The sequence below is a fragment of the Balaenoptera musculus genome, chromosome 15 (assembly GCF_009873245.2).
Source record: "Balaenoptera musculus isolate JJ_BM4_2016_0621 chromosome 15, mBalMus1.pri.v3, whole genome shotgun sequence".
Lineage (NCBI taxonomy): Eukaryota > Metazoa > Chordata > Mammalia > Artiodactyla > Balaenopteridae > Balaenoptera > Balaenoptera musculus.
In genome coordinates this window covers 12,182,903-12,245,150 of record NC_045799.1, presented here as the reverse complement: position 1 = coordinate 12,245,150, position 62,248 = coordinate 12,182,903, and the positions used below count along the sequence as shown (strand labels likewise).

Sequence of the window (62,248 nt, the reverse complement as noted above, 5' to 3'; positions counted from 1 at the left end):
AGGAATAAGCTTGGAGCTTGGAAGAGCAGAAGGGCAGGTGGGGTGGCTGAGCTGAGTGAGGGTGGAGGGAAGCAGAGAGGAAGGTGATGAGTCAGACGGGTTGGCAGGAGCCAGATCTTGTAGGGTTTGTGGGCTATAATGAGAGAGGTTGAGTAATTTTACCAAAAACTTATAACTACAACCCTTCTACTCAAACAGAGCAACTTCTTACATTTTACACATAGGAGTTGCTTTTACATGTCTGTAGCAAGGGTGCAGTCAAAGATAGATAAACAAACACAGCCGGACATTGTTAAAGTGGTGAAAACAGATTTTATTCTGTAATTACTGATGGGGAAAGAGCTGAGCTCATTCGGGACTTGTGCGGAGGTGATTGGATGTTTTAAAAGGAGAATGAGGGAGTAAAGAAAGAACAGGGGCTCAAGTGAAAAGTTAGAGAGTTGGTCAGTGTAAATGTGATGAGGCCAGCAGTGTCTGCTAGCTGGGAATTACCAAAGTTAGGCTTCTAGCCTCCCATAGAGACTGGGAGACAGAGACCCTACCTTCCTGATGATTACATTTCAAAGGAAGGGCTTTCAGGTCCTTAAGAAAGACATCCCTGAAGTGTAGGAGATACATATACCTCTCAAAGGGACAGAGGAAGAAGTTCACAATTGTAAGCCCTTTTCAGTAAATGCTTTAAGAAAGGGAGGTTGGAGCTCATCCTCAGATCTTGGTTAGAAAAAAACAGTAAATTCTCTTGGTGGCACTGAGTTTTCTCAGGCAGTCGTGAGGGGGTGGAGACACTGGGGTCATCCTAGGGATACAGCCTTGTGTTGCTAGAAGCCATGTTCGAGATTGGTCAGCGCTTAGTGTAGAGGTTTGGACGGAGTCACCACGGGCTGAGAGCTCTGCTATCCTCAGTGCCTATATCCTTTTGTTCCTATATTTGTTTCCTCGAATGATGACCAAATAGCATGCCTTTCAGTCCCAGGAGTAGCAAGCTAGCAATTCCAAGGGATGGGCTCTGAGGGGAGACAGCTGAGCCTGTTGAGGGAGGCGGAGGAGGGGGCCAAAACTGAGGGTTGGGATTTCCATAAGTCACCATTGGTTCCTCTTTCCCGCACTCAGTGTGTCATAAGATCCTATGGGCTCTACCTCTAAAATATATCCTGAAGCTGTCCACTTCTCTCCACACACACTGCTACCCACCCTAGTCCAGGCCTAACGTCTCTTTCCTGGATGCCTCCAGCAGCTTCCTCACTGGTCTCCCTGCTTCAAGGTCTTCCCCCCATACAGTCCAAGCAGCAACTGGTGGACCTTTTAAAATATAAATTCGGTGGTCATCCTGTAATGGGTGCACTTAAGACATAACACTGGCTTAAGAGGCCTACATCATCTGGCCCCTGCTGACCTAACTTCATCTCCTGCCATGCTCCACTTTATTTTTTAAGCCCCAGCCTAGCACAGTCCTGCCTCAGAGCCTTTGCTATTAGCATCCCCTCCTCCCGGAACGGTCTGCAGGCTGATCCACAGCTGTCTCCTTGTTGAAATTCAAGTCAATTGTCACTGGTTTAGAGGTCTCCTCTGGCCATCCCATTGACATTCTACATCACTGCTGCCACATCATTCTGTTTTTAAATCCTATGAGAAGACTCATAGCACTTATCAAATTTGAAATTATCTTGTTTATTCCGTTCCTCCCTCTAAAACATAAGCTCCATGAGGGGCAGACAGTTCTCTTCGATTGGAGACGCTTTGGAAATGACTCTGGGCAGTTCGTTCAACAGTTATATAAGACCTACTAGGTGCCTGACATCAAAATAGGCCACAATGCAGCGGCCACGCGCCCAATCTGTGCTCGTCTCAGAATGGGCATTGCGATGCCCTACGGAGCGTTCAAAGCCAAAGGGCATTGTCGCTTGTGACGTCAGCACACAGAGCGGGGCCGCGATTGGCGAGTCCAGCCTGGGTGGAGCCGAGCGCCCTCGGCCCCGCCCCTTGCCTCGTCCCCGCTCACGCATGCGCCTCGACCACAGCCTCGCCGCCGCGCCATTTTGCCGGGGTTTGAATGTGCGGTGGAGCGGCAGCAGGGGTGGGTATTGCCGGCTACGGTCCGCAGCTGAGATTCCCTTCTCCGTACCCGTACCCCACGAGGTAAGGCGCGGGCGTGCACGGCCTGGCACAGTGGCCTCTTGGGACCCGGCTGCGGGAGGGATGAGGCGCTCCCGGCACTTCCGAACGCTGGGAAGCAAGGACCGCACTTCTGGGCGAGAGCGGAATATGGGCCCGTGTCCCGGGCAGCGCCCTCGGGCAGGGTCTTCGCCGACGGGTCTCGCCTCCCCTCTTGGCGTCCCAGGTCTGAGGCCCAGGCCCGGCGGCCCCCGAGCCTGCGAGGGGCGAGGGCAGCCCAGGCGCGGCCTAACTAGATTGGCCCCAGCGCCCGCCCCTTCCCCTCCAGCGCCCGCCCCTTCCCCTCCAGCGCCGTGCTGATTGGCCGCGCCGCTCGGGAAGGCCGCCTCTCATTGGTGGCGCCCGCGCGTCCGTTCTCGGCGCTCTGGGCCACCCGCAACGCGAGCGTAGTGCGGCAGCCAGGCCTGTCCGGCGGCGGAGCGGGCTTGCGGGCAGCCGCCCCGACCACCTCTTCCCCTGGCCTCACTTTCTCATTAAGGAGGCGGTGGAGCGGCACCTCCCAGTGCTTCAGTCTCCGCGACTGTAACACGGGCTTCGTGATCTCACTTTGGTGAGTTGCTCGTGAAGATTAGCTTGTAGTCCGTGCACCGGGGGGTCCACGCACCTGCGCGGTAACACGGGGTCCGCCTCTTGGGGGAGACGCTGTGGCGTGGTATACCGTTCGGAGCATGGAATTCAGCTTTGGAATGAGAAGGCCTGGATCCGTTCCAGATTTAGCCTCTCCCTAGGGGTGTAACATAGGGCTGCTCTCTTCATCTCTCCGGCCTCCACTGCCTTATTTGCAAAGTGGGGTTGAAAACATCTACTTCGTAAAGTGGCTGAGGATCCACTGAGTTACTACCGTGGTTTACAAAGTCCCGTCGGTGGTGACCATTGTCCGCCTCTGCCATCTGTCTCTTCTCCTTAGCCACTGTAGCCATACTGCTGACCTTTCTTTTTCTTAAATGTTCCGAGCTCATGTCCTCCATAAAGCGTTTGGACGCGCCTTTCCTCTGCTTGGAAATTACCAACATCAGGTCTTTGCTGGTTCCCTGTCCTTCGAGTTTCACTCCCCGTACGCCTTTTATGACAAACCTCTCAAAGGATCTCTTTCCTTCAACTCTTCATCACATCACCCGAGTTTTAGTTACTTCACAGCTTTTATCATATGCTAGAATCACGTGTAGTTTACTTGTTTATTGTCTTCCTCAACTACTAGGATGTAAAAAAGCAAGGACCTCGCCTGTCTCATTACTGTTGTACGCAGATAGCTGTTGCTTGCCACGTGGTAGATGCGCAAGTATTATTCCTTGGAATAATAGTGCACAGAAAGGGGCTTTTTACTCTTGGATCCTAACAGTGCTCTTTTTCTCCTCCACTTGGGCCCCCATAGTCAAATGGGCCTCCATTTTTTGCATAATTCTTGGTACTTGATCTACCCAGCCTCTTCCCTCTTAAGACCCTTAATCTTTCATTTCTTTACATCAGTGCAAGAGACTTCTCTCTCCCCTTCTGTTTACTTTGATTTCTGCTGGTTGGGGACTGGGATAGAGGAAAACCATTTCCTGTATAGTATTAGATGGGTTTCGGGGGCAGTGCTCTACCTTTGGTATTGTTCCTTTATTCATTTAATAACTTGATTGAGCATCCACTTAATCTCTGTGAATACAGTGAAGAAACAAAAATGGACGAAGTTCCTTCCCTTGGGAAGCTTATATTTTAGTGAGAGAAAGAAACAAGAATACAAATAAATGACCTAGATAATTTCAGATAGTGACAGACTAGGCAGAGAAGGCAACTTCTCTGAGGAGGTGGCATTTGAGCTGAGACCAGCTATGGAAAGATGAGGGAACAGAACATTCCAGGCAGAGAGAATAGAAAGTACAAAGGGCTCGGGACAGGAACAAGCCTGGAATATTTGAGGAAAATCCAGCTTGCACAGAGTAGTATATGAAGGGAGAGGTATCCAGGGGCCAGATCACATAGGGCTTTGCAGACAATGTAAAAAGTTTGGATTTGCATCTCATTGGTATGTTCTTGTGATTAGAAAGCAGAGGGTGGGGCTTCCCTGGTGGCGCAGTGGTTAAGAATCCGCCTGCCAATGCAGGGGATGCGGGTTCGAGTCCTGGTCCAGGAAGATCCCACATGCCCGCTAAGCCCGTGCACCACAACTACTGAGCCCACGTGCCACAGCTGCTGAAGCCCGCGTGCCTAGAGCCCATGCTCCGCAACAGGAGAAGCCACTGCAGTGAGAAGCCCGCACACCGTAACGAAGAGTAGCGTCTGCTGTCTGCAACTAGAGAAAGCCCGCGCGCAGCAACAAAGACCCAACGCGGCCAAAAATAAATAAATAAATTTATTAAAAAAAAAAAAAAAAGCAGAGGGTGGATTGAGGTGTTGGGATATGTTCTTGATGTGTGTGTGTGCGCCAGATAGTTTTCATTTTCATTTATTGGATCTCTCTCCCTTTCCCCAAATGTAAGGCCTCAGGAATGGTTCTCTAATGTGGAGGAAATATCTAAGGAAAAGGCACACATGTTGGATCAACTTATGTCACAGATGTCTGTGAGATGGCCTTGGAAAGCAAAGCTTTTATTCCAAAAATTTTCATCTGTAATTGAGGGCCTGTGAGAAGAGGCTAGATTTAGGCCCAGCCATTCTTTCAACAAGAAGAACTTGGGATTTAGATAAGTCTGTCATAATTGATTTATTGTGGTACATATTTTTTATTTTTTGTGTATTGGTAGGGATTTCCAAAAATAGCTCAGTGGAGAAGTAAAGTGTCACCCCTTATTTAAAGGCAAAAGAGTGAATTTTTTCATTTCTAGTTTGAGTCTTTAAAGTCAATAACACTTTTTTTTTTTTTTTTGTCAATAACACTTTTTACATTTATATATTGCTAACATTTCCAAGTGTCAAAGTACCTTCACCTGTGGCAAATAAGATAATTTAATTAGACCTTGATCTTGCTGATATATTGTGAAAATCTGTGGAGTATTCTCTAAAATTACCTGATTTGTCATACTTTCCCAAATCAAGGCTAAGCTTATAAATTGGGTGTATAGACATTGTCACTGAGGAGATAGAAAAAGGATTTGTTGACATTTAGTCCCTTAACTAACATTAAAAATATAGGACTTACATAGTATTTTAACTTTCAGGGTTGTAGCATGCATATTTATATCCTCCTCCCCCCACGCCTCACACAGTTTTTCCCCCTACACACTTTTTTTTTTTTTTTAATTTAAAAATAGTTCCACCCTAGCACTTCAACTTTGTTGTTTTATGGGGTCACTCTGTCATGTGCTCTTAGAATCAGTTGTCTCCAGCTCTTCCTGGTTGTCACAGTCAATTGACCAAAATAAATGTGAAGAATGATAGTGCTTTTTGATGGGGAAAAAAAATCAATAAAGGGTACGTAGCCTTTGAAAATCGTACAACAAATATGTAGTAGGTACCCTTCACTGTTTTAAGGGTCTAGGGAGATTGCAGTGAACAAAACACAAAGTCCCTGCTCACATGGAGCTTACAGTCTAATGGAGGGAAAAGCATGGTAGAGAAGAAAGCAATTCATATGCCTGATAAAATTGACTTGGAAAAACAGAGTAAGAGAATGGAGAGTGGCTGAGGTGGGTGCTCTTTTAGATGCGATGGTCCAGGACAGCGTCTCTAAAAAGAGGTGACATTTGCAAAGAGACCTGAATGAAGCGGGCAGTGAGCCACAAAGCTCTCCAGGGGCAGAGATATCCAGGCAGACGGGACAGTAAGTGCAAGCCTCCGAAACAAAAGTGCTAGCACTGTCAGATACGAACAATAATACAGGACAGATTTCAAATTCACATCTTTCTTCAAGCATTTTTGAATGAACAGAAACTAATTATGGCAGTAAGTTGGTCACTGTTTATCTGGCAGGTGTAACTGAGTTCCTACATTATGTCGGGCCTGCTAGTAACTGACCCTCAGAGAACAGTCTCCAATCCAAACTGGATCCATGTTTTAGCTGGTTCTCTGACATATTGCCTTATCCATTAGTTCATGCAGCAAATGCTTAATGAATGTCTACTGTGTGCCAGGCAGTGTTGAAGGTCCTGGGTATACAGAGAGGAACAAGACCTACAAAGTCCCTGCCCTAAGGAGCTTACAAATAAGAGATAACAAGTCAAAGATATCAGATGAGGATAGATGCTATTAACAGTACAATAGGGATGAGGTAGATGATAGTCATGGAAGGCTCTTTTGAGGATTTGACAGTGGGCTGACAGCTGAATGATACCTGGTATCAAATTAGAAGGAAGGGCATTATTACAGGCAGAGAGAACTGTCTTCGTCTGGTTTGAGGAACATAAAGAAGGCTTTGGGGGCTGGAACATAGGGGCAAGAAGAAGGTAGGAGACGAGGTTGACAGGTGCCAGATTGCATGGGACTCTGTCATGAAGAAAGTTAGTAAAATGCAGATTTATTGAGGAGTGTCTTTAAAAACTCAACAAAATAGATTCAGTTAACATCTATAATCCCCTCAGCACACACACACAGTTTCTAACATGTTGCCTTGCATAAATCCCAAAAGGTAGAATAATTTGCATGTGGCAAAGTAAGTTTTTTTTTTTAGGTCAGATATACTGATGTAAATGGTTTTGCTTGGCAACAGCAAACTTTCATGATTTCATAACAGATTCAGCATTGCAACACAGAAAAAAGAATGGGAAATGAATTAAATCACTGCTTTCCAACTTGTGTTCCATAGTAAAGTGGTTCGGTGGCCAAGTGATGGGAGGAACTCGATTAAAGAACGTTAAATGGATAACTTACTCTTTGAGTTCCTGAAGCCTTTAAAGTGAATCTCCAAAAGAGGGGGAATATGATGCGTAGCATTTTCCGAACTTTTGGTATAAAAACCAGAAAGAGTAGCCTCTTGATAAATTCTGTGTGTGGTTAAGCAGGACTTGATATTCATGCCCATAGAGTGGTTTGCCCTGGGTCAAAGGAGGTGAATATATAGGTGGGGGAATCTACTAAATCATTCAGCATATTGGCTTCCCTTATGATAAAAACGACTGTACTGAGGAGAATGCAGATAGTTTCAAACATATCAGTCTCCTTAGCAGGTTGTGGTTTCTGGCTGTGGAGGAGTACTCCGCACAAGCACAGCATTAGCCATAACCCTTTATAAAATCTTTCTAGCTTAGTGACGAGATGAAGCGTTATGGCTTCTTTTGTTTGGATCAGTCTTGTTCAAAATCTCAGTCATCTTTGACTTCTGCCTCCCCCTACTTCTAATCTGGCTGTCTCTTTTCACGTCGTTCTTTCTATTGCTGTCGCTGGTGCTCTCGCTCTAGTTCAGCCCTCGGTCATTATTTCCACTTGAGAGACAGCCTTGGGTAGTAGGAATAGGGTAGACCTATAGGGTCAGACTGATTTGAATCTCATCTTTATTAATTGTGTGCTTGGGGAAAGTTAGTTAATCTCTCAGAGTTGCCTTCCTTGATTGTAAAATGGTTATTGTGTGAAATGATGTGAAGCGTATCATCTAGCACTGTGCCTGGTTCATGTTTGTGACCCTTCCCCCATTTTACAAAAGTGTCCTAATAGATCTTCTGTTCTCTTCCTCGACTCCAATCTGCAAACCATTACCAGCCCAAAGTACATATATTCCACTTTCATTAAGTTTTTACCCATTTCAAAAAACCTTTAGTGCCTTCCTCTTTTGTACATTAAATCATGAAATTCTTCAGCTAAGTATTGGGGAACCTATATGATCTGAGCTCAGCCTCCAAGTCCACTGTTCCCCAAAGGAGCTATGGATTCTTACCATCTCTGTACTTTGCTCACACTATTGCCTGTATGAGATGGGTCCTCATTCCACTTGGCCTATCCAAATCTATATATCCTTCAAGTTCACAGCCTCTGGGAAGTCTTGGACCACAAATACTCCAGTGACTCTCTTCTTAACCTAGCAGTTAAGTTGCTGTCTGTGTGAGTCATTTGGCACTTACACTCAAAAGTGTTTCAGAATTCAGATTTTTTTTTTTTTTGAAATGCACTTGCTGTAGATTATGCAGCATCCCCGGTGGGGCATGGGGTATCGCCCCGCAATCGAATACATTATTTAGTGAAACAAATTTACATACTAAGTGAGATATTTATATTTACAGCCTCAGACAGTTCAGGCCAGGTTTTGTTGCCAAGTGAGTTTGCCACAAACTTGTTAAAAAAAACTCAGTTTATAGATGTTTGGATCTCAAAACTGCAGGAAAGGGATTATAGGTCTGTAGTTGGTATTTCAGTTTTATCTTGTCTTCCAACTAGGCTTTTTTTTTTTTTTGGCTGTGTCGGGTCTTAGTTGCGGCACTCAGGATCTTTTGTTGTGGCGCACAGGCTTCTCTCTAGTTGTGGCGCATGGGCTTAGTTGCTCCATTGCATGTGGGATCTTCCTGGACCAGGGCTCGAACCCATGTCCCCTGCATTGGCAGGTGGATTCTTAACCACTGCGCCACCAGGGAAGTCCTCCTTGTCTTTTTGATGATCGCCATTCTAACAGGTGTGTGGTGTTAATCTCATTGTACTTTTGATTTGCATTCCCTCATGTTTAATGATGTTGAGCTCCTTTTCATGTACCTGTTGGCCAACTGTATGTTTTCTTTGGAAAAATGTCTGTTCAGCTCTTCTGCCCATTTTTCAATTGGATTTTTTTTCCCAAGTTGTATGAGTTTTTTTTTATATATGTTTTGGAAATTAACCTTTTTATCAGATATGATTTGCAAATATTTTCTCCCATTTGATATGTTGTCTTTTCGTTTTGTTGATGTTTCCTTTTGCTGTGCAGACACTTTTTAGTTTGATGTAGTCTGACTTGCTTATTTTTGCTTTTGTTGACTTTGCTTTTGGTGTGGAAAATTGCTTTTTAATTATAATCACAGCTGTCATCTTATGAACCCCAAAATTATCTTCCCAGGTGCAAATTCTCAGTATGTAGTTTGTTGTCAATAGCTATGGTTGCATGTTGTACACAAAGGAATTTATTCTGGTTTTTTATCTCAGAACTCTTTGGGATCCTTAGAGTTAAGGATGCTTAAAATTTTAATTTTTTTATTTTGGGGCTTTAAAAAAATAAACCTAGTGATTTGTGTTTTTAACCCTAGTTTATGGTGTGTTTTTTCTTCTTTGTCTCAAAATTATCGCACTGCTGTTTCAAAAAAGCCCACCTTATCTTCTGGAACCTTGTCGCAGCTAAGAGTAAGCAAGCCCACACATAAAATGTAACAAGTAGATGACTTTCAGAGAGGGGGACACCCGTAATATAAAATGATTCTTTTATGTAAATCACTGTGTCCCCATGTGACCAATTACCCAAACCTCATTTTTTGTTTTAGGTTCTGTGGCAATGGAGCTCAGCGATGCAAATTTGCAAACGCTAACAGAATATTTAAAGAAGACTCTTGATCCTGATCCTGCCATCAGACGTCCAGGTAAAGAAAATAAATACTGTTTTGTGATTGATTTATTCTTAAAGGACAGGTGAGGGAAACATTTGTGCAATATGCCTGTTTGTAAATAAAAGTTAAAAAAAAAAGATTTACACTTGAATTCTTAGGCATAGTTTATTTTTCATTCTCTAGCCATAAAGTCTTTAGTTGGCTGCTTATAGCTGCTATAACATATGGTGGTGTGGGGTTTTTTTGTTTTTGGTTTATTTTTTGAGTAAAATAACTTTTATCCCTTCTGGGGTAAAAAGGACTAGTAAGTTTAGGATGCTTTGTCCCTTGACCTTTCTGAAAATCGCTATACACCTGCCTGTTTTAGAGACATAATAATTAGGGCAGAGAGGTAAGAGTTAATTGCCTAAAAAGTGATTAAGTGAATGAAACTAGGTAATCAGACACTGTCTCTTAAATCACCATGTTGGGTTTGATTTAATTAATATATTTTAAGGTCTAGAGTTCCTCCTCCTCTCTCCCCCCTCCCAAATTTGACCAGTTTTCATTAGAGATTTAGTATACGCTTAGAATTATAAACTCCAATGCCTACAGGAGTCACACCTAAAGGTAAATGAAGGAGGCAGGCCAAGGGGGTTAAGTGCCTTGGTTAAGGGGCAAATATTATTTGGAACCAGCTAACTCTGGGGGATTCACACCAGTCTTGCAGGATGAGATTTCCAGCTTGGCTTGAAAAATAAGGATATTTATATGAAGTGTTCTCATCTTTTTTTTTTTTTTTTTTTAATTTTATTTGTTTATTTATTTTTGGCTGAGTTGCGTCTTTGTTGCTGCACGCAGGCTTTCTCTAGTTGCGACGAGCGGGGGCTACTCTTGGTTGTGGTGCACGGGCTTCTCATTGCGGTGGCTTCTCTTGTTGCAGAGCACGGGCTCTAGGCACGCGGGCTTCAGTAGCTGTGGCACACGGGCTAAGTAGTTGTGAGTCGTGAGCTCTAGAGCGCAGGCTCAGTAGTTGTGGCGCAGGGGCTTAGTTGCTCCATGGCATGTGGGATCTTCCCGGACCAGGGATCGAACCCGTGTCCCCTGCATTGGCAGGCGGATTCTTAACCACTGTGCCACCAGGGAAGTCCCTCTCATTTTTTAAAAAAATTAATTAATTCATTCATTCATTCATTTTTGGCTGCATTGGGTCTTCCTTGCTGTGTGGGCTGTCTCTAGTCGTGGCGAGCAGGCTTCTCATTACGGTGGCTTCTCTTGTGGAGCATGGGCTCTAGGCTTGCGGGCTTCAGTAGTTGTAGCATGCTGGCTCAGTAGTTGTGGCTCGCAGGCTCTAGCGCACAGGCTCAGTAGTTGTGGCGCATGGGCTTAGCTGCTCCGCGGCAGGTGGGATCTTCCCAGACCAGGGCTCGAACCCGTGTCCCCTGCCTTGGCAGGCGGATTCTCAACCACTGAGCCACCAGGGAAGCCCGTCCCTCTCATTTTTAAATGATAGCAATGAACTTCAAAAATTTTTGAAACACCATGCAAACCAAACAAATTTCCGGGGGCCACATGTGTCTTGTGGGTAGTAAGTTGATGGTCCTTCTTGTAAGCCGTATTAACCAGCAATGCTCTTAATCTGCTGCTTCGGAATTTACTGATGTGCATTCTCATAAAGAGGATTTTGGAAGCACCCCATGAAGACCCAGATGAATGCATGCACATATCTTTATATGTTATATATAGTACATAGAATTGTACACATGTTAATGCATCCATCCTAGTCTAGAAAGGCCTTTTGATTTCTGTGAGGGAAAATTGTGATTTTCCTGTTAGTGCTTAAAGAAGTAATTTGTTCTTGGATAAAAGGAAATTAATGGCTCTAGTCTTAGACTTTCCCAGAAAACCTCTGCCAGCACTGTCTACTAAAAATTATTTTTAATAATTGTGTCTTTGTAAGGTTGAGGTGCTGTTGTCTTATGAATCAGGGATACAATGTGGGAATAAATTGATGTTTCTGAGAAGAGTTAAGAACAGAGCATTTCCCAGGGGTTGCTGGGTATAAAATACTGACCAACCAAATATTGACGCAACCAAAGCCTTCTGTAAAACCACACAAACCATACAGAACCATAGTGTGTCCCGTCCTGAAAAATATTTTTCAGTTCAGCATTCTTCATCTTCCAAGGAACACATGGTAGACACAAAGCAGGGGGGCTTTGAGGGTGGAAGTTAAACTCTTGGGACTCAATTCGGAAAGAAGAAAGGTGTTAAATCATGTTAAATCGTAGAAGATAATACATGCTAACAGCAGACCTTTTCAATAAATATCGGAACCTTGGAATGGATGTTGCCTTATGAAGCTTAAGACAGGAAAAATTAGAAGTGCTATAAACCTTCATGGTGTGATCTGTAAACCTAGGAGATTTATTATCCCTAAATGTAGTATGAGTTTAAAACGTATGGGTAAAATTTTTGTATAAATTTATTGCTGATATTAGAAATGTTTAATTCAAGAAGAAAACTGAGGGCTAGTATGGTAGAATAAGGACTGGACTAAAACGTTTTCAGTAATGAAATCTTCTAGCTGTGTGATCTTACTTAACCTCAGTGGCCTTGTCTTTATTTTCTTTTTAACATCTTTATTGGAGTATAATTGCTTTACAGTGTTGTGTTAGTTTCTGCTGTATAACAAAGTGAATCAGCTATACATATACATATATCCCCATATACCCTCCCTCTTGTGCCTCCCTCCCACCCTCCTTATCCCACCCCTCTAGGTGGTCGCAAAGCACTGAGCTGATCTCCCTGTGCTATGCAGCTGCTTCCCACTAGCTATCTGTTTTACATTTGGTAGTGTATATATGTCATTGCTGCTCTCTCACTTCGTCCCAGCTTACCCTTCCCCCTCCCCATGTCCTCAAGTCCATTCTCTACGTTTGTGTCTTTATTCCTGTCCTGCCCCTAGGTTCATTAGAACCGTTTTTTTTTTTTTAGATTCCATATATATGTGTTATCATACAATATTTGTTTTTCTCTTTCTGACTTACTTCACTCTGTATGACAGACTCTAGGTCCATCTCCCTCACTACGGATAACTCAATTTCGTTTCTTTTTATGGCTGAGTAATATTCCATTGTACATATGTGAGTGGCCTTGTCTTTAAAATGAGGATAATACTACCTACCTCTCTGGGTAGTAGTGACAACTTAACATATGTGAGTAAAGCACCAGACGCATACGGTTAATGATAATATGTATTAGCATAAATTTAATCATTTAATCATTTAATCTTAATCACAGTACTATAAAGGAAATATTACTACCATTACTAATAGTACTAATAATAATCCTTCTGGAACAAGACAAGGTGTATGAATTTTGCCCTGAGGTCACTTAATCTCTCTGAGAAGCAGATTGTCCTTCACATGGGGTGATCATCTGATCAGGCCACCTTATAGGTTTGTGAGAATCGGGTGAGTTAACGGATGGTAAAGTGATCTGAAAACTGAGGTATTATATAAATTTAATGTAACATCATATATAGTTCATTTAATAGATAAGAGAAGTGAGGCACTAAAAGTGATAGGTTCCCCAAGGGAAAAAATATCCTAATCTTTCCATGATGCTTCAATCAGAGAGATATACATAGTTCACATATTCATGAAGTCTTAAGATTTGTTTGTAATAACAAATCTTCTAACATGGAAATTGTTTTACAGCTGAGAAGTTTCTTGAATCTGTAGAAGGAAATCAGAATTACCCACTGTTGCTGTTAACATTACTGGAGAAGTCTCAGGATAATGTTATCAAAGTGTGTGCCTCAGTAACATTCAAGAACTATATTAAAAGAAACTGGAGAATTGTAAGTATTTTGTGAGTACATAGTTTAAGACCCTGCATGTTTATAAGATTGATATATGCAGTGTTCCTGAACAATTCAGGTACAGATTAAAGATAAAAGCAGGACCCTCCTCAACAAAATATTAAAAAGTCAAATCCAAAAATGTATCAAAAGTATAAAAATACCATGACCAAGTGGGATTTATCCCAGATATGCAAGGCTGGTTCAACATTCAAAAACCTATCGACTAAGAAAAGATAAATCACATTACTATATCATTAGGTGCAGAAAAAGCATTTGTCAAAGTCCAACACCCATTCATGGTAAAAACTCAGTAAATTTGGAATAGAGAGGAATTTTCTCGGCAATGTAAAGACTGTGAAAAACCTATAGCTAACATCATACTTAATGGTGAGAAACTTGAAGCTTTCCCACCAAGATCAGTTACAAAGCAAGGGTGTCCCCTCTTACCACTCCTTTGCAACATTGTGTTGGAAGTCTTTTTTATTTTTTATTTTATATATATTCTTCTGCCATGGCATGTGGGACCTTAGTTCCTAGACCAGGGATCGAACTTGTGCCCCCTGCATTGGAAGCACGGAGTCTTAACCACTGGACCGCCAGGGATGTCCTTGATAATGCAGTAAGAAAAGGAAATATACCATTTGGAAAGACATAAAACTGTCTATGTTCTCAGATGATATGATTGTCCATGTAGAGAATGCAAAAGAATTGACAAAAGTTAAACAGGACGTTTTTCCAAGTTGCTGTTTTATTTAAATTCATATCGATTAAGTCAGCTTTATAACCCAGGTTGCTAGAGAGTGTGAGACTTTGTTTTAACATCCAGTTTGGTTGAAATTTAACTTTAGCTTACTGTCTACTGAAGAGACATTACATGGGAAGATACAGTCTAAATGAGTAATTGAAGCAATTTCTATTGTGAACAAGGAAAAATTATATAAAGCTGGAAAAAACCACATTTTATATATATATATATATACATTCTACACATATATACACAGGACAAGTCCTGTGTCTTGTGGGATATGGAAATATTTTCTAATCATAAGGTGAATCTTATTATGCTGCAAGTTTAATGATCAGTATAGTTACATATTGAGAAACGGTTATTTTCCCTACCTTAGCTTATGACAGTGGTTCTAAATTGGGGGTAGTTTTGCCAACCTGGGGATATTTAGAGACATTCTGGTTGTCCACGCTGGGGGTGGGGTGGGGAGGGTGTCTGGCATCTAGTGAGTAGAAGCTGAGGGTGCTGGGAACCATCCTACAGTGCGCAAGAAAGATCCCCACGACAAAGATTTATCTGACCCAAAATGTCAGTAATGCCGGGGTTGAGGTAACTCTGGGTTAGGATAAAGAAAAAAGTGAGAAATGTTTTTAGTAATAGCAGTAATGATACTTAGAAAATATTAAAGTTGACAGAAATGGTCAGTTTTTCTAAAAAATCAGCTTTAAATATGGTTAAATATTTATTTAGAACCTTTTTTCCATAGAAGAATTCAAAAATAGTAAATATTGTTTTTAAGCTTGTATAGTCAAGCGTTCTCACATGTGGTGGAGAAATGACTTGGTGAATTTTAGAATGTTTAAAAATCCATTCATCCAGAATCTCTTTGGGCGATGTAGTCCAGGATGCATTCAAACTGGTAATGGTCAAGAAGTTTTCATTGAAAAGACCTTTCTTTGACTTAAGGTAACGGTCAAATTGAAGCTTTTGAAGATGAATATCGGCTGAGTAGCATATATGTATAAAGATTTTTAACCACATGTTCTGATTAGTTTACTTACAGAACTGAGATTCTTAATTGGCATCAGGGAGTCAGAGAAGCTCCTTAATTTGTATGTAAAATATTTGCATTTGGGAAGGAAGGTACATTTTTCTGCAGAAAAATGTTTTCATCAGATTATTAAAGGAATCTGTGACCCATTTATGTAGAAGGAAGGCCCTACCTTCCTCTGTTTTTCTTAGGAAACCAGGAAATGAGATATGGTTCTATTTTATCTACAAACCCATACAATCATGGATATGGATTTATGTTACTTGCTCATTAATGTTTTGCTTTTAGGTTGAAGATGAACCAAATAAAATTTGCGAAGCCGACCGAGTAGCCATTAAAGCTAACATAGTGCACCTGATGCTTAGCAGCCCAGAGCAAATTCAGAAGCAGGTATGTGAGGCCCTGCTTGTTAGGTGGGCTTGTTTATAGAGCTTTCATCTAATTAGTCTCTTTCCTCCCCACAGTTAAGTGATGCCATTAGCATTATTGGCAGAGAAGATTTCCCTCAGAAATGGCCTGACTTATTGACAGAAATGGTGAATCGCTTTCAGAGTGGAGATTTCCATGTTATTAATGGAGTCCTTCGTACAGCACATTCTTTATTTAAAAGGTACTGATATATAAATTCATATTTTTAAAATACTTTTTTCAAATATTTTTGCTTGTGTATATTTTTGTGATTATGTCATTTTTTTTTTTTTTTTTTTTTTAATTTATTTATGGCTGTGTTGGGTCTTCGTTTCTGTGCGAGGGCTTTCTCTAGTTGTGGCAAGTGGGGGCCGCTCTTCATCGCGGTGCGCAGGCCTCTCACTATCGCTGCCTCTCTTGTTGCGGAGCACAGGCTCCAGACGCGCAGGCTCAGTAATTGTGGCTCATGGGCTTAGTTGCTCCGCGGCATGTGGGATCTTCCCAGACCAGGGCTCGAACCTGTGTCCCCTGCACTGGCAGGCAGATTCTCAACCACTGCGCCACCAGGGAAGCCCTATGTCATTCTTTTATGATAATTCTAGAATAAGAGCATAAGCCTCTCATTATGGTGTTTGTTTCTTCTTAAGTGTAGGATGTTTATTTCATATTGCCCTATTACTGGTGAAATACCTGGTCTTGATAAACTGTGCTTGAATTCCCTTTTTATTTCAGAAAGCTATCTAGCCATAGATTTTTCTCTAATCTAGCCTTGAAGACCTAAAGTCAGTTAACAAAAATTTGTAAATTTACCTCTTTTACCTTAATTTTCTAGATATCGCCATGAATTTAAGTCAAATGAGTTATGGACTGAAATTAAACTTGTTCTGGATGCCTTTGCTTTGCCTTTGACTAATCTATTTAAGGTATGTGATAACACCTTGCTGGTATTTTTTAATTACTTAATATTTTAAAGTGCTTGAATATTTGTATAAATTTTGTTTAAGAGATTGCTTTGAAAGCATATTTGATAGGTAATGGTTTAGAGCAGCATTTCTTTTGAAAAATTTCAAATCTACACCAAAATAGAGAAGCTGGTAGAATGAAATCCCATGTATTGACTACACAAGTTTAACGGTTACTAGAATTTTATTTCTTTTTAATTTGCTCTCTCCCTTTGATTTCGTACGAATAGTTAAAAGCAAATCCCAGGCGTCATATTATTTCACTCAAGTATTTGAGTATGTGTCTCTAAAGGAATAGATCCGTATTTTGATTTGACTGTTTATGGAGTTTAATTTATATAATTAAATGATGATGTAATGATGATGATGTAATTCTGTACATCATCTTATATTACATAAGCAACTTTCCTAAATATCTTTCTGAAACTCGTTTAAGATTGAAAGAGAAGCATTGTTAACCTTTTTTTCCAGATAAGGAAAGTGGAGGGTTTGGTATCACACAGCTAATAAAAAGAGAGCCAGGCCTCAAACCTAGTTTTGCTAACTTGAGAAAAGCTGCTCATTTCCTGTTTTCAGAAAGGAAAGTTGTGTGATAATCACAACTTTCTAAATTACAGAGTATGCACAGGATTTTTCATGGCTAGTATATCTTACTGATAGTACATTTTTATTTTTAAAAATAAAATTGGACAAAATGTCAATATTTTTCACCTATTGGACTAGAAAAGATTTTTATTTCTTTTTAATGACATTAAAAGTTTTAGCCAGGAGCAGGGAGGGACGGGTGGGAGAAAAATGTTTTAGCCACAGTCCAGTGAAATGAACACTAGTGTCCTGTCCATTGGATTATAAATGGTACTAGCTTTCTGGAGTTTGACGTTTCATTGAGAAAACCATAATATTCATATTTTCTAACTCCAGGATATAGTTAGCAACATATGTTGAGTGTCTTTTACATTGTAGGTGTGCACAAATTACGAGGACCTTTTATGTATATTTTCTCATTTTATGAGGTAGGCATCATTTTTTTTTTTAAGTGTTTTTTTTTGTTTGTTTTTAATTAATTTATGGCTGTGTTGGGTCTTCATTTCTGTGCGAGGGCTTTCTCTAGTTGCAGCAAGTGGGGGCCACTCTTCATCGCGGTGCACAGGCCTCTCACTATCGCGGCCTCTCTTGTTGCGGAGCTCAGGCTCAGTAATTGTGGCACATGGGCCTAGTTGCTCCGCGGCATGTGGGATCTTCCCAGACCAGGGCTCGAACCCGTGTCCCCTGCATTGGCAGGCAGATTCTCAACCACTGCACCACCAGGGAAACCCCGGCATCATTCTTAATTACAGGCAGATAAGGAGATGGGGACTCAGTAAAATAACTTACTCAGAGTCATGCTTATTATGAGTAACAGTGTCTGGGTTGTATCCAGATCTATCTGGCTTCCAGAACTCTTACTCATAGCATACTGTTCTGCACTGGTAATACAATTCTAGAATCTCAAACTCAGAAAACTAGAAGTGTGCCCAAAGTTTTATACATAAGCTTGTTTATTGCAGTTAGAATAACAAACAATTGCAAACAACCTACAGGCCAGGTGGCAGGGAATTATTTAATGAGTGCATATAAAGACAGTTTTGTTTAATGTATTATATACATGCACAGAGGAGAGTAGAAGGATCTAGTCCAAAATATTAATATTGGACTTTACAGTAGTGCTGTGATGGACAACTTAAAAATATATACTTTAACGTGTTTTTTCAAAAATCCTAAATGACTGTATACTACTATTTAAAAGCCAAATTGTGGAGAAGATGTATGAATAGTTTCAGCCTAGTACAAGGCTTTTTCACTAAGGTTTACAATACACTAAAACCGTCTTCCTAAATTTCTTTCCAAGGCCACTATTGAACTCTGCAGCACCCACGCAAATGATGCCTCTGCCCTGAGGATTCTTTTTTCTTCCCTGATCCTAATCTCAAAACTGTTCTACAGTTTAAACTTTCAGGTAAGTTTCGTTTTATTTCTTGCTTTTGATTCTTACGCTTTGATGTGAAATATAAAGTTTTTCACTTGATGAAGACTTCTTTGCTAGCATTGATTTTTTTTTTATCCCCCCCATGAAAAAATAGACATTAGTTGCTTGTTTTCTGATTCCCCCCATTCTTTTTGTTTTGTTTTGTTTTTGACAAGAGATAAATAAACTGACACCAAGCATTGTAAATGGATGACCACAACAAAAGCAACAGTGATTGCAATTACCAAACACGAAACACACTCATACTATGTCATAATGTTGACATTCAGTCCAGTAATCCTCCACTGTAACAGCTCCTTTACTTTGCAGTGAAAATTGATTTGTATATTTTTTTGCCTGAGTCCTTGTGGGATTTTTTTTTTTTTTCAAACAGAAAGTCACAAAAATTATAATCATCCTCACCAGTTCACTCAGTCCCATGTAATTAATTTTTTTTTATCTTGATCTTTTGTTAGCACTTTTATGAGTTCATCAGTTTTTCATTAGAGTTCTGAAAATGCTTATTCATTCAGTTCAGCAGTACAGTCAGTTACCAGAAACCTGTACTTGTCAGAGTCTTTTCCATGAATTCCTTGAAGATGAAACCCTTTTATAGGAACATTTTTGCAAAAGCATCAGAGTACACCCAGAACTGTCTGTAAATGATAAAAGACTTAAAAATGACCATGGTTAAAGATTTGATGGAAGTTCATAATAATGCAGTTGACAAGGAAATTTAGTTATTTCTGAGATGCACATTTTAAAGTAATAACTAGAATTATGACTTATAACATTATACCAGAACATAAGATTATTAGAAATTTCATGTAATATCTGAAACATTTATATTAACATATTTCCATACAAATAACCCAAAGAAAGTTTAGTATTAGTTGTTTTTTCGTTTATTTTTTTATACTGCAGGTTCTTATTAGTCATCAGTTTTATACACATCAGTGTATACATGTCAGTCCCAATCGCCCAATTCAGCACACCACCATCCCCACCCCACCGCGGTTTTCCCCACTTGGTGTCCATACATTTGTTCTCTACATCTGTGTCTCAACTTCTGCCCTGCAAACCGGTTCATCTGTACCATTTTTCTAGGTTCCACATACATGCATTAATATACGATATTTGTTTTTCTCTTTCTGACTTACTTCACTCTGTATGACAGTCTCTAGATCCATCCACGTCTCAACAAATGACTCAATTTCGTTCCTTTTTATGGCTGAGTAATATTCCATTGTATATATGTACCACAACTTCTTTATCCATTCGTCTGTCGATGGGAAATCAGACTCCCTGACTTCAGACTATACTACAAAGCTACAGTAATCAAGACAATATGGTACTGGCACAAAAACAGAAAGATAGATCAGTGCAACAAGATAGAAAGCCCAGAGATAAACCCACGCACCTATGGTCAACTAATCTATGACAAAGGTGGCAAAGATATACAATGGAGAAAAGACAGTCTCTTCAGTAAGTGGTGCTGGGAAAACTGGACAGCTACATGTAAAAGAATGAAATTAGAACACTCCCTAACACCATACACAAAAATAAACTCAAAATGGATTTGAGACCTAAATGTAAGACTGGACACTATAAAACTCTTAGAGGAAAACACAGGAAGAACACTTTTTGACATAAATCACAGCAAGGTCTTTTTTGACCCACCTCCTAGAGTAATGGAAATAAAAACAAAAATAAACAAATGGGACCTAATGAAACTTCAAAGCTTTTGCACAGCAAAGGAAACCATAAACAAGACCAAAAGACAACCCTCAGAATGGGAGAAAAATATTCACAAACAAATCATCGGACAAAGGATTAATCTCCAAAATATATAAACAACTCATGCAGCTCAATATTAAAGAAACAAACAACCCAGTCCAAAAATGGGCAGAAGACCTAAATAGACATTTCTCCAAAGAAGACATACAGACGGCCAAGAAGCACATGAAAAGCTGCTCAACATCACTAATTATTAGAGAAATGCACATCAAAACTACAATGAGGTATCACCTCACACCAGTTAGAATGGGCATCATCAGAAAATCTACAAACAACAAGTGCTGGGGCTTCCCTGGTGGCTCAGTGGTTGAGAATCTTCCTGCTAATGCAGGGAACACGGGTTCGAGCCCTGGTCTGGGAAGATCCCACATGCTGTGGAGCAACTAGGCCCGTGAGCCACAACTACTGAGCCTGCGTGTCTGGAGCCTGTGCTCTGCAACAAGAGAGGCCACGATAGTGAGAGGCCCGCGCACTTCGATGAAGAGTGGCCCCCGCTTGCCGCAACTAGAGAAAGCCCTCGCACAGAAACGAAGACCCAACACGGCCAAAAATAAAAAATAAATTAAAAATAAATTAAAAAAAAAACAAATGCTGGAGAGGGTGTGGAGAAAAGGGAACCCTCTTGCACTGTTGGTGGGAATGTAAATTGATACAGCCACTATGGAGAACAGTATGGAGGTTCCTTAAAAAACTAAAAATAGAATTACCATATGATCCAGCAATCCCACTACTGGGCATATACCCAGAGAAGACCATAATTCAAAAAGACACATGCACCCCAATGTTCACTGCAGCACTATTTACAATAGCCAGGTCATGGAAGCAAAGCTTATAGCTTTCAATGGAAGCATATCTGGGAGACAAAAGACTGAAGAAACAGACTTGGGAAGGTGTAAGAACCAGTGGCATTTGAGAGGAAACACAGCCACAATCTTATAGCAGAAAATGCCTGGTCACCCAGTTGCTACTGAGGTGGTGGCCTCCAGTCATTTTTTCTGTTCTTGAGTCATTACTTTAAGATTCAGGGGTCCAGGAATGAGAAGGGAGTCTTACCAGACTCCTATACTGAGATGCAAGAGAAAGGATGTAGCCTTTTCGTTGCCTCTAGCCAGAGCCAAGTACTTGGACTTAATCCTCCCAACGTGACTGTACTCACAGTGGTAGGGAGAGCATTCCTCAAAAGGAATAGGTAGAATGAATAGGAGATGAACAGCCCAAAATGGCATACCTTCAGTGTTCAGCTAGACAGCAATTTGAGAAATTCTTAAAGGATACCACTGGGTTTTTGTATACCTTCTTTTGAATTCTACTTCCTAGAAGTCAGGTAGAATGAGGTGATTAATAACTTGTTAGTCACAGAAGCCTGACTAGGAAGGAGGCATAATCTTTACCCTTGGGGGATTATCCCTCATTAAGAGGGCAGTATTGTGCCACAGGAAATCAGTAACTGTATAAGACAGTAAGCTTGACTTGGTGGTCATCTTACAGTAAATGCAGTAGTTCAGAAAGGAAAAGGAATGTATTGGTAAGCACTGAGTTTTATAAGGAAAGTTTTCAGTCTTAGCTGGACCTTAAAGGAATAAGTAGATTTATACTGGGACAGGAGCAGGTGGCATCATTTGTGGTTGAAAACTTACCGAGACAGAGTCAGAATGGTTTACTCATCTGCCAGACCTAGCTGGAGCAGAGAATTCTTGTCAAAATAGGTATCTGTTGACTCAGCTGAGAAACGTGGGCTTGAGTCTATAGGCATGTGGAAAACATTTGGTGTGGTGGGGAAAACTTATTAAAATATAATAATTACTTCAACCAAAAGTCTCAAGTCACCATTTATTCTTTAGGATCTCCCTGAATTTTTTGAAGATAATATGGAAACTTGGATGAACAATTTTCATACCCTCTTGACATTAGATAATAAGCTTCTACAAACTGATGTAAGTATTATTTAAAATATTTCCCAAGTAGGCTTTTTTTTAAAATTAAGAATTATTTGAAATATATTGTTAAATGTCAATTATATCTCAATTTTTTTTGGTGTTAAAAAAATTATTCGAGTGCTGTCTGAGAACATTGGAGGGAGGATAATTGTAATGTGCAGAATTACCCTTCTTGGAGTCCTGACTTAAGTCACAATTCATAGATAAGGCTATTTTATTACATTATTGAAAGTAAGGCCTCAACAGTATTCACATTGTGAACATTTTATGAAATAGAAAATCATTTGTCATTGAAGATACTAAGAAAACTTAAACCTCTGTAATAATAGCCTCTTTTGAAAAAGTCCTCTACAGTGTGGGAAAGAGGGGACATGAAAGTTTGTAATGTGTAAAAGTCTCTGATCTGAGTTTTGTAATATGTACTTTCAATATGTAGCACTTACTCTGTGTTATTCATTTGCTTGTTTATTAATATATTTATGATTTACCTCTTTCTCAAAAAACAAAAAACGTAAAAAGTAAAATATTAAAAATACTTCAACACCAGATAAAAATTACAGTTGGTGATGCCGATCTGTTTGGGTGGCATGCAGAGGGAGAATCATTACTGTGGGTGTACAGCAAATTTTGTCTCTGAGATTTATACGCAACAAGAGCAACCAAAAAAAAATAGAGTTCCAATAAAATAATTCCTTCAGTCCACTAGGAAGAAACCACTCCCTCAGAAAACAAAGCTTGTCTTTACACTTAAGTCTAAAGGAAGTTTTTCACATAGGATTCTTAAGGGAATTGTTTGCCCATTTAAATGTGTTGTCTCACTGTGTGGCATCCCTTATATTCACGCCTTGAGGAGCTGCTCTTTTATCTCTTCTCAGTTTGAGTTCTTCGGCACATAATGTAGCTCAAAAGTGTTTGTGGGTCGCGGTTATATGTAGTAAGCATCGTTATGCCGGTCACTGTCATGGTCTCAGGTGGGGTTGGCAAACTTTTCCTATAAAGGTCTGGGTAGTAAATATTTTTGGCTTTGTGGACTATATACTCAACTCTGCAGTTGTAGTTGAAAGCAGCCATAGGCAATACGATAAATTGTAAATGAAAACAAAGAATGTGTGTGGCTGGGTTTTAATAAAACTTTACTTCAGAAATTAGGCAGCAGGTTAACCCCTGCTTTAGGTTGTTCAACATTTTATAACCAGAATATTATTTGTGAGAATGTTATAGCTTTAGCTTATTGGGAAGAGAACACATTTTAATATATTTGAAATGAGAACCTTTTGGGAGATAGCAAGACTATGTTACAAAGGAAAATGTGATATGATTTTTATTACTCAGGTTTTTGTAGGAATATATTATTTTCAATTCAGTATGTAAATATTTTATAATTCAGCAACCAGAAGAAAAAGCTTTATTTATTTAAAATATTTATGCATGCATGCATGCAGTGCCAAGTCTTAGTTGAGGCACATGGACTTCTTGGTTGCGGCATGCACGCGGGATCTAGTTCCCCAACCGGGGATCAAACCCAGGCCCCCTGCATTGGGAGCGTGGAGTCTTACCCACTGGACCACCAGGGAAGTCCTGAAAAGGGTTTATTTAACTTGAAAACTTTTGAGAACTGCTCTCATTGATTAATAAGAAGCATTTCATCTTGTATTTATTTGATAGATCAGGTGAATAAATTTACAGTGGCATAGATGTAGTTCACAGCACTTGGCTTTGATGTAAAATTTTTAAAGAGTTCAGGAATTACAGCTACTCTCCGTGTTTATGATAGCGTTGAAGTTGTATGTTTGAGTTTTCCGTTTTCTCTTATGTGAGGATGAAGAGGAAGCAGGCTTATTGGAGCTCTTAAAATCCCAGATTTGTGATAATGCTGCACTCTACGCACAAAAATATGATGAAGAGTTTCAGCGGTACCTGCCTCGTTTTGTCACAGCCATCTGGAATTTACTAGTTACAACAGGTCAAGAGGTTAAATATGACTTGGTAAGGTGATGGTGGAGACAAATAATTAAGACATTCCCCTCCCCACCCCCATGAAATAAATGGTTCAGTTTGCTCTTAAAAATATGCTTATTTTTGTGTTTTATTCCAGTTGGTAAGTAATGCAATTCAGTTTCTGGCTTCAGTTTGTGAGAGACCTCACTATAAGAATCTATTTGAGGACCAGAACACGCTGACAAGTATCTGTGAAAAGGTTATTGTGCCTAACATGGAATTTAGAGGTAATTGTGGCAAAGTGTAAAGCTTTTTCAGGAGATTAATTAAAAGCTTGTTTTTTAAAAGAGTATGTTAGTATAAATTTAAGAATTTAAGAAGTCTTCTCTGTGTTGCTTTTTGTAACATATTCAGTCCAAGTTTTGTTGGATTTAGTATTTCACCAAGGCAGAAGTTATTTTTGAACAGTTGACTTGAGACAAAAAGTGATTGATAACTTTTAAATACAGAGTTGAAGCCCACCTAGTTTGTGCTTAAGGTTAAAATAGTCCTAAGAGTCTGTATTTGTACAAAATGTCTTTCTGACGGTTGGGAAGAGCAGTCATTAGATCATTCAGTCAGGAACAAAATGAGGAAATAAAAGACAGTGTAATGTGGGGTTTTATTTCCTTTTCTTTTTTCATAAAACTATATGTGAAGGACAGATCTTTAATCTGATACTGTCTGTCCTACTTGTTTTGGTGGTGAAATGACTGTTTATGAAATAATGGTGATGGTAGTTGTTAGGTTGTTTGTTTAATGTCCTTATCTGGCAGAATAACGAGTTGGCATCCCTAGATTGGTCTCCAACACTTTTGAAGGTTGGTGATGAAGTCCAGTTCTGTGGATGTTCACATTAGAACAAGTGAGCCTATCTCACAGCTGTATTAATTACCTATTACCTAATCTTTCAGGGTAACGTTTGCTGCTCTAAGTAATGATAAAGAGTATATGAAGTACTCATTTGTTGGGAAAGAACACTTTGCTGTAAAACATGGCAATTACATACTCTTCTGCATACTCAACTGTAAAGGTAGAATGACTTGCCACGTCTTTCAAGAGGTGATCTGAAATGTTATCTTGCTTTGTAGCTGCTGATGAAGAAGCCTTTGAAGATAATTCTGAGGAGTATATAAGAAGAGATTTGGAAGGATCTGGTGTGTATTTTGGTTTTTAGCTGTTGGTCTCTTAGCAAGCCAGTTTTAAAGTTGCTCTCTTTCTAATAAATATGGGGAGGTGAGGGAGTCCTGTTAAGTATGTCATTTCAGCTGGCTTTCACTGGAGAACTGTTTTCCTTCTTTAACTTGTACATGGTAAAAAGCAGCTCTTTATATGAGCTATATCAAAGTTTCAGATGTTGCATTACTTGTCTTCTCTTTTTTATATACTTATTAGTGTTTATCATACTACTATGATCTTTCAGTTTCATTCTCATTTTACATTTGTGGGGGAATTTTTTTTTTCATTGTTTTTGTTACTGTTAGCTCTCAGATGGCAATTTGTTTTCTTATAAACTTGGTCAGTTGGTTGTTGGTGGTTTCTTTCTCCCATAATGTATTTCCCTTTGATTTTGTAGATATTGATACTAGACGCAGGGCTGCTTGTGATCTAGTACGAGGATTATGCAAGTTTTTTGAGGGACCCGTGACAGGAATCTTCTCTGGTTATGTTAATTCCATGCTGCAGGAATATGCAAAAAATCCATCTGTCAACTGGAAACACAAAGATGCAGCCATTTACCTGGTAACGTCTTTGGCATCGAAAGCCCAAACCCAGAAGGTGAATCCTTTCAGTATATTTTTATTTCTAAAACATAGTTGTTGGTACCACAGAAGTCAAAAAGAAGTGGTATATTTCTGGTTATATAGCCTACTCTGCTAGATAATGTGTTAGTTCTGATTAGAATTCATATGGTCTCCAAAGATGGCTTTATACTGATGTATTAAGCACTTAAGTTTCTTATGGACCAAAAAATCAACAGATGCCGCACTTGCTTCCTTAGCTGAGACTCAGTATATAAAACGTGCTAAACTTAAATTTAGCTGTTCTTTAATTTAGGGAAGTTTCTTTATTATCTATTAAAATAGTCTTATTTTATATGTAAGTAGTTTGTGTTTTGAAGTATTCATTTCCATCTTTAACCTGGTTTTCTAAAGCTGCCTAAATTTCCAGTGTGATAAATAATTACAGATTTTTCATGTTATTTCACTGTTATGAATTTGTTTTTTAGCATGGAATTACACAAGCGAATGAACTTGTAAACCTGACTGAGTTCTTTGTGAATCACATTCTCCCTGATTTAAAAGCAGCTAATGGTGAGTTTTGTGAAATGTTTTTAGTACAGCTTACACTATACCTGCAATTTTTTAAAAATACATTTATTTATTTATTTGTCTGCACCGGGTCTTAGTTGCAGCACGCGGGATCTTTTAGTTGTGGCATGTGGGATCTAGTTCCCTGACCAGGGATGGAACCTGGATCCCCTGCATTGGGAACGCGGAGTCTTAGCCACTGGACCACCAGGGAAGTCCCTATACCTGCAATTTTTATTTGTATTTTTATTTTAAACTACAAAATGAGTACCGTTACGGCTCTATAGCACCATGATACTGAAAACTGTGGCTCCTATCGTTATTGCAGTTACTTTATTGGATAAAATCTCAAATGGTTGCCCCAGATCTTGCCCAGGTGAAATTAACTTTCCATAAAGAAAATGTCTCTTATGTAGAAGGAAAACAGGAACAAGTGAGACTGAATTGTCACTGCATATTTCTAGTGTACATATAATAATGCACTAGAAGTTATACTTTGGTTTTTGTTTTCCTTCTCATTTAAAAAATGAACTCTTGGGGGACTTCCCTGGTGGTTCAGTGGTTAAGAATCTGCCTGCCAATGCAGGGGACACGGGTTCGAGCCCTCACCCGGGAAGGTCCCATATGCCCCAGAGCAACTAAGCCCATGCGCCACAACTACTGAGCCTGTGCTCTAGAGCCCACGAGCCACAACTACTGAAGCCCGCATGCCTAGAGCCCATGCTCCGCAACAAGAGAAGCCACCACAGTGAGAAACCCATGCACCTCAACGAAGAGTAGCCCCTGCTTGCCGCAACTAGAGGAAGCCCGGGCGCAGCAGCAAAGACCCAATGCAGCCAAAATTAATTAATTAATTAGTTATTTTTTTAAAAAATGAACTCTTGGGAATTCCCTGGCAGTCCTGTGGTTGGGACTCCGTGCTTCACTGCCGGGGTTCAATCCCTGGTCAGGGAACTAAGATCCCACAAGCTGCATGGCGAAAAATAAAATAAAAATAAAATATTGGGTTGGCCAAAAAGTTCGTTTGGGTTTGTCCAGAAGATGTTAAGGGACGAACGAACTTTTTGGCCAACCCAATACTAAAAAAAAAATGAACTCTTAAAAATTGAAGTTAATTTAAAGTACTTGAAACTAATAAATACTAAGGATACTTTCATATGTTTACAAAAATATGTTGATCAAGAGATATTCTTCTAAAACTTTGTGCAAAATTTAAATACACTAATAGGTAGGGATAATATTATAAAGAACTTCCATGTTACTATCATTCAGCTTCAGGAGCTTTTAACAATTGGCTGATATTTTAGCCCTTTAACTTACTTCCCACTACTAGTGCAAGCTCATCTGGAGAGACTTGCTCTTGATTTAGAATAGCTTCAATTTTGGAAGAAGATACTGTTGTTATTTCATGGTCCAAATCATTTTTGTTCAATTACATAAGTAACACACGTTCATTTGTAATCAAACTTAAAGGTAAGGGGGAAAAATAAAATTATTTTTAAACTTACCAGTATTAATAGCTGTGTAGTAGATCATTATATAATTAACTAAGCTTTAATTACTTGACATTTTGTTTACCAGAACCATGTTTTTAAAATCTGATAATGTTGTCAACTGATTTGGGAGTTAACAGTCCTTAGCACTAAAATAACTGTGACTTTTTAATTTTTTTTTATAGTGAATGAATTTCCTGTTCTTAAAGCTGATGGTATCAAATACGTTATGATTTTTAGGAATCAAGTAAGTAGCTTTTCATTTATATGTTATATGCCACTTAATCTCTTAAGAGTTTTATTGTATACTGGCTTCTCTTTCCTTCTACTGTGCAATCATATTCGATATCCACATCTAACAAAATTAACAATAACTCCTTGAACTTAGGATGCCAGTAGAGACTGTCATATAGAGTGAAGTAAGTCAGAAAGAGAAAAACAAATATTGTATATTAACGCATAAATGTGGAATCTAGAAAAATGGTACAGATGAACCGGTTTGCAGGGCAGAAATAGAGACACAGATGTAGAGAACAAATGTATGGACACCAAGGGGGGAAAGCAGGGGTGGGGTGGGTGGGATGAACTGGGAGATTGAGATTGACATATATACACTAATATGTATAAAATAGATAACTAATAAGAACCTGCTGTATAAAAACATAAAATTCAAAAAAAATAAAAAATTAGGATGCCAGACCATGATTAATTTTCCTCAGTTTCTCAAAAATACTGTTTTACAGTGATTTCATTAAAATTTGGGATCCAAACAAGGTCGACAAGTTGCTTACGGTTGATTCTGTCTCATATGATCATTGACACATTTTTTTTTTTTTAAAACATCTTTATTGAAGTATAATTGCCTTACAATGGTGTGTTAGCTTCTGATTTATAACAAAGTTAATCAGTTATACATATACAATATGTTCCCATATCTCTTCCCTCTTGCATCTCCCTCCCTCCCACCCTCCCCATCCCACCCCTCTAGGTGGTCACAAAGCACCTAGCTGATCTCCCTGTGCTATGCGGCTGCTTCCCACTAGCTATCTATTTTACATTTGGTAGTGTATATATGTCCATGACACTCTCTCACCCTGTCACATCTCACCCCACCCCCTCCCCATATCCTCAAGTCCATTCTCTAGTAGGTCTGTGTCTTTATTCCCGTCTTGCCACTAGGTTCTTCATGGCTTTTTGACACATTTTTTAATTGAGATATAGGTAACCTAATATAATAGTCACCATTTTTAAGTGTATACTTGTGTGGTTTTTAGTATGTTTATTATTTTGTACAACCAACACCACTGCCTCATAGATTATTTAATTACCAACTTGAATGGGAAAAACAGGATAGATGTTTGTGTGTTTTTCCCCTGTGTCAGTTCAGAGTAATGAGTTTAAGTGCCTTACCAGCCTCCAGAGGACAAATGAGGGATTTTTTGACTCTCTAGTTGTTCCTTCTTTGGCCAGTAGGAGCCCCATTATGTAGGTTCCTGTGTCCTCTTGACATACACTTAGTAGCCTTTAACAGCTTCCCTTCTTTCATATATGACAGAATATTCCATGTTCATCTTGTACATTTCCTGCCCCAGAGCTGAACTAGCCACACTTGAAGGTGGGAAATTTTATTTAGAGACCATAATCTAGGTGGTAGGGAAATTGGTTTTAGGCTTTTTCATAGGAGGGAGCCAGAAAATAAATAATACCAATATTATTATTAAAGTAATAGTGCTGAATGCTGTTTGATTTCTTTGTGTTTTTTATATCCTTCGTATATTATCCTATTAGGCATGTATAGTCAAGAAATACTATGTTTAAAGCAACTTGAAATTATTCTTTGTGCATTTTTGCCATTAACTTGATAAATAATTAGATTCATCTGTTTGTGGGGTTTTGTTTTATTCGGGGGGGACATGAGAAAGGTTACTTTACATACCTCCAAAGTCAGGCATGGTACATTCAGAAAGGTCTAGCTTTCCTCCCTGTTCCTTCTCTCCTCCTAAAAGTAACCATTTTTTACCAAGTTTTGGTTTATGTTTCTATTGGTTAATTTTGAAAATATAACCTAATATTGTCCTAGATATATTTATGTATTTCCCCTCCTCCTACACAGAAGAGAGTATGCTAAACACGCTATTTTTCACTTTGGTTTTTTTTCTTTTTTGGCCGTACCATGTGGTTTACAGGATCTTAGTTCCCTGACTAGGGATTGAACCCAGGCCCATGGCAGTGAAAACTTGGAGTCCTAACCACTGGACCACCAGGGAATTCTGACACCTTGCTTTTTTTCACTTAGTAAATCCTGGATGTCATTCCATGGTAGTATTTACACAGTTCCCTCTTTTTTTAAAATTTAAATAGCATAGTACTCTGGGTGGCTCTCCTGTGGTTTACTCAACCAGTCCCCCAAGAGGTAGATGTTCTGGGTGTTTTCTAACTTTCACTATTTTAAATAATGCTAATTATTTGAAACAATAGCTTTGTATGTGTCACATAGTGTTTTGCCATTATAACTTCGAGATAGATTCCTAGAAGTGACGTTACTAGATTAGAGGGTAAACTTATATGTAATTTTGCCAGATCTTGCCAAATCTCCACAGGGGTTGTATCATGTTGCATTTTTTAAAAAAAGATAGCGCCTATTTCCCCAAAGATGTTGGAATTTTGCCATTTTGCCAAACTCAAAGATGTGAAATGGTATCTTATTGTAGTTTTACGTTGTATTTTTCTTAGAGTTTGAAAGCTTATCTTGCCGTTTATTTATGTATTCTTAGTTTTTATTGGAGTATAGTTGATTTACAATGTTGTGTTAAGTTTCAGGTGTACAGCAGAGTGAATCAGTTATACATATATCCATCCTTTAGCTTCTTTTCCCATATAAGCCATTATAGAGTATTGAGTAGAGTTCCCTGTGCTATACAGGAGTTCCTTATTAGTTATCTATGTTATATAATAGTAGTGTGTATATGTCAGTGCCAGTCTTCCAATTTATCTCCCCCCCATCTTTCCATTTAAAGGGCCATTTTCATTTCTGCGAACTATCTATTCATATTTTTTGTCCATATTTCCATCTGATTGTTGGTCTTAATTTTTAGAAAACATGTAATTTCCTTCTGATTATTATTATTTTTTAATGGTAGAAGACATTATTTCACCTAGCTATATAAGTTCTCAAGCACGATCAATTTTATTGATTCCACTGGACCAATAAAAGCTAAAAGTCAGTCCAACAAGTACACAGAGACTCTGGCTCCACCCCCTCAAGTCACTGATGGAGTCTGTTGGTCACAACCCTTTCCTTGTTAAAGCTCTTCACAACAGCTCCCCAGACATGTTCAGAATCAAAATACCCTTCACATTTTTCATTTCTTGATTCATATATTTTCCAAATAGTTTGAAAACCCTGAATAAGAATTTGTGGATCCTGAAGTATTTAGTTTTACAACATAAATCTCCTTTATAAAACTTTATCTTCATATCATTCCCCATTTTGATCAGTCACGTTCAGGCTCCAGCCAGTTGTAGGACCCTCGACCAGAGAAAGGGAAACAGACCCACACCTGTGGCTGCCCCTTGTGCAGGAGTACTCCGTTTCCTACGTTGGAGACACAGTGGGCATCTTTAAACCACCGATTATTCCACCATTACGTTATCTGTTACTGTCTGTTTGAAGATCACAACATAGAAATTTATTAACAGCCACCCCCCAGGGAAGACAGATGAATTCTATTAGTTCTATCTGCTTCAGGGCTGAATACCATTTTGACAGTTAGCTGTGATGGAGAAAGAGTGTAGCTTACATTTACTAAGTTTTTACTGTTTGTCAAGTACAGTGCTAATGCTTATGATGGAATCCCACCTCATTTGACTTATACACATTCAGTTATTGGGCCTCAGCAAAGAGAATGAAAGAGAAAAATTCCACCACCTAGTGCCTGTCAATGAGCAGACACCCCCCCAGAGTGGGGAGACTCCAATCTACTCTTCTTCCCTCAGTGAGCCTCGTCTTTTTTTTTTTTTTTTTTAATTGAGAAATAATTGACATTAATTTCAGGTATACAACATAATGATTCATATTTGTATGTATTGTGAAATGATAACAGTAAATCTAGTTAGCATGTCACTATACACATTGACAGAATTTTTTTTCTGTTGATGAGAACTTCTGAGATCTGTTCTCTGTATGCAGTATAGTATTAGCTGTAGTCACTATATTGCATCCTCATGACTTGTTTTGTAACTGGAAGTTTTTACCTTTTGACTCCTGTCACCCATTTCACCCACTCCCCGCCTCTGGCAACCACCAATCTCTTCTCCGTAGGAGTTCGTTTTTCTGATGTTTTGTGTTTTTTTTTCCTGTTTTGTTTTTTAAGGTTCCACATGTGAGATATACAGTGTTTGTCTTTCTGTATTTCACTTAGTATAATGCCCTCAAGGTCCACACATGTTGTCGCAAATGGCAAGATTTTCTTTTTTTATGGCTGAATAACATTCCATCTGTGTGTGTGTGTGTGTGTGTGTGTGTGCACGTGCGCACTCCACACTTTCTTTATCCATTCATCCACTGATGGACACTTAAGTTGCTTCCAAATCTTGGCCATTGTTAATGTTGCCTATGAACTTGGGGGTGTGGATATCTTTTTGAGTTAGTGTTTTTGTTTCCTTTGGATAAATACCCAGAAGTGGAATTGCTGGACCATATGGTAACTCTATTTTTAATTTTTTGAGGGACCTCCATACTTCTTTCCATACTGGCTGCATCAATATATGTTCCCACTAGCAGAGCACCGGGGTTTTCTTGTCTTTCTGAGACTAACCATTGTAACAGGTGTGAAGTGATACCACATTTTGGTTTTTATTTGTATTTCCCTGATGATTAGTGATGTTGAGCACCTTTTCATGTGCCTGTAGCCATCTCTGTGTCTTCTTTGGGAAAATATTCAGAGGAATTCCCAGGTGATCCAGTGGTTAGGATTCAGCGCTTTCACTGCTGGGGCCTGGGTTCAGTCCCTGGTCAGGGAACTAAGATCCTGCAAGCCATGCAGTGTGGCCAAAAAAAATAAGAAAGGAAAATATTATTCAGCTCCTCTGCTGAGTTTTTAATTGGATTGTTTTTTGCTGTTTAGTTATATAATCCTCCTGATTCTTAACACTGTAAGTCACTTTAATTTTAGTGAGACAGAAAACAAAACAGCACAGTTCGTCTTACTCCCTCCAATACCTCCACCAAATTACCCTGCAGCCGTCTTGTAAATTATTTTAAACACACAAGCAGGAATAGAGAATAATTTAATGATACATAACCACCACAAATCTTAACTCCAGGCCATAATTACTTAAACCTACACACACAGTGGAGGCACCCAGGGTACGCCCTCCCCATTCCCATTCTATTCTCTTTCTCCCCAGAGATAATGAATGAATTTAGTGTAAGTGATTATTTATGGCTTTACATGTTTGTTTCCACAAAAATTCTATAGTATTACATAGGTTTAAGTTTTTTATTTATTTAAATACCATACTACAGGTATTGGTCTACATATCTAGTTTTCTTTTGTGCTTAACGTTTTTAGTAGATGTGTTAGAGTTCATTTTTAATAGCTGTGTAGTATTCTATCATAAGAATATGCCACAGTTTATTTCCTGTGGATGATTCTTCAGTTTCTTGATTTATACTTTTTATGTGTCTTTGACAGGTGTCTACCAGGGTTACATGCAACCTTGTGAAGCTGTTCTGTTTTAAAGACTAAAGGATACGCTAAAGTTTTAGAGGTTTTTAGTGAAGATTAGTATGCTTATGTTTATGCCATCCCTCCCCTTTTTTAAGAAGAGAAAATGAGGCACAAAGAGCTTGAATGACTTTTCTAAGAAATACTTGCTAGTGAAAAGTATGGTTCTAAGATTAATGAAATCTCTGCTTCTCCGTGATATTATTATTTTACCCTAACCATAGTTTTATGCTCAGAGAAAGAGAATTGGAAAAGTGAGTGTGAGTTGAACCATTATGTGAAGGTAGAAGTTTTGATTTTTTCACCTGTGTCATCTCCATTGTAATAGTGGCTGAAAAAAAACACACTTTTTAGAATCAGCAAGTCACTCTCTTACAGCTGTCTTTTACTCAAGATAGCATCAGTGAGTTACAGCATGTATGTTGTTGTTTTTTTCAGGTACCAAAAGAGCATCTTTTAGTCTCTATTCCTCTCTTAATTAATCATCTTCAAGCTGAAAGTATTGTTGTTCATACTTACGCAGCACATGCTCTTGAGAGACTGTTTACTATGAGAGGGCCTAACAATGCCACTCTGTAAGTATTTGATGCAATATATTTTTTCATCTCGGGGTGAAGACCATTCTGTACTGGTCAAAGATATCTCAGTATATTCAGTATATAACTCAGTATATATAACTTCATTAGTAGTTAGAAAAATAAATGTGTATATTTTACTCATTTATACTATGCCTCATTCCAAAAGGATTTGAGACTGCATGCCAGAGTAGACACATTATGACAATAAAGTTAAATGGAGGAAATTGGAGCAAAGGAAAATAACTGGGGTGTGAGGTTAATAAACAGAAGTGTGTCAGAGGATCCTGTACAGTAGTTAAAGAAACTTGTGGATTTTATGTGGAGTCCTCTAGCGGCCAAGGCAAAGAGAGAGACTTGGTGAGTTAAAATGTCCATAATGTCCATGAGATTAAAATTAAAAGTTATTCAGAAGGCACCTCAGAAGTGGGCCTTCGTTAAGGGAATACTGTGTAGTAGCCCTGTTCATAGCACCATCATGCAAGAGTTATTTTCACCTGGCTGTTTTTGTGTGCCGAGACATGACACAGCTGAGTGAAAGTAATTCTCTAGGGTCCAAGGCAGTAGCTGTTGTGGCCTGATGCAAGGATAAAATGCAGAGGATTGGGTGGTCTGCGTGTCTTTCAGGCCTTTTCTTCAGCAGTGTTATTTCTTGAAACTGAGCTTTGGGTAAGAGATGGAAAACATTCTAGGTTCTTTTCTTCATCAAGAACTTGAAGTACAGATATGCTCAGTGGCCAATTAAGGGTTGAAAGGTTATCCTTTAGGCGAGTTAAGCCAGTACCTGTCTTCAGGCCCAGAATTTACGCAGAGAACGGTTCCGAACTTGCTCCACCTCCAGGAAAGCTAGCTGACTGAGAGTCCGGGCTCTGTTCTCGATGGTGACAGATGTGAACCAGGGATGACCTCAACAGCCGTAGACAATGTTGGGTTTGCCTGGTTTGGGGTTTGTTTAATTGTGTTTGGCCCCAGATATGCCTTCTTAGGAACTTAACATGAGCACTTTTAAAGCAATATTTTCCTAAGCTGTCTGCCGACTGTCAGTGGTGGGAGATGGCTCACTTTTATGCCAAGAAGTGTGATTTATTAGTTGCAAAGGGTGTTCCAAAGTGACAAGCTCAAGAGTTGGCAGTGACTGAAAGCTGTTTTTTCATCTATAGCTTTACAGCTGCAGAAATCGCACCGTTTGTTGAGATTCTGCTAACAAACCTTTTCAAAGCTCTCACACTTCCTGGCTCTTCAGAAAATGAATATATTATGAAAGGTAGGCCGTTTCCCTGGTGTATAGACTATAAGTATCTAATCTCAGACTACAGGGGTGGTAAACACTCTTGAGTTGTACTTCAGGTTATGTAGTCTAGGAACCAGATACTGTTTGTCAAGAATTAGGTAGGTTTCGATATTTTTAAATGAAAAATAGTTTAGTTTGTTGGTAAGTGTTTTCAGAAAAAATGTTACCCTAACTTGATATAGAACTCCTCTTACTGAAGAAAAGGTAGCAGACTCCTTTTTCTTTTCATAGGTTGAAATTCTTGAGGGCAAAGATGAGCTCAGACAACATTTATTGACGGCATGTTCTGCTAGGTCTTGGTGTGAAACCTGGGTGTATTTGATAGACCCCGCACAGATCCTGCCTTCATAGAAATACTGCCAAGGACACAGGCAGCTGTAACAATCTGCCAGGTGCTCCATTAGGAGAGTGTCTTGGGAACAGCTCTGAGACAATCTTAGTCTTACTCGCGGTTGCATTCCAAGAGTCTAGCATGGTGGGTGACTCATAGGAAATGCTTTTTAAAGAAACTGTTCCCAATGCCTCTGGCTTGGTCAGGACCCGTGTGTGTGTGTGTGTGTGTGTGTGTGTGTCAGGACCCATGGGTGTGTCAGGACCTGTGTGTGTGTGTTTGTGTCAGGACCCATGGGTGTGTCAGGACCTGTGTGTGTGTCAGGACCCATGGGTGTGTGCGTCTTGTCTATCTAGGTGTGTGTGTATGTTTTCAGCACTGTATTTCTCCAGCAGTGATGTGTGAGTACTCTTGTTTAAGGTCCATTTCTGTGAGGTGGCTGACTGGTCCGTGGTCTTCATCGCTGTGCTCCTAGGGTTTGCAGGAGCGCCCAGTATGTAACAGCTTCCCAATAAATACTGTTGTGTGAATGAATGTGAGGATTCTGTGCCAGCCCAGAGGAGGGGCGCCGATCCGTGCTGTGACCCTCCGCTTTCTCTAGCAAGTGATGTCTAAGCTGAGGTGCGGGATAGGTAGCAGTTAGCTACTTGGAGGGTGAGTCTTCAGCATCACTGCAAAGTTTAGGAGGCAAGAAAGGGTAACTTTCTATCCTGTGTGCCTAGCATATAGTAGGCGCTCTACTTAGTTAACATCTATTCTGTTTGTGCAAAAATAGCCATCGTATATTTTTAGCTTAATGTATTTCTGTCCTATGCCCAATGTTTTTAGGTGTCTGTTAATGAGCAGTTAATTCTGTAATATGGGCCTTCCATAGCTTTATGTGTATTTTTGGATTTTTCTCAGGCTCCTAGTCTCTCTTCTGGGGGGAGATGGGCAAGTGGCCTTTTCTTTCAGCGTCTGGTAGGCTGTGGTCATACTTCCAATAGGCTAGCGGTAAAATTTCATGCCACTGATTTCTAAGTAAAGGAGACTCAAAACAGGCCCCCTTCCACCTGCTGCTCCCCCGTGTCCGTCCACTACTTCACCTGCCTCCTCCTTGTCTGCTTCTTTAGCCACTTCATTATTTTTTATTGTCCCTTAAGCCTTCTGGAAATAACACTTCCCAGCTAAATTTTGTTGCCAATTGTTGGCCTAATTTTAAAAGGGAGGGAAATTTAGATTATTTTTAAATGTAGAGAGCTATCTGGGGGTTGTTTAAGAGTCTTAAGATTTTAGTTTATGAATCAGTGGACTTTTTTCTCCCCCTAATCACTGTTTTATTCTGAAGTTTAACTAAACTATTTGTTTTTGCTCTTTTTATATTTTACAGCTATCATGAGAAGTTTTTCCCTTCTACAAGAAGCCATAATCCCCTACATCCCTACTCTCATCACTCAGCTTACACAGAAGCTATTAGCTGTTAGTAAGGTAACAGAACCAGTTTTGAAAGTGCAGTTGCTTTTTAACCTAAATGCTTCAAACTGTTTGAGCCTCAGAACTCCCTGGCAGTCGGTCGGACAGGGAGATCTCTGTGACTTCTTCCCGACCAGCAGTTAATGTGTGATTCTGAAAGTGGGGGTGACAGAGACGGGGTCTTGGCAGCACTCTCCCTTAAGTGTAAGCTCAGAGACTTTAAAACATTTTATTCTTGCTTTAAAAAGTAACGGGTTCATTGAAGAGAACTGAGAAAGTACAAACAATCTGAAATGATCTTAGATGGAAGAAGTAGGCTTTGCACCAAATGGACACAAAAGAAGCTATTCAGACTAATACAGAATGATGACTGAAGTCCTTGTGTTTGTTCTTCCTGACTCATTTCCCCAAAAATAAAATTCACTCTTTCTTTGATCAAAGATTTTAGATATTTTGATCCTTATTTAAATATTAATACCAAGTTTTAGAAAATTAAAAAAATCAGTTTAAGGCCAATAAAATTCCTTTGTAGACGCTTATTCTTAATTACTCTATGAAAAGGAGATGAAGTCATAGGAAGTAATAGAGAGACTTTGAGAATAGTGATCCTATTTCCACCGAATTCTGGGTAAGGGCCTTGGGCCTACTTGGGTTTTGGGGAATTGAGAGAAAAGAGAAGTAGGGCCTCTCCACTTTCACCTGCCCCTGTACATACACACTCAGCTTCTGAGTTCATCAGCTTCATATGGTCGCCTTCCAAGAAGGATTTTGTTTGAAAAAGAAAATTGAAAACCACTGATATGAAGGATTGTCATTGTGCAGATACAGACATACTGAGGCCCACAGAGGTTAAGGTTTGCCTGAGGTCCCACACACGGCTAGTGGCAGAGTCAGGCCTTTTATGTCCCTGCTCGTTTCTCCCACCGCTGTTCACAGTGACGGCTGTAGGAGAGCACACAGGTTTAAGAAAGCTCCTTGCAAGCACTGGGAGCTTGGGCTTGTATAGTCACCTCCCCATGATTCTGAAGTATTTTTTCATAAGTAGACTTTTGCTCATTAAAAAAAAAAAAAAAAATCCGAACAGGTATTAGTATTACTTCATATTCTGAATTTTAAAGTCACTGTAAAATTTTAACATATATGCAGGCTTTTTAGTGTAATTTGTGGGGGTTTTTTTAATATTGATTTTTTTTTTAAAAATGGCATCTCTTTTAATGTGTTTTTAGTAAGGTTAAATGTGTTTTAGGTTATTTTTAATATAGTCAATTGGATTATTAGAGTCATAAGCTTTTTTTTTTAAATTTCAGAACCCAAGCAAACCTCACTTTAATCACTATATGTTTGAAGCAATATGTTTATCCATAAGAATAACTTGCAAGGCTAACCCTGCTGCTGTTGTAAATTTTGAGGAGGCTTTGTTTCTGGTGTTTACTGAAATTTTACAAAATGATGTACAAGGTAAGTAAAAGAAAGTTATTTTCTTTGTAGTTGAATAAAATTATTCAAGTGATTATAAAATGCAGTCTGCCTAAGAGATATGTGCCTTTTGTGTCAGAGCATTAATTCTGAAGCTGACAGCTCTGTTTTTACTTTTATCAACAGAATTTATTCCATATGTCTTTCAAGTGATGTCTTTGCTTCTGGAAACACACAAAACTGACATCCCGTCTTCCTATATGGCCTTATTTCCTCATCTCCTTCAGCCAGTGCTTTGGGAAAGAACAGGAAATATTCCTGCTCTAGTGAGGCTTCTCCAAGCATTCTTAGAACGAGGTTCAAATACAATAGCAAGTGCTGCAGCTGATAAAATTGTGAGTCAGATTTTGATGTAACTATAATTTTCTAAGGTAACTGAGAGAAACTAGGGATGGCAGATTCTTTTTAATTTAAAAAATTTTTTTAATTTCTTAAACTTAATAAAAAGGGAATTAGAAAATGTAACAGAATTAATTAGTAGAAAACATTAATGTATATTTTATTAGAACTAGGTATCCTTTAGTCATATTTATCTCTGGTAGAAACTAAAAAAATAAGAGCCAAATAGGTTAATTTCAGGAACTTAACTTTAAAGGCTTATTGTGGTGGGGGTTTTTTCCCTCTACACTTCAGAAGTAAGAAAAAGAGAAAGTGTTAAATTATTACAGCATGCACCCTTTTCCAAAATATATCACCTGTTTAACTTTTGGAACAATTAATCCTTGCTTCTTTAACTAATTATTTAATCTAATTTGTTGTAGCCTGGCTTATTAGGTGTCTTCCAGAAGCTGATTGCATCCAAAGCCAATGACCACCAAGGTTTTTATCTTCTAAATAGTATAATAGAGCACATGCCTCCGTGAGTATGAATATAACCTCATTGTACATTTAATTGAGGATTCTGTTAAGTACTCAGAAAAATGCTGAATTTATATTGTTGCTTTTTTATTCACTTCTTTAGTGAGTCAGTTGACCAATACAGGAAGCAGATCTTCATTCTACTATTCCAAAGACTTCAGAATTCCAAAACAACAAAGTTTATCAAGAGTAAGTAAAATCATTTGGGTGTTCCTACAGAAATAATGAAGGAAAGAGGCTAAAAAACCTTAGACTTTATATGTACATATAAACCTTTTAACAGTTATAAATTTTATATATAAAATATTTTAAGATGCTTGTATTCTTCAAGCACTAAATCAGTTTCAATATATTGTGTTCCAGAGGTTTGTAAGTTTAAATATCAAAACATTTTTAATAGAAGTATCATAAAGAAATATAAATCAGAGACTGTATGTAAAGCTTTTTTATGACTGTACTATAAAGGCAGAGATTCTGTATGTTAAATTGTATTAAAAGGCCAGTATTGATGCCAAAGTTAGTCATTGGGTTTTAATGATTTGTGAATATTTCATTTGGCAGACTTTCACTAAATCACTTATTTAATGCAGTGAGTCCTCTGTATTGATACTCTGCACCTCCTTTCAACAGGTTTCTTAGTCTTTATTAATTTGTATTGCATAAAATACGGGGCGCTAGCACTACAAGAAATATTTGATGGTATACAACCAAAGTAAGTCTGTTTTCATTATTTATTATCCTGTTTTTAAAAGCAAAACATTTGACCTCTTAGTCTCTATTTTATAAATGACTTTATAGTTCTTCATGCACAGTGATAGTTATCTTTGTGGTTTCCAAAATATTCTTGGGGGCTTGGGTTGTAAAGAAGGAAATACCTGCAAACATTTTCCTAATTCCCGAAGGTCTCCCCCCGCCCCCTGCCCCATCCACCGGCATTCCCTACAGCCAGTGCTCTATGTTGTGTTAGACAGCTGGCATTGTCTCCGGGAGCCTGCCTCTGTTAGGGCTAAGTGTGATTTTTCAAATGAAAATAGTTTGGATCAGTGAAGTTTTGCTTTTGGCTTAGTATATATGCTTAAGAATGTAGTTAGGCAGCATTTCCCATGTAGTAGGGAAAGGAAGGATGGAAAGGAATGATAGAGGACAACTCCTTGGAGAAAAACTTTCTGCATCTGTATTGTACCAAAAATAATTCCAGATTGACTGAACTGTAAAAAAATGAATTAACCTGAAAAGTACCAGAAAATATGCTTTTCGAGCTATAGGAAATCGTGAGGAAATCAGCAGTTTCATTCAGTGCTGGTGGCGCCTAAGTTGGTATGGTCTTTCTGTAGAGCAAAAAATCTGCACTTGTTATCTAGAGCATCAAAATGTCCATGCTCTTTGATATCTACTATATCCACTTGAAAGAATTTAATATAATAAATTCTTAATAAAATAATGAGAGTATAAGTTGAGAATTTTACACCATTTAGAATTATAAAAAACTTTACTTCTAGGATGTTTGCAACAACAATCATAGGCCAAAACATTTTTTTAAAATACAGCCATTAACATTTACATACTTAAAGGTATGTAAGCATAGAAAGTTGGGAAGTTTATAATCCAAAAATGTTAAAACTAGTTAATGCTGGATGGTGGGGTGATGGTAATTCTTTTTTTCTTCTTGCTTATCTGTTTTCTGATTTCTAATTTTTCAAAGATTTCATGAGTAATTTGAAAAAACATGCAAGACCAAAAAAATGGCTATAAAGATTTTCCTTGAGCATAGGCTTAAGGTAGTATTCACAAAAGATGATGGCAGTTGGTCACAGAATAGAGGTTTGATGTTTTTTGTTTTGTCATTTTTAGGTCTTCCATTCAGTTGACCAAAATTAACAGCCTTATTTTGTATTTTATTATATTCATAAGGAGTCACTGAGCATAAATAATGTAAGCATCTCACTGTTAAATTAGACTACGCACTATAATGAAATATTGAATGAATTTATTTTGCATTGATTCATAGAATGTTTGGAATGGTTTTGGAAAAAATCATTATTCCTGAAATGCAGAAAGTATCTGGAAATGTAGAGAAAAAGATTTGTGCGGTTGGCATAACCAAATTACTAACAGAATGTCCCCCAATGATGGATACAGAGTATACCAAGCTATGGTAAGTACTCCATTCTAAAGTTTTTTGGAAATTAGTTTCTTTCCCCTATGACTACAAAATTAACTAAGCTTATTCTCTTGGGAGCCAAGAGAATTTGGTTCTGACCTCAGCCTCCCCGCTAGCAACCATGAGATCCAAGACATGACTTGTGGGTTCTTCTGAGCCTACCTAGAAAGATCTTGTTTCCTGAATAACTTTTTTTTTTTTTTTTTTTGGCTGTGCTGCACAGCATGTGAGATCCTAGTTTCCCCGACCAGGGATCAAACCCATGCCCCTGGCAGTGGAAGTGCAGAGTCTTAACCACTGGACCTCCAGGGAAGTCCCCTGATTAACTTTTTTTTGTGGGGGAATTCATGGACCCCTTTAAAAAGCCTGGTGAAAGTCCCTGGTTTAGGTGATCTCTAAGATTTTTATGACAGTCACTCGACTAAACCGGCCTAAGTCCTTAAGAGGAGAAACTGAATAGGCCAAGAGAAGATTTATGTGCTTGTGCTTGATGTCTAGCTCGATGTGCAGACCTAGCTTTTCTTTACCTTTTGCCTCTCCCTTACTATGGTTTCACTCAGGTAGCCTTCCCATCAAGTGATGTGACAACTTGAAGCTTATTTCTTCTGACTAACTTAGAAGCATCGGATCGCCTTGGTTTGGCTTGGCACCATATGGCCTTCTAATTAGCCAGGCCTGGGTCATACAGCCAGCTTTGGCAGTTCTGGGGAAAGAGACATTGGGGTGCTATGGCCAAACGAATTGAAGAATGGTTTCTGGTTAGGCATAAGCACTGTGTCATTCGTAATTTCAAAGGTCCCTTATTACTCTTGAGACTATGAGTCTACAGTTTTACGTCTCTGAGGAAGTTGCTCCTTATTGTTTAAACTTCAAAGTAGTTACTTCAGTCTTTTGTCATCTTCCATTCCAGGACTCCTTTATTACAGTCTCTGATTGGCCTATTTGAGTTACCTGAAGATACTACTATTCCTGATGAAGAACATTTTGTTGACATAGAAGATACACCAGGATACCAGACTGCCTTCTCACAGTTGGCATTCGCTGGGAAAAAAGAGCATGATCCTGTAGGTCAAATGGTGAACAACCCCAGAATTCACCTGGCACAGTCGCTTCACAAATTGTCTACTGCCTGTCCAGGAAGGGTAAGTGTCTTTGTTGTGAAAGAACTGTCATTCATCTTCCCATTTTTGAAGGCATGAAAGCAGTTGAGTTACTTGGGGATCCCTTAAACAATTATTGGTGATGGACTGCCCTTCTCAGAGCTGTGGCAGCTCCCCCGTAGAAGGGCGGGAGGGGCAGGGGCCTTGTGTTTGTATGTTGGGATCTCTAACAGCTGTATGTGTGCTGCCCATCTTCTGTAGGTTCCCTCAATGGTGAGCACCAGCCTCAACGCAGAAGCGCTCCAGTATCTCCAAGGATACCTTCAGGCGGCTAGTGTGACGCTGCTCTGAACTGTATTTTTCGAATTGGCTTAGTCCAGGATGGTTTCTGAGGACATCGTGGAGACGTCTGAGCACAGCTGTGTTAAAGCAAGTGTTCCTTTTGAACTTGTCTATTAAATGTTGCTTTAAGCTGAACCTTGAGAAAATTAGGTGGTTTGTGTGATCACAAATATAAGTGGGTGACTTTTTCAGTTTGCAGCTACAAAGACAAGTTTTACTAGCTTAGTGTATGACATTGATTTGAGCATTTGCACAGTTTTGATAATTCTAAAATTTTGACAGACACTTAACTGTGGAGGTTTTTTTTCTGTTACTAAATTCTTCTGAGGCTGTTCGTATTTCTCTTGTCCTTTGTGTTTTTGTCTATTTCCTTAAGCTTTTATTGGAAATGTCAGTAAGCAAAGAAATCACTTGTGTAACTTGCCAAGAAATGCACATTTCATAGTTTTAAATCTGTAATCAGCAATAAAAAAAAAAAAAAAAGAGCCCTAAAATATGTATCTAAGAACATCTTAAGGACAGGCTTTTGGTGCTGCTATTTTTATAATGAAGAATTTAATTTTTCCTCTCGCGGACTCCATAAAATCCTAATTTCTAAATAACTCAAACTCAGGTTACTTAGTCTTTTTCACAAGGGAAAGGGAACAATTACTGCAGGCTTGGGGCTCATCTGTTAGAACTTTCTAGCTAGACCAGTTCCTGGGCAGCAGCATGAACTTTAGGTAGATGGTTTCCTCTGTGAACTGGCAAAGAAATGCTCTGCCTGGCTTCACGAGGCTGTTGGGACTGCTTTAGACAGTGCAGGTGTTTGCTTTTTTTTTTTTTTTTTTACAATGTCTCTTCTCTGAAGGTCACAGGTTACAAGGAACTTTTCAAGCGGTGGCATCTTGGAACCTGCGGCCTAGGAGGAGCCTACAGGTGTCAGTCCATCTTGGCCAAGGCTGCCAGTCTGGCCGCTCCCTGCACTGGGCCCAGGGGTTCCATGGCCTTTATCTTTAGCAGGTAAAGAATCAGACTGTCGACATTCGGAGAGGCACAGTTTCTATGTGTGCTGGAACTGGCCACTTATGCAGTTAGACTGGAATCTCATTCTGCGCAGATTATGTGGATTTTTTTTTTTTTTCAAATCTCAGGCACCTGACTTGAATGCTTTATTTTCTTCACATGTTGGTTGTGTTGTGTTGCTTGAGAGATTTCCAGCTTAATCTAGTGTACCTGCACCAACCTAATAATTATTTTTGTTTTGACATAGTAATGGAAGTATTAAATCATATAATTACTACATGGCTTAAAAGCGGTCATTGGCAGGCAGATATTGAGATAGCATTGAGATCCATTTTTCAACTGTGAACATAATTTAATACAGGTGAAAAGTCTGAAATGGCAAACAGAATTGGTGATGGTTTATGTTTGGCGCTCAGATAAGCTCTTGAACTATCTACGTATTTGGCTCTGTGCTTGCTAAAGCTGTTGGTTAACAGTTAAGTAAATGCAGGGATAGTTACTGTTCTGGAGGACCCTTGTTTCAGCATCTTGATCAGTCTTGTAAGTTCTGCATTTTTTCCTTCCTCAGTTAAAACAGTTGAACGGAAGATGGTTTCTCGTTGTAAGTGCACCTTTTTAAATAGTTTCTGAACAGGAAGGCTGGCACTTCTATACTTTTACTCTAGCATAATTCATGAATATTTTGTTAATGGTTTTTTAAAATGTTCTAAAGTGAGATTTCTTATTCCACCTAAGACAGTTTTTATATCTAGCTTGTAAAGATCTTAAGAGATGGCAGGCTGAAGCTGCTGTGGTGTGTTTTGCGAAGTCTCAGTGACTGTTCCTCAATGGTGGTGCCAATTCTTCGTGTGCAAGAGGAGCTGGGCTCATACTTTGGGACCAGGCCAACCTGGGTTTGAATTCCACCTCTGCCACTGACTGAGGCCTTGAACAAATGCCTTGACCGCTACGCTTTTATTTACTCTTAATGAAAAATGAGGGTACTACTACTTAACTTCATGATAGTTTTAAGAATAAAACAACATAAAGTACTTAGTTTAATTAAGTTGGGGGGGGGGTGGGGACCTGGTGGGGAGGAAGTGTTTGTTACAGAGCACTATAGAACACTGCCCTGTGTTACCAGCCTATGTAGCAGCCCTGGTAGGTGGGAAGACTCTGGAGGAGTCCTGGCCTAGGCAAGGCCCTCACTCTCAGGACACTTTTAGACATGGGGCAAATGTCATTGCGAAGTTCCTCATGAGAGTCTTGTGTCGGATCCACTGACTCTCCCTGCTGTTTGATCGTATCTCCTCTTTTATGTGTATTTTCCTTGTGGAAAATACAGGAAAAGATTTGAAAATAAAAAATACTCCTACCTTGTTTAAGCATTCTGATTAATTTTCTTCTTTCCTGCCTAAGCAAAGTTTAGATTATTCGAATAATGTATTCTTTTTTAAAAAAATTTTCTTTATTTTTTTTGACTGCGTCGGGTCTTAGTTGCGGCATGCAGGATCTTCGTTGTGGCGTGCAGGTTTTCTCTTTTCTAGTTGTAGTGTGTGGCTCTGTAGTTTGCGGCAGGCTGGCTCTCTAGTTGAGGCGTGCAAGCTCAGTAGTTGTGGCGTGCAGGCTTAGTTGCCCCGGGGCATGTCGGATCTTAGTTCCCCCACCAGGGATCAAACCCGAGTCCCCAGCATTGGAAGGCAGATTCTTTACCACTGGACCACCAGGGAAGTCCCTGTAAATACAATTTTATATGCTTTTTTGAAAACCTTTTAACATTTAAAACACTTACTGGGCAAATATATTTTTCAGTGGTTATACATCGTTTATCATTTGGATAGATCACTGCCAAACTATACAATCATTGTTGGACGTGTAGAGATTTTTAATTTTATAATTAATTCTTGAGGTGGACATCCTATATATGCCAATCTTTGTCTACGTCTGTTTCCTGAAGGTGGAATTATTGGGCCAATTACCCTGTCGGAAAGGTTGTGCCGATTTCTGTAGCACATCCCTACCCACACTGGGCCTTACTTCGTTATTTCATTTATTTGTGGGGCATAATGAATGTGGCATTCAGTCAGACTATTAGCTGCGTGTGGTAAAAGTCTAATTAATTAGTAAATAGGGCTTGTATCTGAGCAACAAGTCTCTGCCCTCCCAGAGGCAACACCTTTCAACTAGTACTGCCTATAATCTTTTAATTCTTTACCACTTAATTCTTCATCTTCTTGATACATCAACTGTAAGACCTCATAACTCCCCGCTGTGACAAATCAGAACTTGGCTCACACTGCTACTTCCAGCCTACCTTTTACAGTTCTCTTCATCTTTAATAATAACCCTAACTATAGTCCCATCAACTGTGGCCCTCGTGTCAGGTCCTCTGTACTGACAACAGGACGTCTCCCATCCTCTACCTCTGCCTTCATTTTCACACTGTCACAGCAGATGGCTTTTTATCCTGTGCAGTAGTCCTTTTCGGTGCTTCATCCGTAGGTATCTTTTAAAAGGTGAAAACGGATAAACAGTATGTGAACTGTTACAATGGTGTGAATAGTATTCAGAGCTGGAGCTGGCAGTGTGTAGAGATTATATTTCTTCCTCTCAAGGTTTGACTTTTGCATCCATCAGAAGAGAATGTTCTTAGAGTCGAGGTCAAATGGATTGGTTTTTCCCCTCATACTTTGTCAGTTGCTCAGAGCAAACCATGCCCCATTTTATCTTGTGATACATTTGGATCCTGACTGGTCTTTTTTAGCTTTCTTCATTCTGAGTGTTACATGGGATCCCTTCCACTCTTCTCTGAGATGTTCTTTGTACAGCTCACTGGCTCTCGTGGGCCATGCAGCTTCTTTAGGTTGATTGCTAGGACTCCCAGCTGAGCCTCCCTCTTCCAGTGTTTCATGGAAACTTGAGAACCAGATGTGAGTCTTTGGTCTGAGAATGTGACAGGTCCAAATCCTTCTTCCTGAGAGGTGGAGGAAATTACCAGCTCGCACAGCTGGGTGGAACTGGGATTCAAACCCAGGCAGCATGGCGTCCGAAGCACAGGACTTGGCCAGTATGCCATGGCTTTGCAAAAGTTAGGAACAGGTAATCAGTTAATAAGGGCATGACTGTGAGGTAAACACTATGAAGAACCGCCATCATCCACCAACCTTTCTCTGGGGCTCCTGCATGACAGGTAATAAAGACTTTTTTAAAAGCTCACATGTGGTTGGAGAAGTCCGCTTTCTCCCTTATAAAGTGGATGATGTGAGAGAAGAACTTGACAACGTGGAAGAAAGAGCCACCGCAGACAGGTCAGGGGAAAGTTTCTCAGACCTGATGCAAAAGGAGGATGACCGGAGAAGTGGAAAGCAAAATGAGAGGTTTGTTTACCTTGCGTCAGAAAGATGGTCCATCTCCTTGGCAAGCAGTTAAGAGTCAATCCTCCTGAGTCTAGAGAGGGAAATGCTACTCTCAGGAAACTGGATTTCTCAGCAGACGTCGGCTGAGAAGACATCCTAAACTGTCTCCTCGTGGGTCCGTAGGGCAGTGGGGAGGAACCTAGCACCCACCAGGTCCTGCCACTCTCAGATAGAGCAGGGCTTAGTGTCCTAGGCAGGCCGTACAGTCCCACTCCTGAGAGCCAAAGTTGAGCTGGAGCCAGCCCCACACAGAGGGCTGCCTCTGTCGTGACTGTAGATCTCAGGCTGGAAGAAGTCTCTGCGATGGTGCCTGCAGAGAAACCTTCCCAAGGAGAAGCAGGGTGGCGGCAACGAACTAAGCCAACGGCTGCAGGTTGAGCATTCCAAACCCCCATCCTAACAGGCTGTTGAGGACACTGCCTTTAGTCCCCGGACAGACTGACTCTGGGCTGTGGGACAGCACAGTGCAGAGCCTAAAACAGGGAGGCCAAAGCTGCCCTCTGTTTAGCCAAAGGCAGCATTTCTCAACATGATTCGAAGGATTTGGGGGTGCCATCCAAAGGAACGTGTATCATTTACAGTTGTATGTTTTGTATTAGAAAAAAAATCACTAGCAACTTCATGGGTGTTACTGCTTGAGGACAGTTGTTCTCAAAGTACATCTACATCACCTGGGACTTTATTAGAAATGCACATTCTTGACCCCAGACCTACGGCATCAGCACATCTGGGAAAGGGACCCAGCAGCCTTATAAAAGCCCTCCCACGGGCTGACGCTCATGCTCAAGCTGGTGAACAAGCCAAGAAAAAACCGCATCAGTCAGAAAGACACGCAGGCATGGCAGAAGCTGTGAACACTGTTCATGGCCTCAGAAGTCAGAAGCGATCGTACTGTAGAGATAGGAAATTAACAAAGGGTGGCAGGCGGAAGACGGCTGTGGCAGCTTAGGGCCCAGAGGAGCCACAGCCTTCGTGGGCCTCTTCCAGAACTCAACCACGCCCTCCAGCTGTAGCTGAGACAGACATGAACTCCTGTTCTCGTGGCATCTGTCTCCACACTTGGTCTGGGGAGAGACTTGGAAGTGGACTAGGGTCTGCAGCGCAGGGAGGAGAGCCCTGACGGCTGGGCAGGAGGCAGGATGCCTGGGGGAGAGGAGGGCTCCGGACGCCTCCAGCAGGGAAGCGGGCCGATGCCTCTCCATCAGCCACCCCGCGCCGTGGGGCTCTGGAAACCACCCGGGAGCAAGCGGCTTCAGAGTCTGTCTCTGGGCTCCAAGAACCACAGAAGGTACTGACTTCTGCAGTGACCGCACTGCAGTCTCTGAGCAGCTACTTACATGTCGGTATTCACCCGCCTACGTTACAGCATCCTGGCCCTTTGTGAGGTGATCTATTTACAGGCGCTCTTCACAGCACAGAAGCCTTATCCACACCCAGTCCGCCGTCTACCAGGCTGCTCCTCGTTCGGGGCCTTGGGAAAATGTTACCTGGCCAAGGGGAACAATGACAAAGGTGGTCAAACCACCTTAGAAAGAGTTGGGCCAGGTCTGGGGCCGCTCAGACTTTGGGGATTCAGAGGACACACTGGTTGCCAACAAACACTCTAGGCCGTAACTCCCCACACACAGCCATACGACATGTCCAAAAATCATGGTCCCTGGGCTTGGGAAGGTCTGAGCATCTCCAGTTTTCTTAGCTGGATTCAACCTGGTTTACACTGTTCTTGTCCATGAACCCAAGGAGCCAATCAGAGAGGAAAGTAAGCTATTAGGGTCCAGAGGAGCATTTTCAGATATGCGTTCTGAATCTACCAGGTGAGCATATGCTCAGCATACAGGATGGAGACACCAGGCAGACAGACCTGTGGGGAGGCGGCGATATTTGCACAGTAAAACAGAGGCCCAAAAGGGAATCTCAGGCCATTTCCTGGGGAAGGCTTTTGGCAGCTGGAGCCAATACACGATTAAAAAGGCAGGCAAGAACAGTCTGAGGGAGTGACACAGGATTCTGTTAGATCTCATTCCAAAGTGGCACCAACTGCCCACTACTGAATCCAGGCTCAGCAATGTCAGAGGTCAGAGAGAGACACCCCTATCACTGCTTCCACTGCAGCCTAAAGAAGTGAGGACAGCCACAGTGAGCTGAAGGCTGGATCCAGCTGGCTCTGTAGGAGGGCAGCAGGGGACGGGCATACCTGATCCTCTCTGGGCCCACCGAGCTCCAGACTGTCCAGCTTTACAATGGGTGGCACCACTGCATGTGCACTGCAGACACAATCATGAAAGAAGTGCGTGTGAAAGGGGGTGGAAATAAATGATAGGATCTGTGTTTGGATAGCGGGCTTTTAGGGATAACTTAAAAATTTTTCAGTTTACTTTTAAAAGTCCTTTTTAAAATTACCACTACACAAAGACTGCTTTACAGTCTGTCATTGCAGGCCTACTTCCAACAAAGTAGGTTTTGATGAAAATATTTGTAAAAGAATGTACAAAGGAAATTACTTTTAAAATATTCAACAAGTTATTAAGCACATGTTAAGCAAAGCAGTACCAATTCCCCAAATTACGTATACTTTTTCCTAATAATTGGTATGCCAAGAAGTCTGATTAGAATATGGAGTTGTAAAAATTAATTTCCTATGTATATTCTATATATACATTGTATATATACATTAAACACACCACTGCAAGCACACAGTGCCAAATACCAAGAAAACAGCTCTGCTGCTTTGATGACTAGAAACCACCCCCCCTCCAGTCTATGAGTTAGCCTTGCATCTTAACACACATCTCTTTAAAAGCCCATTTCAGAAAATTGGCTAACTCCTCCCTGCCAATCCAGCAATGCTTAAGTGCTCAACAATCCATTATTTATGGATTTAGAAATTTTAACTAAGTTTTTCTTGTCTGTTTTTAAGGGCACACAGATGTTTAAGCACTGAAACCAGAGACGGTAATGTCAGAAGTTTCTGAAGTTACGTTTCATACAAACAGACAGCTACACATCTCCATCCTCAGGTTTTATTTCCTGGTGGTCATATTCTACTGAGCTCCTATTAGCTCCTAGAGAGCAAGCAGCAGCATACTGCTTCTTGGGAATGGCCGGGTATCTTTTCCCATGGGTCACAAGAACCCCAGACTCTAACAGACCTTGGGACCCGGGCCAAGGTCTCCGTCACTGGGCATTCACCCTGCAAAGCTGTGCACATTAGCTCAGTGAACTGTGGAACAAAACCTAGATTCAGAAATGACACATTTTTAAGAGCTGCAGTTCACATTCCTCAGCTCAAGAAGGCCTTTAAAAACCATACAAACCAGAACAAAACCCTGCTATGGGGAAATCATCCTTACTCATTAATATCTCCCTGTGATAAGAGGAACTTAAGGAAATTGACTTAATGTCAGTGCACCTGTTGTGGGGTGACCGAATCCCAAGTCTGTCTTCCCCAAGGACAACAGGAGCTGCTCCACCTTTGCGGATCGATGCTCCTCAAATCCTAAGACCCGCTAGTCTTACCGTGCCTGACTCGCAGCTCTCATTTTTTCAGACCTGCCTCTCAGGTGCCGTGCTGTCTGCTTTTCTGCCTGTAGTCTGGAAACCAGGACTGCATATGGTCCCAAGGGCTAGTTTTGAGTCAAAGTTCTTGCAACTCTTAGAGATCATGTTGGGATAAAACTTAGTGCAAACCCGATTCCCAGGCAGCTCTCTCAAAGCCTGTTGAGACAGAGATGCTGCAGGTGAGTGAGTCCTCAGCAGGCGATGACAGCTACAGGGCCTTCACAGAGGCAAGGCTAGTTTGAGAGTTTACAGTGTAAGAATAGTCAAGGACATCCCATCTGTACAGCTTTCCAAAGCAACCAGAAACACATCACCTTCAAAAAAACCTCCTGTCAAAGAAACCTGTAGATCCTTCCTAACAATACCCCAGATATTAAGAGGAAATTTCCCCTTCTTGGAGTGCTGTCAATGAGGGCCAACTGAACTGCCAATTAGAAGTCATGAATTACTTCTAAGACTGTACTGTCGAGCCCTTTGCATCTTCCCTTCACAGTGTGGAGGGTCGCCGATTGGACACACTGTGAGGCAAGGAGGCGAGAGCTGGGCAGAGGCAGCAAGATCACAGGGCAGGAGAGGAGGGAGTGGCTGGCAAGGCTGGGAGATTGGCTACAATCTCGATGCTGGAAAAGGTGCTAAAAACACAGCAGGGAAGGCTGTGAAGAACCCTGAGGTGCCAGAGGTATCAGGACCAACACATGGCTTTTAAATAGATATACAAATGGGCAGATGTGTGTGTATACAGATACACTTCCTAGCTGTCCACTCAGAGGGCCCAGACACAACACACCCCTAGCAGCAAGGTCTCAGAGCACCCAGATCTTGGTTTCTAAACGTCATCTATCACTAAAGAGGATCCAGGCTTCTTGCAGAAATGCTGAATCCAGGATTGGAAAGGGAAAAATGCCTTTCCTTTCACTGCTTTTATCCCTGCCATGCCGAGTCCCCTTCTACCCTGTAGCATTTTTCCATAACCTGCTCACTTTCGGTGCTTCTTGCAGTCCAATCCACAGGCTGGTTTTATAGTGAACCACCTTTATGAGCATATTCTAAAATTAAAAAATAGAAAACCACCAGCCCACTCCTCAGCCAGACTAGAATGCAACACCTCACCTTTACTCCTCCGAGCGCGAGCCCGCCTGAGGGAAGTGACCAGGAAGCCTCTCTCCTCCTCTCGGTCATTTCTTTGGGTGACAATGTCAGGTTCAGATGAGAGGCGCCTCCCTTCACCCGGGCGCCCACTGGCCCCTCACTGGCAGCAGTGCCCCCCACGCCATGCTTCCATGCCCTCACATCTTCCCTTACTGCTTCAGTTACTGCTCAACAGGACCAAAAATTCATTAGTAGCTGTTTATTGATCAATGGTTTGATATAAAGTTATTTCAGAGCTTCAGAATTTTGCCCAAATGGAATCACAAGCATTACAAAGTTTTTTTTCTTAAAAATAAAAAAAGGATAGGGGGCAGGTTGGGAGGGACCAACCTAGCAGTAGTGGCATTTAAGAATAAATTAACAAAAAAAATTTAGTATTACTATTTATTGGTGACAAACACTAAGTTTTACTTACATTCCATGGGGAGAAAAAATTCCAGCGTAAACAATGAATCGAAGCAGTACTTAACTCGCAAGGCTACCGTGCTTTTCATCTGGACCATATGCAGGACCTCGCTGCACACATTTCTGTGCACAGCAACACGACATCAAAAGCAACACAGTTATAGAGATAAACATGGGTCATTCTTTTCAGCCCTACATGGAGATGTAATCAACAGTATAAAGCACTCAAGGAAAATCAATCTGCAGTTGTAGATGTGCTACATGGAGATCATATCCTGTAGTGTAGTGAAAGCTATGTGTCTTCAAGAGTCATATATATATATATGTATGTGTATATATATATATATATATATACACACACAATTTAATAATCTTTAAAACAAAGATCAAAGTTCATTTGTTTTAAGTCCTGTTGCATTAACAAAAATAAAATAGAAAAGGAACCAAATGATCGTTTAAAGTTTAAAATTCCTAAATTGTCCAATTTATACAACTATGGGAGACTTCATCAAGGTTTCTGAGAAGTGCAGGACTGTTTCAGCTAAACCAGAGGGCACACAATTTGCATCACTGAAATGGTCCTGGGTTAGTCCAATGAAATAAAAATGTATAACCACATACACACGGATATGATCTTTGCCGGTTAGATTACTGATAAAGTCAGTCTCAGACAAGTTTCTAAACTGTGCTATGTAACTAAATACAACTGAGAAACTCTCAAATGAAAATTTTATAGTGTCATTTCAATCAAAAGAAAATAATGAAACTAAGAATACGTATCTCTTTTGGAAGAGAGCAGTGGTGACGGTGTGGGTACCGCGGTAGGTGTGGGCCAGAGCACGCCAAGAAGGTCAGCTCAGGCTGAGTAGGAAGCATTTGATTTTCTCTGGTGCTTTCAGCTCTGGGGCCAGACTAAGGCCTCTCTCCAGCGTGGTGTCCAGGGTTTGTCCCAAAGTGTTTGAGTGAGCCAGTTTGAGAAGGGGTCGTGCTTTCTGTTTCTTCTTTCACACAGCAAGAAGAAAAAAAAACAACAAAAAAACCACCCCCAAAAAACAAAACCAAAAAAAAACCCCCCACCCTAACCAAGCGCTAGGGTGCCTGGGGCGTGGACCCGCTGGTTTCCCAGTGGCGCTGGGGTGCCTGGCAGGCCCGCCCGGCCCCCAGCAGCTGCTGCCGCGTGAGGAGAAGCCATAGCACAGGCCAGCGGCCATGCCGCTGCCTCCTCGGGGCCCCGCCTTCTTCACCACTGCTGTCTCCAGTCCTTTACCCATCGTGTCTCTCGGCCCACTGGAGGTATCAGAAGTTCCAAATTTTCAAAGCAGTTTCAGTATTTTCAGTATATATGTTGGAATTTTTCAATGGTTCATGGCCAGATAAGGTTCAGCACCTCCCACACCTTTAAGGAAGAAAAAAACCAAAAATGACCCAAGTTTTGAAATTTAAGACAATTAAGCCATGTTAAAAATGAAACTAGCAGACATCGAGAAGTCCAATAGTTGAGGCCCCAGTTTATGATAACTGGAGTAAGGTCCTCCCAGAATACACCGTCAAGTGAAAACAGCAAAGAGGAGAATGGGTATGTAGTGTGTTATCTCTAGGAGGAAAAGGAAGAAAATAAGGAAAGAAATGTATCCGCATAAAGAAACATACAGGAAAGGTACACAAGAAACTAATACAAGTGTGACCTCTGGGCGGGGAGAAGAGAACGGTACGGATGAGGACGCACGAGGGCAAGATGTATCACTGTGGACACCTTTTAAAATAATTTTGACGTTCGCACCATGTGAATGTATTACCTATTGAAAGCTTAAAAAAAAAAAAAAAAAAGTAGAGCTCTCTGCCCAAACCTTGGAAACCTTTCAGGGCAAAGGGACAGAAAGTGACTAAGACAGTATTTCACTACTAAGTTGAGCAGACAATTTGAATTTAACGCAAATGAGGAACAGAACTGCCTTTCCATGTAGATCAGCTCACTCACACAGACATTGGTCCATTTCCTGTTCTTGGCATCTCTGTATTTTGTTGGTCCAACTCAGACAGCAACTTTAAAATGTTCAGTGCAGCCTAGCAGGAATGAAAAGGGAAGTCAAACCACGGCCACCGCTCAGGACCACAGTATACGACACTGAATAGCGAGTCGAGGGCTTCTCCTACTGCCCAACAAAACAAGTGGTCCCACTAAATAACCCTTTCATGTTTGAAGTTTTAATTAAAAATATAAATTAAAAAATGTTATCCATGGTTACCTCACTGAATCACAACCTCTGTTAATTTTATTATATATTGCCTTCTAATATTTTTAACCTGTGGTCACCAGACTGTACAAATTTTATATCCCGCTTTAAAATAAAACCTTATCATGTTTCCATGTTAGAATTAGAATACATTACCCTCGGTGACATTAATATGATGGGGACATTATATTACATCAGGTGAATATACCACAGTTTATGTCAATTAATTTAATCAATTCATTTTCTTCGTTTTAGTATTTCTTACAATAATAATTTCATCTGAACAGAACACCAAAACAAGGGGCTTTCTAAGTTGCCAGAACTTGGGCCTGCAATTCCTTGTTCTGGTCAGAGATGAACTGAATACAGATCTGGAGGCGTTCCAGGATCCAAGTCCGCCTCTCAGGTCAGCAAGGGAAGAGAGGAGAGGGGTTGGCCAAAGCCCATGAGTTCTGATCAACAGAATGAGAAATCAAGCCAGTAATCTAAGAAAAGTCTTCAGAAATATGAAACCTATAAAACAATCAACTGTTCTCGAAGTCTACAGGAGAATCCTTTTCCTGTCTTTCTGAGGCCAGCAACAAGCTGGAGCCAGGCCCACCGTGTGGGGTAACATACCATATCATGGCAGGACTCCACATCCTTTCCGATACCATGGCTGATCAGGGGCGGCTGAGAGGAGCAATTGATAAGAGATACAAATTCGTTCTTGTTGTTCTTGGGGAAGTCTTTGTATTCAACCTAAAGGGGAAAAGAAAACTGAGGCAAGGATAGGAAGGCGGGGAGTACGAGCGGGGCACAGGGCGGCGGCTCTGGGCCCAGTGAACAGAGATGACACCTCTCCCTGGTCCCAGCCTGACTTGTCTACACCAACTCCTACTCAACACGCACAAGAGACTCACAGTGGGGTCTGCTGCTAAGGGGCACTGAGGGCTGCAGGCAGGATGCCAGGGCCCCAGCTTCCAGAATCTTCCAGGAACCTAAATGTCTACTCAGAAACCCTGGTCTGGAAGAAGCCATGTCCTTTCCTAGCAGGTAGAAAAAGGGCCAGCACAATGAATCTGTTCTCACTGAAGTCTAAATTTGTAACTATCACTGGATTCGAGGCTTTGTTATTACAGTTGGCCTGGATTTTTAAAAATTACCAAAGGTTGAGGATATTCTCTTACCATCCAGGGTTCTAATACTTCCCGTGTCTCCTCCCTTCCTCAGGACCACTCTTTACCATGCTTCCCCCAACCATCCCCCTAGACAAAGAACTTGATTTAAAAAACAAGGTACTGGGGCTTCCCTGGTGGCGCAGTGGTTGAGAATCTGCCTGCCAATGCAGGGGACACAGGTTCGAGCCCTGGTCTGGGAAGATCCCACATGCCGCGGAGCAACTGGGCCCGTGAGCCACAATTACTGAGCCTGCGCATCTGGAGCCTGTGCTCCGCAACAAGAGAGGCCGCGATAGTGAGAGGCCCGCGCACCGCGATGAGGAGTGGCCCCCACTTGCCGCAGCTAGAGAAAGCCCTCGCGCAGAAACGAAGACCCAACACAGCCAAAAATAAATAAATAAATAAATAAAATAAAATATGTATGTTATCTCTAAAAAAAAAAAACAAGGTACTTAGTACTGAACTGAGAGAAACCAGAGATGACCGCACTGAGGTACAGACCACACAGCTCAGACCCAACAGTTACCTGGAATCCCTGGACTCTGGAAAGATAGTCCAACTGCTCAGAGGGTCTCGTGAGAGGTCCATGGGGTACGTGGCCTGAAGAGATGTTATTCTTTAAAATGGTCTCGGCTGTAGGCGAGGTGCCCCCATACAACAATTCACGGGCTATCATGGCAGTTACCGTGGCCTTGGCAGGGTTCGGAGCTACCCTGGTGAACTCTCTGGTGTGATGCCCTTGACTGACTCCTACGGCCTGGGCAACCTCGGGCACCATGGGAAGAATTCCAGCAGGCAGCTGCTGATGACTAAGATAAGGCATCCTGAACTCATCCTCTTTATTGCCTGGGGAGGGACATGCAGACAAATCAACTCAAGTCCACACATGCCGCATGGAGAGATGTTGTAAAACCCTACGCTGGCCCTCCCCCAGCACACACCACAGCACAGGGGTAATGCAGAACCAAGCACTGAACACTAACTCATTACCTAGGTACCTGCTATTACCAGGAACCATGCAAAGCCCAGAATCACAGTCAGATCAAGACAATATTAACATCACACTTACTAGTCCCATTTTCATCCCCAGAGCCAGGTTCAAAAAACGTTACTTTTCTTCCATCCCCTGGTTTCTTTATGGGTGTCTTTAAAAAAAAAAAAAAAAAAAAAGGCCATGAGCATCAATCAAACTGTTGAAAAATTAGTTCCTTCTGTCCAAAACTAAACAAACTCCAACCAGCACTAATCTTGGTTTATAAACTTTTAAACTATGAGGGCACTAGCAGAAAGGCCCTCTCCCAAGGCCCCCCCACTGGTCTGCTTGTGCCGCCAATGTGCCCACAGCAGAGCCCCCCTGCTTTCTCCCAAAGCACACTCTCAGCCACGTCAGCCTGTCCGCGAACAGCATCTAAGGGATGGGGCCTCTGCTCTGTGCTCACAAGGAGAGCGGGGAACGTTTAACCAGAAGGAGCCTGAAGATGTTAGATTGACAGAGCTGACCAAGAAGGAAACTTTTAGGTTGATGCTAAATAATTAAATAAACAAAGAATATTTCCTGGAGCACATGTCCGACTAAAAGATAAGGTGACATATCCAAAGATAACAAATGTAGGGGGAAAATGTTACTAGATAAAAATTTTGCCAAACACAAAGGTCTCCCTTCTGAGAAGGCAAAGGTGCCTGTGATGCTCTGTAAGATTTTGGAATGAAAACCCCCAAAGCCAAGTCCAGGATCTCTACAGATTCTCTGATGAGTGTCTGGGATCCCAGTTATTAACTATGTGGTCACAGCTGCTGCCATTTCTCTCTGCTGACAGGACTGACAGACACGACTGAATCAGTCCTGGTGTTTTCAAGTTTATCCTGAAAGGACCATCCAGTGACTGGAAACAAGGTCGGCCAAGGCTTTCATTGAGGGTACTGCTTACCAACCTCGGCAGAAGTGCAATTTTCAATATGGGATCATTTTTGTCTAATGTTCAATTCATAAAGAGATAGAAATCCCAAATCGAAACTATGGATTTGGCCCTGACTCTAATATCACACTGTCTCAGTGTCCCAAGCATGTTCCACAACTAACAACAGCCTAAGGCTGATGAGTCTTTTATGCAGGACTCACTCTAAGAGCACAAATGATAGAATCACACACTCATTAATTTCAAGTCCAATTAATTACCCGTCATCCCACAAAAGGAGAGGAGTGAGCTGCCCTCCACCAAGCATCCCAGACCACAAAGATACTGAAACAGTAACGACTTAACCCAGCACCACGCTTGGAGCCATGGACATGCAACTCCCCTTCTGACCACATTATAATGAAGCAAATGCTAGGACCCTGCTCAGCAGGGCTGCTTTACTGCCAGGAGGATGAAGCCTTGTCCGGAAGCTTAGCCCTGGAGGAGTCAGAGTCCTGAGGTGAGAAGGTCATCTTGCAATTAGAGAGCAAGGACACAGAGCCCTGAGCAGTCACCTTCTCCTCTGATTTGAGGGCTGGTTTGGTGGGCTGAGCCTGTGGGACTTTGAAACCAAGGATTTCCAGCATGTTCTCGGCTGCATTGCGTTTGGCCACCTTCTTATTGGTGCCTGATCCTTCTGCAGTGTGGTTTCCCACCTTCACCTGCGTAAAGAAGGCAGAACTCAGATCAGGGCTTAACCCTTTAGAATAAAGACTGGTCAGGAACTGAAAAGAACTCAGAATGGTCAGAAGATGGATGGCTTAACAGTGGTGCCCTGGAGCTGGCTTGGACCAGCCTGTGAGAGCCCATTATGAAATCCTGAGGAATTTGGAGAGGTGGTGTTAAAGGTAGCTATTATTATACACTAAAGTATATAAGCTTATAATTAAACAAATTATTTTAACAAACAGAGGTAATGAATACTTCAAATTCATCACTTCCTAACTGGACTCCATTTTACAATTGTCTATGCTTTTGAGGTTCTTTACACTTGTGTGTGTGTGGTGTCAATATGCAGCTACACATCTCTTTCCAACTCAGACGGAAAATGGCCACAGTGAGAGTACTTACACCACAGAAATCTGCAACTACTACTTATCAAGGATTAAGTTATACTGTTGATTGTCTATTCTTAAGCTTCAGTGATGGAGAAAAGGTTAATAACGCAGATTAAGCTTTAAATTGTTGTCAAGTCTGCAGCCATGACATAACTAATACAAAAAACTGAAACTTCCAGTCTTGGAAAATTATTATCTGATTCAGCAAAGAAGCCATTCATATTGTTTAAATGAGTGAAGTTCTGACATGTCTTTGTTGTTAATGTAAATAAAAATATCAACCAGTACTCATGCTAGTACCACAGTTATTCAACAATGACAGGAGCAAACCTCCTTGCTGAACCTGAGAGGAATAAAGAATTCACATGAGTCTCATTCTGTAACGCTGCTATTGGTGACTGTCACACTGAAGTTACAGATGTATGAAATTTACAAGAGTATTACATATTTTTTGTAAATTGTATGCTACGCTTCCTATCAGTAAAATTTATAATATACACATATGTACATATAATACGTGTGCATATGCGTGTATAGTCTCCGCACACACTGCCTTCCCCTAAGAGTTGGCTGTTAAACATACTCCAGCACACATCACTGCTTACCATCCCCTTCCAAGCTGGTCTTGACCGCAGACCAAAACCAAAAGCCCTGTGTCACAGAAGAGTCAAGGAAACCCTCCCTGGCCTGTGAAGAGGGGCCTGAGGTTGAATCCCAACTGGGCATCTACCAGCCGTTTGATCCTAGGCAAATTACTGAGCCTCTCAACAAGCTGCAATTTTCTCATGTACATGGAAGGATCACTACTCTTCCTGCCCTCTGACTGCAGAGGTGAAACACACCAGGCTAACTGATGGTGCTTTATAAAGCTGTAAACTGCTATGCAGAGTGAAGTATTCTGTTTTTCACCAGAAAACACTGTTAAATTCAAATTACAAATTCAGCTGCCCGTGTGAATAACTGTTTAATAAGCTAAGTGCATGGAGAAACACTCTGTACAAATCTAAAGTGTAAACCCAACCCCAGACTCCAGATTCTACAGAAGGATGAGGAGGAGCAGAAGTAGATCCTTTATATAATTTATAAAACTTCTGAAAAGAACAATATTAACCTTCAAGAAGTAACAAAGAAAAAAAGTTACCCACGATTCCCCCACTCCTCTAAACAGGCGCAGTGAGTCCAGGCTCCTACCTGTCGATACAGCAGCATGTGTGCTGTGCAGACAAGCACGTTTTAAGGCATCAGATTAGTGCAGGCAACATGGTCTAATAACAGTAACATTTGGTGGCAGGGAGTGCCCACTGGACCTGGCCTCCTGGGGAAAGGTGTCCGGCCCCTGGACTACCTCAGGCTCTGAGACAGGAGGCGGTCAGAGAAGGGCCGCCCACAAGCCGGCTGACCCACCTGCATCACAAACTCCCTGCGGCGCGGGAGGCCTCGCTCAGTGAGGAGGAGGTACTCTGGCTCCTTCTCCTTTTTTGCCTGCTGGATCTGGGCCAGTCTGCTAATCGGGTTCATCCCCTGGCCGTATTCCGGGCTGCTTTGTAGCTGAGGAACAATGAATGTAGAAACCATGTGCCATGTTAGTCATAGAAAGGACCTTGCCAATTCAGAGACCAGGACATGACAGTTGATTACTTCTATGTTGTTCTAACAGCTCAGAATTAATCAGATCTTTTTTAAACCTTTTTTTAATTGAAAGATGCCTAATGATTTTCTATGATCGCTCTGAGGTGATTTTAAGGTCTTCTTAGCAAACCAACATCACCATTCACTACGAGTAGGCAAGCATCATTGTAATGTCTGCTTTTGAACAATAAATGTCAACATATGATAGTAAATGAAGAGGTAGAAAAAAAATATAACAAACTCTTTCTAAAACTTCCCAAAAGTCTACATTATAAGGATGGGTTCCCAGCTTTCTTAACAATGACTCAAAATCCAGAAACCATTAAAAAAAATATATTCAAGCTATTGCCATGTGGAAAGAACCTAAAAATCCCACAGTTACTTCCTGGTGGCCACCTTCCGTGCCAGTGAATCCTTACCCACTTACCGATTTCGAGGATACTTTAAGTGGAAAAAGGGAACTGCCAGAGTATGCTAACTTTCACACATACAGAATGCTAACTTGTGTGTGAGAGAAACGTGGATTTTGATACAACATGAAACTATACTGACAATCAGAACGGATCCTGGCGTTCATAAATGTCCCCGAATGGACCCCTGTCCCTTCTTTGGGAGGGTGAGGGATAGTATAATTTTTGATAGGTCCTTTAGCGTGACTCAAAAATAAGAAGAAGGTGTATACGTCTGACTCCTACGCCTGCCCCAGACATCTCCCCGCCCAGGAATCTCCTGCGCGTTCAGAACCGCGCACTGGGCAATGAGACGGAGGCAGCGCAATTTAACTATTCTCCCCGCGGATGGGCAGCGCGGCGGCCAACACACAGCTCCTCCCTGTGATGGCACCCAGACGGGCGTGGGCGCCTGCAGAGGCCTCCACTGAAGCCGGCACAGTGTCCCTGTCGTTGCCTAACCCGGGACTCCTGTGAGGGCAGCACAAGGTGGCCCCCGTAAAGGCTCTCCGGGGCCGGGCCTCTGCCTGCCAGCTCCTGCCCTCTTTCACCAGCCTTCTAACCCCCCAGCTGCCTCTGGGCCATGAAAACGCCCTCTTCATTCAGGAAAGTCCTTACCCTGACTATGGATTTTGTTTTCTTTTTGATTCTGGGCTTCACTCGCTCAACTGTAGGCAGGGGCGGTAACTTCTTCAGCTCCTCAAGAACAGCTATAGCAGCATTTTTCTTTGAAATCTTCTTGCTCTTCCCTTCACCTTCCCCCACAAACTCCCCAACCGACACCCTGGTCACAAAGCTCTTCATGTGGGGTGGGCCACTCTCCCGGGCAACCTGTT

The 62,248-nt window shown here is 40.9% G+C and overlaps 2 protein-coding genes across 25 annotated transcripts in view; one reads left to right on the top strand and one right to left on the bottom strand.

The window, feature by feature from the left end:
* The first annotated feature begins 2,001 nt into the window (after positions 1-2,001).
* Positions 2,002-44,014, top strand: CSE1L (chromosome segregation 1 like). Its single transcript, XM_036825622.1, has 25 exons — positions 2,002-2,136; positions 9,522-9,617; positions 13,286-13,428; positions 15,498-15,599; positions 15,674-15,819; positions 16,450-16,540; positions 18,468-18,575; positions 22,223-22,315; positions 24,137-24,304; positions 24,414-24,543; positions 25,387-25,452; positions 25,872-26,074; positions 26,526-26,610; positions 28,286-28,347; positions 34,268-34,404; positions 35,565-35,668; positions 37,396-37,493; positions 38,786-38,936; positions 39,081-39,289; positions 39,716-39,813; positions 39,916-40,001; positions 40,443-40,524; positions 41,821-41,967; positions 42,884-43,115; positions 43,335-44,014. The coding sequence occupies exons 2-25, from the start codon at positions 9,533-9,535 to the stop codon at positions 43,422-43,424; spliced, it is 2,916 nt and encodes a 971-aa protein (XP_036681517.1). The 5' UTR covers positions 2,002-2,136; positions 9,522-9,532; the 3' UTR covers positions 43,425-44,014.
* Positions 44,015-52,706: 8,692 nt separating this feature from the next.
* The window catches only part of STAU1 (staufen double-stranded RNA binding protein 1), an 88,393-nt gene continuing 78,851 nt past the window's right edge, over positions 52,707-62,248 (bottom strand). For 16 of the 24 annotated variants that reach the window (XM_036825045.1, XM_036825046.1, XM_036825057.1 and 13 more), the window contains 8 exons: positions 62,031-62,248; positions 60,739-60,882; positions 58,792-58,938; positions 57,391-57,466; positions 56,848-57,167; positions 55,780-55,902; positions 54,906-54,991; positions 52,707-54,323 (listed from right to left, as the gene is read on the bottom strand). The exon at positions 62,031-62,248 is cut by the window's right edge and continues 13 nt beyond it. In XM_036825045.1, the coding sequence (XP_036680940.1) occupies positions 54,308-54,323; positions 54,906-54,991; positions 55,780-55,902; positions 56,848-57,167; positions 57,391-57,466; positions 58,792-58,938; positions 60,739-60,882; positions 62,031-62,248 (1,130 nt within the window). In that variant the 3' untranslated portion in view covers positions 52,707-54,307. The remainder of the gene's footprint in view (positions 54,324-54,905; positions 54,992-55,779; positions 55,903-56,847; positions 57,168-57,390; positions 57,467-58,791; positions 58,939-60,738; positions 60,883-62,030) is intronic. The other 8 variants (XM_036825038.1, XM_036825041.1, XM_036825043.1 and 5 more) reach the window with 2 other exon arrangements.

What these genes read in the sequence shown, in the direction of transcription:
- CSE1L (XM_036825622.1), top strand. Translation starts at nt 9,533, where the DNA reads ATGGAGCTCAGCGATGCAAATTTGCAAACGCTAACAGAATATTTAAAG. An exon ending in CAGAGCAAATTCAGAAGCAG is followed by an intron (nt 15,600 to 15,673) that starts GTATGTGAGGCC and finishes TCCTCCCCACAG; the next exon opens with TTAAGTGATGCCATTAGCAT. An exon ending in AAGAGATTTGGAAGGATCTG is followed by an intron (nt 25,453 to 25,871) that starts GTGTGTATTTTG and finishes TTGATTTTGTAG; the next exon opens with ATATTGATACTAGACGCAGG.